Here is a 72,089-nt window from a genome sequence, read left to right as displayed (position 1 = left end):
ATTTACTCGAAAAAATATAATCAAAAGTAAGCAGTAAGGATCGAAATGTTACCTTGAAATTTAAACTTACCATTTTCGTTAAAAAGACAACTGGAAATTACCTTAGCCTGACTCACTTACCTGTGTCCCCAGCGGAGTCGCCAAGCTGTCAGAACCGTCTTTCGGTTGGGCCCCGGAATTGGGCTTCGACTTGAAAATTGGGTTAGGAGTCACCACCGATCTTTTATTTTAAGCAAATAGGTAGATCGGATACCTTATTTCTTACCTGATCTGCTTCTTACCAAAGATGTGTCAAATTCGGGAGTCGGTTACAGTCAAAGAAGGGTTAGCACCCTTGAACTGCCCTTTCGGTACTACATAATTTCCAGTTGTCTTACTTTAAGAAAATGATAACTTTAAATTAAAAGGTAAAATAGCGATCTTAGCTACTTACAAATGATTGATTCGAAAGCGTACCATTTGGAAGTCAAAATATGTGTTAGAATAGATGAAATAAATAAATAATAAAGAAAGTAATACAAATAAAATAAGGAAAGTAATAAAAAATAAAGTAAATATAAAAATGAATAGAACACATAAAATAAATAAAATGAAGAGAAATAATAGCGCTATTATATACATAGTAAACAACTAAATAAAAATAAAATGATAATGCAAATAAATAAATAAAACAAATAAAAGGAAGATAAAATAAAAAATGGAGAACAAAAGTAAAAATGAAAAGAAAATGAATAATTAAATAAATAAATTATATAAAAAAAGTAAAAGCATATATGTATATATGTAAAATAATAATAATAAAATAATATAAATAATATAAAATAGAAGATCCAACGTAAATATATATATATATAAGAAAAATAGGAAATATAAATATACATGTATAATAATACTAATGATTTTTAAATATATATATATATATATATATATAATAAAATTAAGAAAACGTAATGTATATATATATAATAAAAAATAATTATAAAAAAAATAAATAAATAAAATTTAACAAACAATTTGAAGCTGGCAGGGGTTAAATTAAAAAGAAAGGAAAATTTAATGGCCAAAGTAGAATGAAATCGGGATTTAAATACAATTTTGGGACCAAAATAGAAGGTTTTAAAGCAAGAAGGACAAGAAGCACGGTTTATCCCAATTCTGTGTGAAAACACGCGGATCTTTCTCGGGTCAGGGTCACCGCGCGGGTCGTCTGCCCGATCCATAGGCCAAGCATATAAGCTAAAATTTTAAACAAAGGCTTCATTTTCTCTCCTTCGCGTCGAGAGCACTTCTCTCTTTCCTCGTTTTCTCTGGTTTTGTTCTTCAAGCTGAAGAACACAAACCTTGGTTTTCCAGAAAATGGCCATCGGCCGCCTCACCGCCGTCGTTCATCGGCGGCAAAATATTTTTTTATAAAAGATCCGAAAGCTCTTTAATCTAGTCTTCAAAAATCAAAACGTTTTTTTTTATAAAAAACGAGCCTCAAGGGTTAGATCTTCAAAAGAAGATCCCGACCAAGCCCCTCTGTTCATCGGCTGAAAACACTCTCTTTAGGTTCTAACCTCAAAAATAACAACATGCAAGCCAGAGGGAATCGAAAGCAAGGTAAAAACAAGAGGCCTACCTTTATTTCTTTTCAAACTTGTTACAAAAGGCTTCGAAGTTGCTTGATATTTCTCTCAATATTTCGTGTGATTTTCTTGCCAAATTCGTAGTATCAACTCTCTGCGTATTTGTGTGTGTTCTGTGTATTGATTACATGGGTTTTTATAGCCTAAGAAAATCTATATTTAGAGATTAAATCTGAGTGAAACTCGGTTCAATTGTGGTCGTTCGAAATCCCACTAACATACGTCGCCTTTGCTTGTGCTTCATGTGTTCACGTCTGTTGGTGGTGGGCGAAACGGTCGGCGGAGCCTTCGGAGTGGTCAGAGGCGTGGGGCGTGGGGGAATTTCTTGAAACGGCACTGGACGAGGGTCTGGGAAAACAAACCCTAGATATCATTTGTTGTGGATCGTTAGATCTCATCTAGATCCAACGGCCAGCATTGTTGGCGGCTGGGATAAGAGGTTGAGAGGTTAGGGTTAGACAACCCTAATCCACACTGATTTGGGTTGTGCACGACATTGGGCCTGTACAAAATGTAATAAAACCCAAGTGAACAAATGTGTTATATAATTTATAATAAATCATATGATATGCATATTATGTAATATAAATAATAACACATAAATAAATATAAATGACATGTGTATTATAAATTATAACATTGTTGTATCATAATTTATAATTTCTGTGGTCGAAATTGAGTGTCTTCAACGGGTATACAAATTCAATCTGAGATTTCAAAGTAGGGAAGATCAATAATAATAACAAATAAGTATCATTTTGATTAGTCATTGTGATGTCAAATCAACCGTTAAAAGAGATAAATGAAAATAACAGTCAAACAACATAAAGATAGATAAAAACATGCCATACAAACAGACTTATTAAAAATTAAAAAAAATAAAATAAAGATGTGATTAACCATTATTAAAGTTTATGTCATTGTCGATCAATAAAGATGAAAAGAAAAAGAGAAAAAGAACGTAATAAAGAAAGAAAACTAAGAGAGAGAAAAACAATACACGAAATTTGTTTGAATCATATTAAATTTAAATTTTATGTTAATTAACATTTTTTTATTTTTTTAAGAACTAAGATTTGATTTAATATATATATATATATATATATATATATATATATATATATATATATTGGTGATTAGTCAAATATATGATAAATCTCCAAAATATAATGGAAAGAAAAAAAATTAATTCCGATTTTGCTAATATTAATTTTCGACCCTGCGAATCCATTTAGAAAGTAGTCGATATAAGTGATAAGGTATCATCGATCTATTTGGTGGACATTGTTTTCATGCACTTTTTGTTAGCACTCGAAATGGGTTGTATAATTGATTAAAGTATGGGAAATTTCCACCATCTGTCATTGACGACAGCCTTTTCATTACAATGATTTGGGGTTTGAACTTGGAACATTCCACAAAGTTATGATTCGGTCTTTGGAACAGTGGTTATGATGCTTCAGTTTTTGTGTGTTTTCTTTTGATTTGATTTGATCTGATGCAACTCATCCATCATCTTCTTGTATTCAAGTCATAGATCCGGAATATTTACTAATAACGTCAACATATCTAGTTGTTTGAATTAATATTCTTTAAAAAAATTATTTTTATTACTAAAATCATTTAATAACGAGTTTAATAGTGATTATTATTTTAAATAATAATAATAAAGTTAATAATTGTAGATTACAAGTAGTAATATATGTTCTAAAGACTTTAAATCATTTAACAATAAAAGTTTGAATAACATGCAATAATTAATGCTCAAACTCGAGATCTCTAGGAATAACAACAATTCTTTTACTTAATGAGATAATTTAGTTTGTGCATAAAAAGTCTTTTTTGAGTGCAAACTTTTCATTTTCTATATAATCATAGATCATATGCTCAAACATCAGACAATAATTGAGAATACAAAGTCTGATGCTTCTCAACTTATTTTAGATTTTACAACAACCATAAGTAGGAGTATTTAAAAATACTTGACCTGATTAACTTAACATGTTGATCTGTCGACCAGAACCCAAAAAAGGGTAGTTTTCTAAAAAAAAACTTACTTGACCCATGATTTTTCCATGTAGTGTGTGTATATATGTATATATAAGTTTTAAATTATACTTTTATTTTAGGTTCTTAATATTTTACCTTGAAATTAAATATAAATCTCCAAATTCTTTATAGATTTCTGTCATGTACTTTTAACTTTTAAATTCAAAAGGTTTCATTATTTTGTTAAAATAAGATTAGTAGAAAAATTTATGATAGATATTAATATTTTTAATATTTTATTTTGAAAATAAATTTTAATATATATATATATATATTCAAATATTTATCCTTAAAACTAACTTTAAATAATTTATTTGTTGTATGGATCATGTATTATGAAATTTTAAATTTTGTGTTTCATATGTGATTTTTTAAAGAAAATTTAAATTTTTTAAAAATAAAATAATATATAAACCGGGTATCCGTGACCCAAAAATGCAGATACTCGAGTTTTATAGGTACCCGACTAACAGGTACCCAAACTTAACGGGCTGAGACACGGACCGACATATATACTAGTCAGAGAATCGGGTAGCCGATACTTCGAGTATCCAAAATATGTGCGTACTTGATTTTTAACACCCCTAACCATAAGGCATTCAAAATCTCTAGTCTTAATCCATACTAACAGATGCACTTACAAATTAATCTTGTATCTCAACCAATATGTTTTGCAATTTCAATTCTTTTATCTGGAATTTAATTTGTGATGTTCTTTTAAGAGTAAAATACCATTTTTAAGTTATATTCATGCCACTCAATTAGAAAATTATTATACATTTTATTAATTTGTAACGTACAACTAATTTGATTTGTATAGTAATACTTTTGGTGTCCAAAACCTATACATTAATTCTATTAATTTTATACCGGTTCGAAATAATTCAATAAATTTAAAATTTCATATTTAAAGATTCAATCAATTTTAATCTCTATGGTATTGTCAAAACAAGTGAGTTCATTGGATTTTAAGATCAACAATTTTGAAGAATAACAAAGTCTAAACTCATGTAGTTTTTAAATATGAAGGTTAAATTTATTAAACTTTTTGGGGAAAAAATACTAAATTGATTGATTGTGTAAGTTTTAAGGAGTAAAACTATTATTATATAAAAACATATTATTATTTTTCCTAATATTTAACATTTATTTATAATTATATTTTAATTTAATGATCTGATTAAACTTTTAAAAATAAAAAATTGATATATTTAACACCAAACACATTATTCAATAATTCAAGATATTTTTCTAACCTTAGGTATTGTGATAAACTGGAGACAAAAATGTGGTGATAAATGACGAGAATTTCCACTTCTATTTTCATTTATTTCATTTGTGTGTGAATTATCTTCTTTATCCTCAATACTTTGCAAAAGAGAATCCAACAACGTCAATGGACATTTGAGGATGTGAAATGAAATGGAGTATTGATTCACTTGTGAAGAACATATATGAATGAACAGCATAGAATTCATAAATGATTTTAGAAGGGTAAAAGTTAGATGTTGATATTCAAAAAAAATTTAGATAATTTCGAGACGATATATGATTTTTGTTTATTGTTAGTTTGATTCATATATGTAGAAGTTGTTTTTAATGAACATCTTTTCATTTTTTTTTCTATTAGTTTTGACCGTATATTTTTAATCATCAACCGATCTTAAATATATGTAAAATTAAAAAAAATATTATTTAATTGAATCTTGTCCCTATGTATGTATATATTTAAAATTTTAATTCCCATATTTATGAAGATATACATCAAACACAAATGTGAAATACATATTAAGAAAAATGAAAAATCAGAGCAATACAAATGACCTACAATAATCCTCTAAATACATAGAATAATTTTTTTTATTATTATAAGTATAAGGTAGTAGGTGTTAAAATGTAATTCTTAACCATTTGACATTGAAAGTTCATATCTCCGGCATTCGTAGTGCTCAAACCAAGAACTTCAAAAAATAACAAAAATTCTTTTACATCCGAAATAGCTTGATTCATGCTACATAGAATAAACTTAAAATAAAATCTAAATGATTATTTGATAAATATTCGTATTTCTCGTCGTACTCTAATCCAGAAAAGCATAATTTCGAATATAATATGGGAAGTTGAAATTAGATGGGTCTACGGCCTTGTATCCTGGCCTGTTTTAAGTACCAGCCCGTGTTCACAAGAATTAGGTCTTTGGGCAACTTCGATATCATGCTTGACTTTGACGTTTTTCTCCTTGCATTTATTTGTTTGAGTTCAGCATTTGTATGTGAAATAATTAATATATTTTTATTTTAAAATACGGAATCTTGAAATTTACCAAAAGAATTCTAATAGAATTGAACCCAAAATTTTCAAGTTGAAAAATAGAAAGAAATAAATCTTGAAAAGGTTAAAGCAATAACCCTACACCTAAGATCCATCTGTTACACATGAATATAAACCACTGCATCATCCATCTCTTTGCATACATGCAAACCCTATAAGATCAGGCACCTATTCCACTTCAAACAAGCTGCATGAAACCGGATTCGTTGATATTTGAATCGACTATCCTTTTTGATAGCCAATTGAACAATCAGTGCCAATGGCTTCTGTCGCGGCCGTCTTTCGGGTGGGCCCGAAATTGGGCTTCGACGTGTATGAATTGAGTTAGAGTCGTCACCGATCACTTTAAAACATTTCGGTGGATCGGACACCATCTTACCTGATCTGCGTTTTACCAAAAATATGTCGGGTTCGGGAGTGGGTTACAGTCAAGGAAGGATTAGCAACCCTTGAACTGCCCTTTCGGTACCAATTAATTTTTTGGTTGTCTTAATCGGAAAAAAATTAAAAAATTAAAATTTAAAAACATTCGATTCGAATTACTTTCCTTTGATCGGTTGGAATTATTCTAAGAAAAGGTCGAAAATGTTAGATAAAAATAATAAATAAATATTAAATAAATCTGTCGGAACCGTATTTCAGTTGGGCCCGGAATTGGACTACGACTTGAAATAATTGGGTTAGAGTCGCCACTGATCATTTTCAAAAATATTTAGGCTGACCGGACACCGTCTTACCTGATCTGCGTTTTACCATAAATATGTCGGGTTCGGGAGTCGGTTACAGTCAAGGAAGGATTAGCACCCTTGAACTGCTCTTTCGGTACCAATTAATTTATCGGTTGTCTTAATTACGAAAATTAAATTTAAAATTAAAATTTAAAGACTTGATTCAAATTACTACATTTTAAATATTGAAAAATAAAAGGGACCAAAACGAATACCACACAAAAGCATCGGTTAAATTTCTAAATACACAAAATGAGTACTTTCAAGTCCAAGGCTTGCATCAACATAGCTTTCACGTACGAATCAAGATTCACCCATAACAACCAAAATGGCTAAAAGGAAAAGCAATCAAATTAAGTTTGACTCAATGTGACATTTCAAGATACTCAATGCATGGGACAAATTGAAAAAAAAAATGAACGTGTCTATACGACCGTATATTTGTATTTGGCACTCATACCAGTATTCTGTCCATGAACTGATAGGACACACTATGAACTTCTCCGGTGACTATTTGCCACATAAGATTGTACAAGTAATTGGCACAAGCCAGGTAACAAAGAATTGTATTAAATGGGTACCCCATGTTGGCATATATCTTTCCATTCAAACATGTCACGTAATTAGGTTTTTATTGGAGGGGGGAGTCAACCACGTAATATATAATCGTGATCTGAATAGATGAGAAACATGTCAACATAGGCGTTAAGTTACAATTACAAATAATCCTCTCAAACCAGGTAAGGCAAATAGCATGATCAAAACCAGCTATGGCATGTTATGTTATTAAAATGCTAAAAAAATAGCGAAATTATCCATATTAGTAAACAAAGTGCAAACTAATTACCATGAAGAGAGAAGAGCCTTGCTTAATTAACTTTAATCTTCCAATGATCCGTTCCGAGGCAAACTGGGTAGGATGAATTGTAACATTATCCTTCACATAAACAATTTGGGCTCCCTCCGGTTCATTTGACGAGCTTCTTTTCCCACTGTCGCACCGCATCATGCTCGCTGATCCTTGTTGTTGAGACGCCGCATAATCGGCATCGTCTGATAAATCGTGAAGCTCTGCTTCTTGCATCTTTTAGGATTTTCCGATATAATTGTGAATTTCCTGAGAGAGAGGGAGAGAGAGAACGGAGTTTTTTAGCATAAGGGAATTCCCCTCAAAGCCAACAGCATTAATCCCAAGGGATTGAAGAGCAAAAACGGCCAGCAATGAGGAAGAAAATGTTGATTGCCGCCAAAGCCCACCATTGTCATTGCTTCAGTTTAAGAAACGGTGATTGCTCCATCAAATTTTCGACCTTGTAAAACAGTTTTACAGGTCACTTCCGATTGCTGATGAGAACCTGTCCCAGAATCGCCGCTCGCCAAAATTATGAGAGAGATCAAGAAGAAACACGATCGGAAGCATGGATTTAAATAGAGTTCGCGGTCGCGTCACGTTTATCGCGGTTGCGGACATAACAGATGCCATCGCGGTCACTACAGGTATCACGGTCGTGAATTTTTTTAAATTTCACACAATATATCCTAAAACATAATAATTATAGTTATAATATTAATGAGTCATTTTTAATGACTTTTAGAATGATTTCTAAACGAAAAATGGCATATAAATTAATAATATATATCAACACTATAAGCAAGAAAAACAACACATACCTTAGAAATGAGGTAGTAATAGTTTCACCAATTAGGATTAAATAAATAAAAATTAAAGTTTACATTTTAAAATAAGGATTAAATTATAAATTTTTAAAGGTGGAAGGATAACAAATTAATATATTCCTTAAAAATATATCCTAGAAATTATTTAAAATAATTAAAAAGCTCTAATTCTCCCTTTTGTTGACACATATGACATATATATTTTAGTTTTTTATATTAATTTTTTTGGCTTACTCTAAAAAAATCTAACCGTGATTTGAGTTTGGGACAGTCTTCTTTTCAACCCCATCTTCCTTCTTCCACTTTTCTTATTCCTTCCTTTTCTATGTTTTGCTTTCTTTTTCTCTGTTTTGCATTTTCTATTTGATATACATATACTATTTCTATTTTTTTTCTTATATTTATAGCTTGCCGTCTTACTGTTTTTTTCTTCTTTTTTGCATTCTGATTTTTTTTCTAATTCTTCTGAACTTAGATCTAGGGATTTCTTACCTTGTCAAATGAAAGCCAACTCTTTGTTCTTGGTCTGCTCAACTTCTTCTAGGCTTGTTCCCTTCCCGATTTGGTCTTTGCCTTGGTGAATGGTGAGTCTTGCTTGCTCAATTGCTCTTTGTTTTTTTTTTTTTTGAGTTTACAAAACTTTTTGTTTGGAACTTTGGATTTCTTTCTTTTGTACTAATTTTGCATAATTTTTTGTTTTGTTTTTCTTTATTTTCAATTAGCTTTTGCTGTCATTTTTTACATGTTCTGTTTTTTTTTCAAGTCACGGTTTAATAACGGGAATAGCGTCTCGTTATCGACGCTATTTACCGTTAAACGCTAAATTGCGACCGCAATAGACCATTATTGTCGTGATTCCGTTACCCACCGCAATTTCTTTGAATATCGGTTTCGGACGGCGGCGCTACTGTGAAATAGCAGACGCTATTGCGGTTGCGTTCCACTATTTGAATCCCTGATCGGAAGAGAACATAAAATTCAAAACAAATGGGAAATTTCCAGTTTTTTCCCTGTCTTTTTCGTTTTTGTGTATTTCCTCTCTCGAAACTGCACTTGCCCCGCCTTATCTTGATAGTGGGTAGGTTGTTTAAGTGGTGAGGTAACGGTGGAGTAGTATATGGAGCCAACAAAAATATAAAAAAAATATTAATAATAATAATAATAATAATTAATAAATAAATAAATGTTTTTTTAAATCCAGACAAAAATGAATGTCTACAAAATCAAAATAATAAATTAATAAAATAAATAATAAATAAATAAATCAAAGAAAACAATAAGTAAAAATAGAATAAAAAAATAAATCAAAGAAAACAAAAAATAAGGAAAAAATAAAAAGATAATTTAAAAAAATATTAAAGAAATAAAAAAAAAGAAAAAAAAGGTTAAGGTTTAAAAGCAATAAAATAAAAACAATAGGTAGGGAAAAAATAATAACAATGATAAAATAAAATAAAATAAAAACTTAAAGGATCAAATTGAAACAAATGTGAATTAATGGATTAAATTGGTATTAAAAAATGAACTGCAAAAGAAAAAAGAAAAAGTTAGGGGGTCAATTCACAAAATATAAAAAAATAAACAGAGATTAAATTGAAAATTTAGAGGCAAAAAATACCTACTTAATAAAAAAACATTTATCACACACACAAAAAATAGTTAAAACTGTAACACATTTTTAAAACATATCACGTGCACACATATTAGCACATATATTCATGGACATTATAAGACCTAAATGTCAACTTACAAATATGATGGGTTAAAATGTGAAGTAATAAAAGTTTAACAACCTAAGCAATTAAACGACTAAATAAAAAGTAGTAACTTTAAAAGAATATTAATAAAATATGACAAAAATACAAACATTACAAAATAGGAGCAATGAAATCGCAAAAACCCAAAAATGAACTTGCAAGAGTAAAACAAATCATTTTAAAATATAGAGAGCAAACATATGATTCATAAAAATGTCTAATGAGCAAAGAGGTAATTATCCCAATACAAAAGAATTGGAAAGAATATCAATCCATGGAGTTAGATTCACGCCAAACATTAAACTTAAAATTTAAAAGAGTGAAAGAAGCTCATTTGCAATCCACTGAATACAAACTTCCCAGTCTTGAACAGTCAACGTAAATAGGGACCAAGCACCAACGCTTTTGGGTAACTCGAACTTCTGACGACCCTCGAGTTCCCTGACGACCAATGAAAAAAGGTAGGCTCTTGTTCTTTCGCTCGTTCTTTTTTCTCAATTTTTTTGGGTTTTTGGTATTCTGCTGCTTTCAAAACTTTTTTGCTTTCCCTCGGTTTCCTCTTTGTTTTTTTGTTCGGTGTTTCCCCCTGAATCGTTTCCTTTTGCCTGGATGTGTTGCAGGAATATATAGGCTTAAGAAACCCCCTTTCGGTAAGATTAGACTCATCATTAAACTAGAATACTAATCTATTTTTTTACTTGGTTGTATGCCGGATTTCTCGGACTGGTGGGTGGTGACTGCTGAAATGAGGACTCTCCAAGAGTTCTCCATTTTCCCAACGGTCTGCTCGTGTTGCGGGTTAGCCTCAGACAGAAGAGTGTGTCTACAGCTGCCCCTCTTTGCCCATAGTCGTGTAACGGGAATAGGGCAAATATTAAAAGACACTTTTCGTCCAACATGAATGCATCACCAAATTTAACATCATCTATTATAGGGATCAATTCCCATCTTATCGAATATCCTCTGTCGTAGAGTTGAAATCCGATGAAATGATATGAAATTGAAATCATAATTCGGAACTTAAATCAGAATATGGCTTCTCATTACCAAATTGTTGTCAACTTCGGTCTTCTTATCGGTTTAAAGACCTTGGTTTAAAAATTCGACTGGAAAATAGTTCCTTGACTCCACCATGTGGTTGATAGGCCCTCGAGCTGAACGAAATCGAACTCAAAAAGTTTTTGTTGACAGATAGTCTTTCTTGACTTAAGCTATGTTGCTGGAAGATGGTTTTTTGTCAATAAATCACAGCTAACCCAGGTCTTCTTCTCGACTTAAAGTCATCGGTTTAAACTTTAGTCGGAAAGTAGTTGATACGTCATCGAGCTGAATGAAATCGAACTCGAAAGTTTTCATTGACATATAACCCTTCTCGCCTTGAGTTATGATGTACTAAGCTGAGAGATTGCCCCAAATCTTCTTCTTGACTTGAAAACCTCGGCTTCAACTAGAAAGTAGTTTCTCGATGCTACCATGTGGTTGATGTATCATCGAGCTGAATGGAATCGAACTCGACAATTTTTGTTAACATATAGTTTTTCTCAACTTAAGCTATGTTGTAAATTTGATATGCCCTTTAGTTGAATAGAATTGAACTCGAAGGTATTTATTGAATGATAACCCTTCTCGCCTTGAGTTATGTTGTAAATTTGATGTGCCTTTGAGCTGAATGTAATCAAACTCGAAGGTCTTTGTTGAAAGATAACCCTTCTCGCCTTGAGTTATACTGTAAATTTGATATGCTTTTGACCTGAGTGTAATCGAACTTGAAGGTCTTTTGTTGAGATATAGCCCTTCTCGCCTTGAGTTATGCTGTAAATTTGATGAGCCTTTGAGCTGAGTGTAATCAAACTCGAAGGTCTTGGTTAACAGATAACCCTTCTCACCTTGAGTTATGATTTAAACGATGTGCCTTTGAGCTGAGTGTAATCGAACTCGAAGGTCTTTTGTTGGCAGATAGTCATTCTCGCCTTGCGCTATGCTGTAAATAATGCGCCTTTGAGCTGAGTGTAATCAAACTCGAAGGTCTTTGTTGGCAGATAGCCCTTCTTGCCTTGAGCTGTGCTGCAAATGATGTGCCTTTGAGCTGAGTATAATCGAACTCGAAGGTCTTTGTTGACATATAACCCTTTTAGCCTTGAGTTATATTGTAAATGATGTGCCTTTGAGCTGAGTGTAATCGAACTCGAAGGTCTTTCTTGACAGATAATCCTTCTAGCCTTGAGTTATATTGTAAATGATGTGCCTTTGAGCTGAGTGTAATCGAACTCGAAGGTCTTTGTTGGCAGATAACCCTTCTTGCCTTGAGTTATACTACAAATGATGTGCCTTTGAAGTGAGTGTAATCAAACTCGAATGTCTTTGTTGACAGGTAACCCTTCTAGCCTTGAGTTATATTGTAAATGATGTACCTTTGAGCTGAGTGTAATCGAACTCGAAGGTCTTGGTTGACAGATAACCCTTCTCACCTTGAGTTATATTACAAATGATGTGCCTTTGAGCTGAGTGTAATCGAACTCGAAGGTCTTTTATTGGCAGATAGCCTTCTCGCCTTGAGCTATGCTACAAATGATGTGCCTTTAATCTGAATGTAATCAAACTCGAAGGTCTTTGTTGGCAGATAGCCCTTCTTGCCTTGAGCTATGATGCAAATGATGTGCCTTGAGCTTAGTGTAATCGAACTCGAAGGTCTTTGTTGACAGATAACCCTTCTAGCCTTGAGTTATGCTGTAAATGATGTGCCTTTGAGCTGAGTGTAATCGAACTCGAAGGTCTTTGTTGACAGATAACCCTTCTAGCCTTGAGTTATGTTGTACATGATGTGCCTTTGAGCTGAGTGTAATCGAACTCGAAGGTCTTTGTTGGCAGATATCCCTTCTTGCCTTGAGCTATACTGCAAATGATGTGCCTTTGAGCTAAGTGTAATCGAACTCAAAGGTCTTTGTTGACAAATAACCCTTCTAGCCTGGAGTTATGCTGTAAATGATGTGCCTTTGAGCTGAGTGTAATCGAACTCGAAGGTCTTTGTTGGTAGATATCCCTTCTTGCCTTAAGTTATGCTGCAAATAATGTTCCTTTGAGTTGAGTGTAATCGAACTTGAAGGTCTTTGTTGACAGATAACCCTTCTAACCTTGAGTTATGTTGTAAATGATGTGTCTTTGAGCTGTGTGTAATCGAACTCGAAGGTCTTTGTTGGCATATAGCCCTTCTTTCCTTGAGCTATGCTGCAAATGATGTGCCTTTGAGCTGAGTGTAATCGAACTCGAAGGTCTTGGTTGACAGATAACTCTTCTTATCTTGAGTTATGCTATATTGGATTTATTCTGAATCGGATCTCGAACCCGTCTAAAGTTGATTCTGAGTTCTGTTGATCTTTCAAAATGTCGAGTTGGTTATAGTGTAGTTTCTCACTGTTGAGTTAAGCAACCACCAATGATCTTTGAAGGTTCTTTTGAATTGAGTATCCTTCATCATGAAGTCGAAACTGGACTCTAAAAGCTCTAAAAATTATGTATGCGAAAAAATGATATATATGATGCTCTTAAGTATGTCTAAGATGCATGCATTATGAATTGGTTATGTTTTATGTTCTGGATGGAGCCTCATTTTATCTGTCGGTTTTGTACTCAGAATCGACCATGCCCAATTTATTCTCGGGTTATAGCCTTTCACATTTAAGAATGTCCTGTTTGAAAATGTTTTTCCCCTTTCTCTTATTTTAGGAGTGAGAGAAAAAAAGATATAAGAATTCTGTAAAACATTGCTCCTTAATTTAGACTTGTAATTGAATCAAATCATAAACATGAGTTCAAAGTATATCAAATGAATCAATAGTTCTTTCATGCTTTCAGAGTTATAGCTTTTTGAAAAATATCCAAATTGATGAGCTGGCTTTAGGTTGGCTTCCTATTTTCTAAGGTTTCAGCCATAAAAAAATGTATTTATCGGTTCTTTTGAACCTCACAACATGCCCCTATTTCTTGGCTTGGCATTTTAATCAGATTCGGACAAAATGACGCAACTAGCATGATCAATTACTAGACCTTCTATTTCGGTTCTCTGAAATCTTCCATTTGTTCAAGTCTTGAGTGCTCGTGTGAAATTGACTATAACAGGTGTTTCTTAACTCCCTTAATCCATCTTTACCGAAACTCCTTTGCCATTGTCTGGCTAACTGGATCCATAAAGCGGGGGCGTTTAACCAATTACTCTAGAGGAACAACTCAATATCGTTGTAAATATTATAATCACCTTTATCAGGCTAGCTGAATATTATCCATAAAGTCAGGGGTTTAACTAATTGCTCTAGAGGGACAACTCAAGCTTTATTGTATATTATAATCATCTTTATCAGGCTAGCTGAATCTTATCCATAAAGCTGGGGCATTTAACCAATTGCTTTAGAGGGACAGCTCAAGCTTTATTGTATATATATAATATTATAATCTGGGTATATGGATCTAATTTCTTAAGTTTGTCAAGAAGAACCTGTTATAGTCTAGGTGTTTTTGAAAGTCAAGAAATCTTATCCTTAGAGTTCAATTTCCAAGCAACTAACTTAAACTAGATTAACCTACTCGACTATTCCATCTGTAAAGATCATTATCATCATTGAACGTCTTCAACCAAAGTATAATAATGTCATATACAAGGGATGCCCCATGTTGTATGCTCCTATGCATACTAAATACCAAGTCCCTTGTTTATCGATTTTTGCAAGAAAATGGTATGGTGTCCGAGCATTTCTTCTGGGTAAGGTCAAAGTCCTTTGTTTTATTAGCTTTTAATCGTGTTACTTTGTCAAATATATGTAACTCTGAATCATTTATAGAGTTTTTTAATTCAGTTGATATTCAAAGAATTTCAAGTTGTAAATTTGATTCAATGCTCAACATAAATTCATTGAAATATCCTTAAAAAGTAAAATATGAGAGTTCAAAAGCAAGTTACAAAAAAGTATATGAGAAAGTTAAAAAAACAAAATCAAACATGATGTTGCAAGATGGAATAAGGCCTCATTAGGATGCCCCATTAGTTATATTAGGGCATTCATCTGCACTTGCTCCCCATTTCTCAATTGCTTTACTTTTCATGGCTTCTTTTGAAATACCTTCAGACACACGAATTTCTACTCTAGGAGTGTCCTTACTTTCATCGTAAAATTCCTGCTCTTTTTTATTTGAACGGGTATTATGTGGATAAGGTGTGTCCAACTCTTGTTAGTTAATGTGAATGAAATAAAAAAGATGTGAAATATGCAAGAATGCATGATGCATGAAATGTTTGAGACATTGATCCAAAAATGTGTCTTTTGTTATAAATAATCCTTATTGGGGAAAAAAGTGTTACGTCTTAGGAGACAAAAAACATTTTAAAGGTATAGACCTCGAACAACCTCTGACAGGTTGATTCATCTTCCGTCTTTTCTGTCACCGGTGGAATACCCTGTCGGATCGTTCTGGCTCCTCTGGCTAAACTGTGCAAGTGACGAGCCGCTTGCCCTGCATCTCTGGCTTTCATTATCTATTGAGCCTGTTCCTAACAAAAGCGCCATTGGAGCCCTCCATCGATAGGAACTATCCAAAGCTTGCCTCTTGAATTCGTCAACAATGACATCCAGCTCAGCTAGGGTTTCGCCATCTTTTTCTCGTAGTCTTCGAAATAACTCTCCGGGTCAGTAACCTTTTTCTTATCTTGCCCTTGCAACTTTCGCCATCTCGTTTTGGAAAAGTTGACTTTTAACATGCTTGGTGTAAATCTCGATCCATTTTGAGTATTCTCTGACCATAGCTGGACTTTTGAGCTTTTCATCTATTGTATTATAACCCTTTTGTCCATTAATGCAAATTATTTATGTTTAACGAACACGTTTTTGTTGGATCAACACCTCTTTTAGATGATGTAAATGATAAAAAAAATAGAAGAAGATAAAAATGAAAGGAAAAAAGTTAGTGAGATAAAGATGATAATCAAAATGATAATAAAAGTCCTACCCCACATGATATCTACCCAACATGCTTATTATTCCTACCCGGACATGATCTCTATCTTGTAAGTTGATTTTGAACAAGTCCTAACCGCATAAATTTCTAGTTTACATGCTTTGAACAGAAAATAAAGCAAGAAATAATCAAAATAGTTTAGGGTTTGAAATGAGGTTTTGGGGTGGGCTCTAATTCCCTGTATTCTCCCAGTTTATATTCTAAAGAAGGTACCCGAGTTCTCATTGCTGGGGCCCCCTTGGGCTTGCCAGACCCTTAGTCCTAAGCCCATTACAAACTTATGTGGACTAAGTTAAACTCGAGAGGATACATTCCCTTATGCCTATACGGTGAATAAATTCACACGAAGACATAAGGTATATGAATCCCGAAGGTTATTTGCTAGGCCTGTGCGGAGAATAAATACTCACGAAGGCGTTGCTTTCACTCCCACTTAAAAGGGTTCAGAGCTCGAGTATAGAGCCTTAAATGGAAAAAGTTAAAGATCTGAAATCACTGAAAAAAAGGTCAGTACAACTATTTATTTGAAAAAAAGTAATCAAAGATAAATAATTGGAATAGAGTAATTAAATTAGAATTTAAACTTATAATTTTCGCTCAAAAAGACAACCGAAATTAATTATGGCCTAACTCACTTACTTGTCCCCAGCAGAGTCGCCAAGCTATCGCGGTCGTCTTTCAGGTGGGCCCAGAATTGGGCTTCGACGTGTATGAATTAGGTTAGAGTCGCCACCGATCACTTTAAAACATTTAAGTGAATCAGACATCATCTTACCTGATCTGCGTTTTACCATAAATATGTCGGGTCTGTGAGTTAGTTACAGTCAAGGAAGGATTAGCACCCTTGAACTGCCCTTTCGGTACCAAATAATTTGTCATATGTCTTAATCGCGAAAAATTAAAAATTAAAATTTAAAAACATTCGATTCGAATTACTTACTTTTGATCAGTTGGAATTCTTCTAAAAAGGGTCGAAAATGTTAGATAAAAATAATAAATAAATCAAAAAATAAAAAAATAAATCAAAAGAAAAAAAATAAATCAAAGGAAAAAAAAGAAAAATAAATAAATAAATAATAAATAAAAGAAAACAATAAGTAAAAATAGAATAAAAATAAATCAAAGAAAACAAAAAAGAAGGAAAAAATAAAAAGATAATTTAAAAAATATTAAAGAAATCAAAAAAAGAAAAAAGGTTAAGGTTTAAAAGCAATAAAATAAAAACAATAGGTAGGAAAAAATAAAAAAAATAATAATAACAATGATAAAATAAAATAAAAACTTAGAGGATCAAATTGAAACAAATGTGAATTAATGTATTAAATTGGTATTAAAAATGAACTGCAAAAGAAGGGAAAAAATTAGGGGACTAATTCACAAAATATAAAAAAAATAAGCAAGGATTAAATTGATTAAATTAAAAATTCAAAGGAAAAAATACCTACTTAATAAAAAACATTTATCACACAAACAACAAATAGTTAATACCGTAAAACATTTTAAAACATATCACGTGCACACATATTAGCACATATATTCATGGACATTAGAAGACCTAAATGCCAACTTACAAATATAAAATTAGCTAACACTTATTCCCATATGTAATGGGGTAAGGGGGAGGTATGATAATAGGCTGCCCTCAACACCAGGTTGAGAGCAACTTCCGTGGAAGACCTCCGAATTATGAATTGCCCACCGTGGGACTCGATCCCACGACCCCAAGGTTAAGAGCCTTGTGCTCTATCAACTGAGTTGGACAAGCAATCTAATTTTATGTTCATTTTTGGGTTTTTGCGATTTCATTGCTCCTATTCATGGACATTAGAAGACCTAAATGCCAACTTACAAATATGATGGGTTAAAATGTGAAGTAATAAAAGTTTAACAATCTAAGCAATTAAACGACTAAATAAAAAACAGTAACTTTAAAAGAATATTAATAAAACATGGCAAAAATACAAGCATCACAAAATAGGAGCAATGAAATTGTAAAAACCCAAAAATGAACATACAAGAGTAAAACACACATCATTTGAAAATATAGAGAGCAAGCATATGATTCATAAAAATGTCTAATGGCCAAAGAGGTAATTATCCCAATACAAAAGAATTGGAAAGCATATCAATCCCTAGAGTTAGATTCACGCCAAACATTAAACTTAAAATTTAAAAGAGAGAAAGAAGCTCATTTGCAACCCACTAAATACAAACTTCCCAGTCTCGAACAATCAACGTAAATAGGGACTAATCACCAGCGCCTTTAGGTAACTCGAACTTCCGACGACCCTCGAGTTCCCCGACGACCAATGAAAAAAATAGGCTCTCGTTCTTTTTTCTCATTTTTTTGGGTTTTCGGTATTCTACTGCTTTCGAAACTGTTTTGCTCTCTCTCAATTTCCTCTTTTCTTTTTCGTTCGGTGTTCTTCCCCTCGAATCGTTACCCTTTACGTGGATGTGTCGCACAAATATATAGGCTTAAGAAACCCCTTTTTCGGTAAGATTAGACTCCTCATTAAACTATAATACTAATCTTTTTTACTTGGTTGTATGACGTATTTCTTGAAGTGGTGGGTGGTGGCCGCTGAAATGAGGACTCTCCAAGAGTCCTCCATTTTCCCAACAGTCTGCTCGTGTTGCGGGTTGTCCTCAGAAAGAACAGTGTGTCTACAGCTTCAATCCAGGCACGGTTGTCCAGTCTCTTCCTCAAGGTTCACTGCCCTAGCACCGCCGATATTTTCCAAAAGAAAATCATCATAAGAGAAAGAATCGTCAACAGGTTTTTGCAGTGGCTCTAAACCTTGATGAATATATCCGTAAATTGGGTCTGATTTTCACAACGGTTATTCCATTGGCTCTCAAAACGGATTGTTAAGATTCAACATAACCGAACTCCATCAACCATCTCAGTTAACGTCAGTTTTTTGTCCCTGTCGTATCCATTACAATTGTTTTTTTTAACATCTTGTTTATGTTTTCTCTTAAAGATTTTTCTCTTTTTTAATCAGTTTTTTTATCTATCACAAAGATTTCGCCTTTCAAGAAGTGTTGTGAATCTTTAAATCACACTATAGAAAAATATGTTTTTAGCGGCACTTTTAGCGACGTTTTTAGAGAAGAAGCCACTAATTCTGGATCTTTTGCGGTGTTTACCAAAAGACAAAGGACAAATTTCACGATGTTTAGGGGGAAAGCCACAATATTCATGAACCTTTAGCGGCATTTTTAGTAAAAAAACTGCTATAGACTGATATATGACTACATTTTTGATAAGATGCAGTAATAAAACTCATATATAGTGACGTTTGTCTAATAAACACCACAATAGGAAACAAATCTAGTGGTGTTTTAGGGAAAATGCCATAAATTTGCAATACTTTAAAGGCATTTATTTTTTACAAACACCGCAATTATTCGATATTTTATCCCCAATTTCTCTCATCTCGACTATTAATCAATTCTAAATCCCTAACTTTCCTCACCAATCACCTCTTACACTCTTTGAATCTCACCAGCCATCTAGCAAAAGTTAGGAGCTTCTTAGATTCCTTTAAAATTGAACCAGAATGGCGATTTTTGTGGCTCGTCTGTAGAAGTCACTGACACTAATACTCCACCGGAGAAGGAGACTCACAAGGTGTTGCCGGTGAACTTCGCAACAAATGTCGGGCCTAGTGGCTCTTCTTCTTTGTTTTCTTGTATCATGCACAAGTTTGTGAAGGTTGAAGACCAAGGAAAAGGAACTTAGAGGTAATTTTGAGCGTATAAATTAATTCATTAATTTTTTTAAACAATAACAATTTGGATGTACGGCTTGGGTTTGATAATCAACCACATGTGGAACTTCTATTTGATTTTAGAAAAAAAAATACACAATCTTTTATATTCCTGAGAAATGTGGAACGATAACATAAATTGGAATTCCTATATAGATTTATCAACCACATATGGAACTTCTATTTTATTTTAGAAAAAAATAAACAATCTTTTATATTCCTGAGAAATGTGGAACGATAACATAAATTGGAATTCCTACATAGATTTATCCACTTCATAAAATTAAATTCGAAATTCTAACTATCAAGCACCGAAGTATAGCTCGTCAATAATTTGTGTTTAATTTGTAGGAACCATGCAGGTGTCGATTCTTCAAATGTAGAAGAATAGACTAAAGTGGGGTTCACGTCTCAATCAACAGAAAAGGTCAATGTTATACATGTTGAGGATGGTGATGATCTCATGCCAGAAACACCTGCTAAAACCCTGGTGTTTCTCGTTTGAAGCGAATTCAAGATTATTTCCCTAAGTTTGGGGATAAGAAGGATATTTACTGATGGAATCTCATAGCAACTTATTATATACCATTCTCTCTAGTTATGTTGAACTATGTTACATTTCACTTTAATGTTTATAAACTTTGATTTATTTTTTTTAAGTATTTCGACTTAATTCATATCGTAATTAAATTTCAAATTTGTTGTTATTGGATAATGCTACAAGATATTAAATTTGGGTAATACATAGAAGAAAATAATATTTACCAAATCAATTAATTTTAGTGGCGTTTGTCAAGAAAAATTCCACCATATATATAGTAAATAGTGACGTTTGTGGTAAAAACGCCACTACATATCACAACATATAGCGGCGCTTGGGGGAACAAACTCCACTAAAACAAGGTAATTCACGGCATTTGACAATAAACGCTGCTATATATCACAATAACTAGCGGTGTTTGTTTCAAAAAAACCGTTATAAATCTTGACCTTTTACGGTGTTTGTTTTCAAAACGCTGCTATAGAGCTTGACCCTTTACGGCGTTTGTTTTCAAAACGCCGCTATAAAACTTGACACGCTAACTATTACTGTGCACGTTCTACCGGTGCTTTTTGTGGCGTTCTTTCAAGCGCCGGGAGAATTTACAGTCACCAGAATCTGATGTCAATAAGGATATCGGTGGCAGGTGGGACGGGTTTTGGAAACTAACACATTTCACATCCAATCGAATCAAGATGGATATAGAATATTTGTGGGTGATGGATGGAGAGCGAGATAAAAATTAGATTCGCAATAGATATCGAGATAGAACCGTATGTATGATTTTGTACTTACTATATTCCAACCGTTCTATATTACTGTTTGTATTTGAATATTATATAAAAACTTTACTTTTAAATTTTTTTTAAACTATCTATCGATTAGGTGGTCGGGATGATTTTATTTTCGAAAACTGGTGATAGTTAGAATAATGATAAATATGCGGTGATAGTCAAAAGGACAAGTATTTTTTTATATAGAACCAACTAATTTTATTCAAAATAGGAAATATCTCAAATTACAATCACAATCGTAAATTAAGCACATAATTAGGAAAATTTCCTATAATCATTGAAACAAAACTAGTAACTTAAGATCATATAAGGACCATATAAGAAAAGATTAAATCTAACCAAGAAACTCGAACAAAGATAGATACAAATAGATCTGAACGCATCGGCAAACGAACCACAAAAATTGATAAAGATATTGAAAGACCACCAACAAATCGCAAATAAAACTCGAGTGACGTGAAAAGCTATCCACAAACGCAAATCGGGTATCCAAATCCAATCCGAGGGTCCAAAGCAGAGAATATCACAAAATATCATATAAGCGTCATCTTGATCAGTCGTAGCGATATCAAATCAACCCTTAGAAAAAAAATAAAACGGCTAAAGAACCAAAAAAATACCAAAAAGCATAAGAAAACGTGCCATAAAGGCAGATGAAAACATGCAACATAGACAGACTTATTGAAAATAAAAAAAAAGATATGATATAAAAAGGAAAAAGAAAATAAAGAATATCGACAGTCGGCAACTAACATTAAAGTTGGTGTAGCTGTCGATCAACAATAATGAAAAAGAAAAGAGATGAACGGCACACGAATGTGAGAAAACTATATTTTTAGGGTTTTTTAATATGGTTTTTTGAAAAGCACAAGTATTTTATATTTTTTTTCAAAAAACGATTTATATTTATTTTACTAATACTTATAAATATATTATATGAAGGGATCGCGATGCAAGTATAAAGGATATTAAGTGTATCTCTAGGCTCACGTGAATGGTTAGACATATATAATTTTAATCTTACGGAAGGGTGTTCAAATTTTCGGTAAACCTGTTAAATCGGTTGAACCAAATTTTTTTCGTTTAATGGCTAATAATTTTATTTTAATTTAATTATCAGTTAATACGGTTTGAAATCGATTAATTAATTTAATTAACCAATATTTTTAAATATTTAATATATTATTTTTATTATTCATATATTAATAGCTTTATGAATGTTTAAATTTCGGTTTTAATGGAATTAACCGATCGAATTAGCTGAAAAATATTAAATATTTAATATATAATATATATTATTTAAATTTTTGGTTAATTCAGTTAACCGACTAATTAATTGAACTTTGTTCTGTTTAATTAATTATTTAAAAAAAATCGGTTCAGTTAATAGTTAAAGCGGAAAAATATTTGTTAATAAAATTTTAAAGGTTTGGTTAAATCGGTTAATTTACCGACTGATTGAACACCCCTAATCATACAAGTCGCAAGATTGAGATATTTTGATTTTTGTAATAAAAAAAAATTAGCTGACCCTTATTCCCATATGTAATGGGGTAAGGGGGAGGTAGGATAGTAGGTTGCCCCCAACGCCAGGTTGAGAGCAGCTTCCGTATGAGACCTCCGAATTATGAAAATAAAACTAAAAATTTAGAAAGAAAATTAGTGCGAAAGTGATTACTCATTCTTTCAAATGAAAATGGGAAATGCATGAACAAAAATATGAAACACTAAAGTTAGATGTGCGACCCGGGTCGGTTTAGATTAATATTGGAGGACAATAAAAAAAATGAAGATTGATATAAAGATTGAAGCCGGTAAGAGAGTGATTACTCATCCGTTGTTGAATTTTAAATGCATCTATACATTTACTAAACGAATTTTAAAGAATTGAACCCAAACTTCTTAAATTAAAGGAAAATTTCTTGGAAAGTAAATGGAATAACCCTAAACCTAAGGTGTACTTGTTAAAAACGGAGGCACACATGCATATATATAAACCACTCTATCGTCCATCTCTTTTCATGCATGCAAACCCTATAAGATCAGGCACCCATTCCACCTCAAACACGCTGCATGAAACCGAAACGTTGATATCCTAATCGACTCTCCTTTTCGAGAGCCAATTGAAGAACCGCTGCGGATGGCTTCAATCCAGGCACAGGTATCTGCAGTGGCTGTAAACCTTGATGAAGAGATCCGTAAACTTGGCCCGAATTCTAGTCCGATTCTCAAAGCGGTTCTTCCATTGGCTCTCGAAAGGGATTCTCAAGATTCAACAGAAACGATCGCCATCAGCCATCTTAGTTAACGTCGGTTTGTTGTCCCCTGTCGTATCCATTACAATTTCTGCTCTGCACCTCTTGTTCTTGTTTACTCTTAGAGATCTTTGTCTCTCTTTTGGTCAGATTTTTTTTTATCCATTACAATTTTGTAGCAAACCAGGCTTCCCTTGCAAGAACCTTGAAAGTTGAAACGAAGCATTTAGCAGGTTCTGATCCAATGCACGCTCAGAGTGTTACGAAGGACAAAGATTTGGGCTGTAGAGAAGTTGGCAATCAAGAAAAACAAGACACAATCTTTTACATTTATCGGTGATGACGATAATGTTGATCATATCATTCAACCGTGGGCTTACCATTCATTCCATCTTCATGAACTCATGGACATTATTGACTGGACAGAGTTTACACAGCAGTTTATGAGATTTTAGTGGCCTGGGCGAACCAAAAAAATAAGATTCTTAATCAGTGACTTAAATTACCGTTTGTATTTGTAGACATAACATATGATATTGCGGTCACTGCAAGTATCATGGTTGTAGATTTTTCATAATATATGTTATTGTGGACATAACGATTGTGGATATTACAGTTTTAGTCGATGTTGTTATCATTGCATAACAATCATTATTAGGGTTACAAATCATTATTTAAGTAATCGTTCATAATAACAAGTGTTAAAAAAATGAGTCCCTAATAACAAATAAAGAAAAAGCAAATTTTAAGAGTACGCTAATATTAACAAATATCAAGAAAATTAGACATTAATAAAAAAAGTAATGAAAAAATAGACTTACAAAAACAAATAAATATTAGAAAAAATGAATTTTAAAAGTATACTCCAAATAACAAATATTGAAAAAAAAAATTAGACCTTGATAATAAGTATTGAAAAAATTGGGCCTTTGATAACAAATGTTAGAAAAAATTGACAAAAAATTGGACACTTATAAAAATATAAAAAATATATAAAAGTATGCTCATAATAATAAATATCAGGAAAAATTGAACTCTTAATAACAAGTATAAAAAATAATTAGATCTTATAATTGATATAAAATAATTTTTTGCAAGTATAATACATTATAAACATTATGGGCCCTGAACAGGTGTCTCTCCTATCCAGGCCCATATATGGCTCTGGGTTTACATTGGTTGGTATTGGCAACATAGGTACCGTAAGGTTTTTAATTAAAACGCAACTTCTCTTGCTTTTGGGACCAACGTAATACTTGATATTAGAGGGTGAACTAGAAAATTTTAGGGGATGCAAATATATTTTCAATAAAAATATAAAGAAAATATCTAAAATATATAGAGAAATTATTGTTGTTTCTTTATGTCCTAAGTTCGAGCACTATAGATATCAAAGATGTGAACATTCAATGTTAAACGACTCATAGTTATCTTTGAACAACTAATACTATACCAAATTAATAAAAAAAAAAATTAGAAGTACCTGCCCCCACCCACCCTCTATGTCCATCCATGCTTGCCGTTAGAGTCTAACTATGTATTAGACCTCTATTAGAGTATTATTTTGATCAAGTAAATGTAATATTTTCTTTATGTGATATCGTGCGAAAGAAAGGTATGTCTATAAGATTGTGATCCAACTCTAGAAAAAAGTTTAAGATATAGTGATTGTGTTTGCTACCGTGGTCACAATGGAACACATCCATAAAGAGATTTTAGCCCATTATGAGGCCCAAATGGATATAAGCTTTTTCTTCCCTTCAATTTGGGTTTGGCTTTCCTCGGTAAATTTTGTCGATTATTACTCAATGATTAATCACGATTCACAAACTTTTTTTTTGAATAGATTTATAATCTTATTTTTCATCTTTAGTGAATGAGTTTAATATATGTAAAAGCGGATGATCGATGCTTTAACTGTCAATGGATGCAAGATATTAGATTGGATATTAAATCAAAGAATCTTGTGAACACCAACAACTCAATTAACAATAATAATTGCTCCAAAGACCCATCGACCATTTTTGTATGGTTAAAACCTAACAAATGGAAACCAGCATAAACAATAATTCAATTGACACAACCATAAAATATTACCGACCCCACCAATGTCAATTGCACCCAGTCTTCCACATGTTCGGTCCGGATTAGATTGCTTTTGAAGGACGAACCCTTTTTGGATAAAAGAAACCACCCCACGCTACCCTTTTTGAATAAGAGACAAGAGGATTCAGAGGGGAAACTTTACTACGTTACCCATCTGAGCCGACAAAGGTTGAGATCATGACGTCTCTCGGTCCTACCATCTGACATGTGACTATCACATCAGTTTGCGTCACCCATGTCTTATCTTAATTAGTCAACGAATCATTTCGATAAAAAAAAGAGAGAATAAATAAAAAAATCATCATAAAAAAAATAATAGGATTAAAGAAAAAATCGATGGCTCCGACGAGTGGAACGGATAGTCGGAGAACGGAAAGGAGTTTCCCGACATGGCGACATCGACCTAGATGATCGCCTTACCGAAGGTATAAATATGTGGTCGCTTACGTGGACGTTGTCTTAAATAACGAATTCAGCAAGAAAGACAAAAGCTCCATTGTAAATATGTATATATGTTTGTTTCAATTCATTGTTTAAACATGTTTTAAGTTTTTTCCCCTTATTTTTATTAATATTGAATAAGTATGATATAATATATGTTTAAAGATAAATCTTAACCTTTTAAACGCTCACACTCATGATATTCTTAGATGTTACTTATTCTCGTAAACATGTTTAGGTTTTGAGTATGAATAGCATAAATAATAGTATGAGAATTAAGAAAAAAAATTGAAAATGTGTAACATCCTCTAATGTATGAATTTTGTTTTACGTATTTCAATTATTGATTTAATTTTACTTTATTATTATTAAAGTTGTAGTCAAAGGGTTGGTGCTGATGCAAGTCACTCTACTTTATCTCGTTAATTTTATATTAAAAACTCTAAATAAATAATTATTTAAAGAAATAGGGTCATTCAGAAATTATTTGGAAGAATAACTCCCAACTCGTCCACATCGGACGACCTCGCGACTTGCAAATCGCTGGTTAAATCCTCGTACCCTCCAACACACGAGATACATCCGACGTGGGCGCATTTTTCGGGTAAGCCAATAAAACAATTAGATAAAATGGCCTCACACATTGCGAAGCACGATGTAGCCTTTATAATTCAAAATATCGCAAGATTTATGGGGGATCTCAACATCTGCAAAGCGCGAGGACAATTGATTCCCTACCCTCCTTTTAGTGTCGATAGCGTTGTTCGTATATTATTTCCGGTTTGGAACTGGTTTTTTTAATTTTTAATTATATAGCGTAGTGTTGCAATTTATCTTTAAGGTGACTAAAATATTAACATATATAAGACATTTTAAGCGGGGTAAAAATGACATTGAAAATTGTTATAAATCATGGTTTTGTGAAGGAATAAGAAAAAATGATTTGATAGACATATTGGAGTTTAATTTCTGGATTGGAAATATGTGTTGTTAATTAAAAACATAATGCAAAAATCCCATTTAATTGATATGTGGGCCTGAGTGATTGAGACATTTATTCTTCGTGTGTCCAAGATCCCTACATATAGAGCATAATTTCAGTTGTCTGGTTCTTTCCTGATGTTTGACCAAATCATCGTCACAAAAAATTCAGGTTAACCGTAGAAGACCGATTTTTTTTGTCGTAGTGCATAATATGGTCGTATTGTAGGTTGATCATCAGCTTCATCCGGATCTCATTCATTTCCAATGGAAGGAAACTCGTATTCATAAACCTTTAATATAGTTTCTAGTAAGTAAAATTGGTTAACAAATCTCATATAATGTATCCGAACATAAGAAGCTAAGTTCGTTGTCATGTAACCATATCTTCTACCCCATCAAGTGATCGAAGTCATTTCTCTTTTGGGACTCTAGCAAGATAGTTGAAGCCCTCAAAATTCATGTGTCTCAGTTCCTATGTCAGGTGCTCAAACTCACGTACGGACTGTGTGTAACCTATCAATAAAAAGTGGAATAATTAATTTGAAATAAATTTTTGTAAAGATATGGTAAACCGAAAAGGGTGAAATACGTACCCATTCGAAGCACCACTAGACGCTCATCTTGACTCTTGAACTTCTGTAAATAGTTTGCAGTAATATGTCGTAAACAGTACCAGTGATAAATATTAGGGGTTGACAAGACGAGTCCTACGCTAGAGTGCGTATTTGATACCAGTACCTCTGTTAGAAACAAGACAAATCTCATCATCTCTATCATGCATCACATGTGATAGAACATATGTTTGTAAGTTCGTAAGGAAGGATTCCCAAAAGTCGATATATTCCTTTTCGACAATTGCGAAGGTGATAGGAATAGTTTTTTCTATTTTCGTCTTGTGCAACCGTCAATAACATTATTTGAGTATATCGACCATATAACCAAGTGTGTTGATTTGAACAACCTACTTGCAGTGTCAGAATACATCAATACATTGCGAAAAATTCCAAAAGAGCTGGTAGAATTGACAGACACCTTGTACAACACAATTATTTTAGTACGTTAGGACTGTTTCTAATTTCACAACTGTTTTCGGAATGTGTTTATGCATAAGTTTAAGTCATGGTCGTAATTCATTATACGATTCCTCCCATTGGCCGAATACTTTTTGTTGGGCTCGATACCTTGCATACCATGCTTTGTAGTAGTCAACTATGTACTCATATAGCGATGTAACTGAAGTAATACATGTCACAACTGTAAGACGTGGATTTGATTTGAGCAACAGAATGAAGGTTTCAGGATATTGGCGGTGTATGTATGTGGTTGGATGTATTTTGTTAGTTTTCGAAGGTTGTTCATCGTCTTCAACTGTGATACAAGAACCCTCCAATTACATCTCTACTTCTTATAGACACATTCAATGATGTACTTATCTGTGCACATCATTTTTTTCACAGTTAACGTGACGAAGCGATGTATGTTGTAGTTCTTGATTGCAGCCACAACTTGTTCTTTTTTCCTAAAACTCATTCATAAAAAGAGTAAATAAAATTATCAACTTACCAATAAACAAATCAAAATAAATAATGAAAAATTAAAATATTATATTAACCTGAAAATATTGCTCAATGTGTGGGAATTGGGAAAATTCTAGAGTGTTAAATGCTTCCATATCAATTGTTGAAAAGTGCGATGGTGGCTGATAATAAGAAATAGACTTTGCATCATGTGAAATCGTTGTAGTCGTGTCGTATTCTTTTTTTCTTCTACTTCTGGTGGCATGTTAAGGTCTTCTGGTTTTTCATAGAAGGGGCCTAACTCATCACATGTAATATCCCAAAATCGAGGTTAGTGACTAAATTAAAAGATTCTAAAATATAGTGACCAATCTTATAAAATAATAAAAGTTTAGAGATTTAAATAAAAAGTGTTGATGTTGGATTTAATAACAAAGTTTGAAAGTAATAAGGGTAAAATGGTCTTTTCTAATGAAGGATTTTATTTCTCCCTTTATATAGGAGAGCAACACGTGGTAATAGAGAGAAAGGAAAGAAAATTCTGGAGATTGTTTTATCTTCTTCCTCTTCTCTTCTCGTAAGCTCCATGGCAAAGGTAAGTTGGTTCCAAGTTGATTAATTCTTTTGTTTTAAAGTTGGTTTTGATTCTTAGAGTGATAGAAAAGATTAAGGAAAGCTTAAGATGGATTAAAACTCAAAGATTATAAAGTTATGAGAGATTGAAAATAAGAGGTTTCAAATTGAAATCTTGGAAAAGAGTTAGTAATTGAAGTTGGAGGTTAAATTTGACTTGTCAAAGGGTTAATCAAGAAGTTAGAGGTGATAGAATTGAATTAAGAACATATAGAAAATTTGATGAAATTCTTTGATTCAAGAATTATAGTGAATTATGAGGGATAATGAAGTGTTATAATGTTATAAGAAGGTTTACATATGTATATATAAGTTTTATGGTATAAGGAGGGGTTAATAAGTAGAATTTGAGGACAAAGTAAGAATTTTCGGGCTTAAAATGTAATTTATGGGTTGTGTGCATCGATGTATCTTCAATGTGTATCGATGTACTCTCAAATAAATTAACATCGAATACAATTAGTGCATCGATGCACCCCCTTAAGATTAGAACATCGAAGGTGAATTGTGTACCGATGCATGGATAGTGCATCGATACACATGTTAAAGAATGCATCGATACACTGTAGAATATACCGTTGCACTTCAAGGGAAAATAGAATTATACCTTTCTTTTGGTGTAAGAAATGATAGATTAGAATATATCAATTGGATACAAATATGTATCAATGTATGATTATATAGATTTCGAGCACGAACAAGTTCCGGAACAATTATCAAGTTAAGATTAGATCGAAAGAGAGGAAATCATATAAATGGATTGGAACTTAGTGAGGCCAATGTGAGTGCAATTTTAATTGTACTTATATTATTGAACGAACATTGGTTTGCAATGAGCCAGTGACGGAGTTACTATGGTAAGAAGTAACTTCTAAAATGTTATGTGATTATTATGTGTGCATTAGTACATAGAAATGGATGTATGTTCTTATAGGTTACATGATATGACATGCGAGTTTATATGAACAAATGAGAAATGTTATAAGCCATATGAAATTATCTAAGTGAATACATACACTTGTGATATATGTTATATTAATATAAGTAATTATAGGAATATGTAATATAAGTGTTATATGAAATATGACTATATGATATGAATGTGATATGTGAACATAAATGACTAATTGACATGAGCTATATGACTATATGAAAGCAAGAATATGTGACATGAAATACATGATAAGAAGATATGATACTCTGTAAGGATATTACATTATATAAAATAAAATAGTTATGGGTTATATGCATATGTGATATATGTTTACACATACATATGGTATGTGACAGAGGAGAAAGAAATATGTGATCATATGAAATGTGATAAAGAGCTATGTGAAAGAACAAGTAATATGAAATGTATAAATGATAATGCCCATGTTATGTGATATGAGAGCTAGGGGAATAGTTGGCATGCCAAGAGTCGAGGGTTTACCTATGTTCTACGGAACATATGGACAGAATTACCTATGTCTTTCGAGATATATGGACAGTATACCTATGTTCTAAGGAACATATGGACAGTTTACCTAGGTTCTTCAGGACCTATGGACAGTTGCCAAGGTTTTTTATGACCTCTGGATAGGTACTTCGGGACATTTATACGAGTTGTGGTGATAGCACAGTGGTGCACAACCTCAATGTACTCACATATCTTAAGTTCTCAAAAGTATACATGGGTTAATACATAGACTTTAAAGAGTTAGTGACATGTGTACATGGGCTAATAAGAGATAACATTGAATACAATGTATGTGATATATATATGTGTGTTTTGTGATATGAATTATATGATATGATATATGTGTGTTAGTGATTATTGTATATGTTATAAGATATATGATATGAACATAATGGATCATATAAACAAGGGAATAGAAATATGAATGGTAATAATATGATAATGATAGGAAAGAAGATAATTATGTGTATGTGCGGATTTGATATATGAATGGATATATGTTTGGGTATGATGTGATAGCAATAATTGTTCATGCATGATTACAAGTTATAGTTTACATTTTATGTTTATTGTCTCACTAAGTCATAGACTTAGCGTGTGATTGTTTCACACCTAGGTTACAGAAACGAGAAGAAGAGTAAAGAGTAATGTGCAAGACAGGTCAGTTCTCCTTACTGAAGGTCAGATCAGAAGAGATGTAAATAATATGTATTTTAATATATAAAGTTTTAGTTGACATGTACTCAAAAGAATATAGTGTATAAGCTCTTAATAGTTCTGTAAACGTTTTCAATAAGTTATATGTTATAAAAGTTTTAAATTACTCGTTATTTTATACAAGTAAATGTTTTAAAAAGTCAATGTGACACCTCAGACTCGGATACGGGTTGAGGGTGTTACATCACCATCGGGACCAGGCTCCCTTATTGGTTATTCGTCAGAATGATCCCCTTCAAAGATGAATAGTTTATCCTTGTTTAAATCAAATTTAGCCACTTCCGCAGGTGTTCGTTGATCATATGACTGCTCACGAATCGATTCCCCAAGATTATCATAATGCACACCAGTAAAAGAATGTCTCCCCATATGCGTTGAGACGTTATCCACAGAAGGGATATAGGTTGAATATCGTTCAGATGAAATATCATCGAACGGGTTAAATGTGGATTGTTGCGTTGGTGGCATGTTCAAGTCAAACTCGAATCCAACAATGCAAGAATGCCTTGGCATTGAAGACGATGATGCACCTAAATCATTATGAGTATCGTGTGTATTTAACCAATTGAAATCGTTTCTCAAATTTACCATTAGACTGTCAATAGTTGGATCAAAGTCGAACTTCACACATCTCCAACTTGGAACACCAGTACCATCATTAGAAAATAATGCATACAACTCTATCGACCCTCCAAATAAATATTGCAAGTGAGCATCAACCATCATATGCACATCACCATTTTTCTCAACGGTTTATATTGAGTACGTTAATGGTTCTAAAGATGTCGATAGTCAATATTTCAAGGGTAAAAATTTTATACCACGAGCATGTAGGACATTTTTCTTCACTTTGTCCATCAACTTGTTATATGTTAACTTTGTTGGTAGGATTATTGTCACAACGTGTACGGACTATATCGAGTGGAAATAACCATATGGAGTATGTCGAGTGGTCTCTGAAGCCTATTTTCGATGTGGGGACAGCAGACATTTTACCCAGGATTGTCCCATGATGACGGGAGAGACAACCCAATCTGAACGATCTTCTACTGTTTCTCAGAAAGGTAGATGAAGGAATCAGTCTGACTCATCCACTCAACAAGAGATGCGTTTAACTGCCCAAGTTTACAATATTATGACAAATAAAGATCGCGATAATCCGGATATCATTGTAGGTACTTTCCAGTTACTTGATAAATTTGTGTTGGTATTGATTGATTCGGGTTCCACTTATTAACATATTAGTAGTAAGATGGTGAGAGAGTTAAAAATACTTCTAGAATTAACAAGTAATTAGGTGATAGTGACTAACCCATTAGGGTATAGTGCTCAGGTAAATCAAGTGTGTCGAGGGTGCCACATAAAGATTCAGAGAATTGAATTCTCTGCTAATCTGATGGAATTACCCTTTGATAAATTTGAAGTAATTCTGGGCATAGATTGGTTATATCACTATCATGCCAATGTTAAATGTAGACAGAAGAGAGTAACTTTGATAAGTCCTGAGGGATTAAAAGTGGTTGTGATCAGTGAAAGATTTAATTCATTAGCAAATGTTATATCAATGATGTCAGCAAAGAAATTATTATTGCAAGGATGTCAAGGTTTTATTGATAAATGTAATAGATATTTGGGTTAAGGAAAAAAGACTTGAGGATATTCTGACAGTCAGAGAATTTCCCGATGTTTTTCTAGATGAGTTGCCATGATTACCTTCAGACAAGGAAGTTGAGTTTCAAATTGAGGTAAAGCCTGAAACAACACCGATTTCCATGGCTCCTTACTGGATGGCTCCTAAAGAATTGAAAGAGTTAAAGAATCAGTTGTAAGAGTTGTTGGATAAGGGATTCATCAGACCTAGTGTGTCACCTTGGGGAGCTCCAGTGTTGTTCGTAAAGAAGAAAGATGGTTCAGTGCGTCTCTGCATTGATTATAGACAACTCAACAAGGTGACAATTAATAACAAGTATCATCTTCCTAGAATTGATGGTTTGTTTGATCAGTTAAAGGGAGCCTCAATATTTTCAAAAATCAATTTGTGTTTCGGATATCATTAGTTGAAGATTCAAGAAAGAGACATTCCAAAGATGGCTTTTAGGACGAGATACGGTCATTACGAATTCATTGTTATGTCGTTTGGGTTTACTAATGCACCTGTTACGTTTATGGATCTAATGAATAGAGTTTTTCTACCCTATCTTGATAAGTTCATGATTGTCTTCATTGACGATATTATGGTGTATTCAAAGTCGAACGAAGAGCATGACGCACATATTAGAGTAGTGTTTCAAACTCTACGAGATAAGAAGTTGTATGTCAAACATTCTAAGTGTTAGTTTTGGTTAATTGAAGTGGCATTTCTTGGTCATGCGAAATATATAGAAGGAATTTGAGTAGATCCTTAGAAAATACAAGCCATTTTAGATTGGGAAATTCCCAAGAATGTGTTAGAAGTTCGGAGTCTCCTAGGTCTTGCAGGTTATTATTGAAAGTTTGTTAAGAACTTTTCGATGATAGTTTTACCTTTGACCAAGCTGCTGAGGAAAAATGTATCATTTTTTGGACGCTTGAATGTTAAGAGAGTTTTAAAAAGATAAAGAGGATTTTGACAGAAGCTCCAGTATTGGACCAACATGAATATGGCAAGAACTATGTAGTTTATAATGACGTGTCCCATATTGGTTTGGGATGTGTATTGATGCAAGAAGGTAAACTAGTGGCTTATGCATCGAGGTAATTGAAACCACACGAGAAGAATTATCCGACACGTGATTTGGAGTTGGTTGCAGTAGTGTTCACTATCAAGATATGGCGTCAATACTTATATGGTGAACGTTGATACCTTTACAGTGATAACAATAGTTTGAAGTATCTGATGACTCAGAAAGAGTTAAATTTGAGGCAGTGAAGATGGGTTGAGTTCTTTAATGATTATGATGTAATAATTGACTTTTATCCCGGGAAAACAAATGTGGTAGCTGATGCTTTGAGTCAGAAATCATTCGCAGCTTTGCGAGCTTTAGATAGTGGATCGAATCAAAGACTTGCAAAGTAAATATGAAAAGTGTTTGGAAAAAATAGAGCAAGTGGAAAATGAAGGAAATAAGGAATTTGAGACTAAACTTGATGGAAATTTGTATTATCGATGGAGGCTTATTATTTCAGATAATGAATAATTAAAGAATGATCTGTTGAAAGAAGCTCATTTAATTCGTTGACTATACACCCTGGTGGAAATAAGATGTATATGGATCTTAAGAGTCGATATTGGTGGATAGGAATGAAAAGCAATATCATGGAATTTGTGTCCAAATGTTTGACGTGTCAACAAGTCAAGGCGGAGCATCAAGTTCATTCAGGATTGTTGCAACCAATCTCCATTCCTCAGTGGAAATGGAAGAATTTGACAATGGATTTTGTAGCGAGGTTATCTTTGACTCCGAATAAGAAAGATTCAATTTGGGTGATTGTTGATCGATTGACTAAGTCAACACATTTCATTTCCGTTCAAACTGATTTCTCCATGGATATGTATGATGAGTTGTAGATTTGAGAGATTGTTTGATTGCATGGTGTGTGTCTATTTCTATAGTTTCTAACTGAGATCCTCGATTCACATCAAGATTTTAGAAAGCTTTGCATGGAGCCTTAGGAACTCGATTAAACTTCAGTACATCTTTTCATCCTCAGACATATGGACAATATGAGAAAACTATTCAAATTTTAGAAGATATGTTAAGAGCTTGTGTCATTGAGCTCAAAGGGTCTTGGGAAAAGTATTTGTCACTTGCCAAATTTGTCTGCAACAATAGCTACCAGTTAAACATTAAGATGACTCCCTATGAAGCTTTATATGGGAAAAAATATCGTAAACCATTAAACTGGTATGAGCTCAAGGATCGAAATATTCTTTGTCTTGATTTGATTAAGGATATAAAAGATAAAGTTCGAGTGATTCAACACAATCTCAAAGTAGCATCCGATAGACAGAAGTCGTATGCGGATTTAAAAAGGAAAGAGATTGAGTTTGAAGTTGGACATAAGGTATTCCTGAAAGTATCTCCTTGGAAGAAAGTATTATGTTTTGGCTGGAAAGAAAAACTTAGTCCCAGATTTATTGGCCCGTATGAGATTGTTAAGAGAGTGGGACCAATGGCATATTAGTTGGCTTTGCCACCGGAAATAGAGAAGATTCATAATTTTTTCCATGTTTCCATTCTTCGAAAGTATCAATATGATCCTTCTCATATAATTACATCGGGAGAAATAAAAGTTTAACATGATTTGACTTATAAAGAAGAAACAGTGCAGATTTTGGCATATGAAGTTAAGCAGCTAAGGCATAAAATGATTTAGCTGGTCAAAGTTTTGTGGAGGAATCACAAAGTAGAGGAAGCAACATAGGAACGTGAAGAAGGCATGCGTAGACAATTTCCCCATCTCTTTGTGTACTGAAAATTCGAGGACAAATTTTCTTAAGGGGAAGATTTATAACATCCCAAAAAACTAGGCCAGTGGTTAAAATGTACGTTTTTTTAAACTTTGTGGTTAATTTTGAAAAATTGAAAAGTACAAGGAGTTAATTTGAAATTATTGGTATAGGTTGAATTCAAAGATTGAAAGCTAAAAGGGCATAATGATTATTAGATAAGAAAATAATTAAAAATTCATTGTTTGGTGTTATATATATCCACGTGGGAAAAGGAAAGAAAAGGGTAAAGAAAAATCTGGAGACTTTGGTTCATCTATATTCTTATTCTCTTCCCATGACTCCATTGGTAAGTTATCGATCAATAACAAGTTCAGGACGATTAAAAGACATAAGATCAATCAAGAGTGTTAAGTGTTTTGCATGACTAAGTGAGGCTAAGGTGAGTGCATATTATTATGAAATATGATCATATAGAAAGAAGACTTGCGATGAGTCTATTTCCAATGTTTTGTTTGTATGGAAAGAAGACTTGCAATGAGTCTATTTCCAATGTTTTGATTTTATGAGTTCATGAATACAAGTATATTGTTGATATGATTTCTATGTGTACATGAGTACAAGTATATGTTTATATGTTACATGCACTAATATACATGAGCTATGTTTTACATGATCTATGTGGATATATGAGAATAAGACACAAGCTATGTAAAAATGGTCTATGTGAATACATGTCTATGTGATAAGCCATGTGAAATGGTATAAAAGGTAAAGCCCATAAGTATGTGATACGAGAGCTAAGGGTATAATTGGCATGCCAAGAGTCGAGGGTTCTACGCGGTCCTTCGGGACAATTCTACGTGGTCCTTCAGGATATTTCTACGCAGTCCTTCGGGATATTTCTATGTGCTCATTCGGGATATTTCTATGTGGCACTTCGGTGCAATTTCTACGCTGCACTTTGATGCAATTTATACGAGCTGTGGTGACAACATTATGCACAACCTCAATGCACTTACATACTTTAAGTTCTCAGAAATGTACCATGTGCTATTAAAAAGAAATAATATGAATAAACAATACATAATGTTATATGTTTTTGTCTGATGAAGCATATGATAGTTTCTGTACTTATGATGGTTATAAATATTAATTACATGATTACATGTTTTAATGTTTCATTCATGCATTATATGCCTCGCTAAGTCAAAGACTTATCATGTGAGTGTTTCACACGTAGGATAAAAGAAGCCAGATGATCAAGGATAGGAAGTCAAGATAACATATTTCTACCAAGGATCAGATCAGAAGTGATTTAAACAGTGGATTCTTTTGTTAAATTAAATAATGTTGGCATGTAATTAAATGTTTGAATCGTATATGTTCTGATCAGTTTTGTAAACCTATTTGATTGTATTTAATGTAAATTATTCAGTTTTATTTTTAATGTGAATTTGAACTTTTCAACTATTTTGTACAAGTAAATTATTTGAAAAGTCAATGTGAAACCTTATATTTGTATCCGGGTCGGATACGGGTTGGGGGTGTTACAGTATGCGTCTCCGATCTCCATCTTTCCACCAAAATATTTATAAGTGAAGGGTGCAACTTCGCACTGTCACCAGTTATATTACTGATATATCCAAAATCCGCTAAATATAAATAGTCAATAATATCCACATTGGGCGGTGTCACACAATTTATATGACACTCTAATACACGTTCATATCTTTACGAAATATAAATATTAAAAAATTATTTCAATACCAAAACAAATAGACTAAATCAATAATTAAATAGTAAAAATACAAAATAATATTAATTAATTTACCTCATCATTTCACCTCCAATAATCGAGTACGTGACTTCGATTATGCATTAATAGACTCTCCGCCATGGTATGAAATCTTTGAATATATGAAAGGGATGGGTGTGGTGATGAATAGGAGTGGAGGGCCCTATTTATAGCCATTCTCTCACTCGGGAAAGCACGGTTTTAAATGCAACTTGTGTCCTGCAAGATGCGAGTTACGTTAAAAACACGTGAAATTTATTTCATTCGTAGTATCTCGCGGTTTGTAAGACGCAAGATTATTTTAACTTTTAAATTTCAAAATATATTAAAATTATAATATTATTATTTATTATATTTAAAATTTTACACATAGTTTTTCATTTTGAAATATATTATAATTATTTTTTTAAAAAAATTCTATTTTAATTACTATATTTATATATTATTATATTTAATAATTAATATTATTTTTTTGAATTAATCACTAATATTTGATCTATTGCTCGACTAATCCAGATTTGAAAACGTCAGGATTCGAATCATTGACCTTACTTGAGGGACCTAGTGTCTCATCCCACTAAACCAACTGATTGTTGGTAATAATTAATATTATTAAATAATATTATTATATTTATTTATTATATTCATTTAATTTCTACGTTTCAAATTTGACAGTTATATGAAATATAAAAGAACCTTGCGCTTTGTAAGTCGCAAGGTCTCCTATAAATCTCGCTTTATTTTAGATCATGAATGCTACCTTGCGCTTTGCAATGCGTGATATCATTTTATCCAATTGTTTTATTGATTTACCTGAAAAATACACTCACATCTGATGTATCTCGTATGTTGAAAGATGCAAGGATTTAACACGTAATTTACAGACTGCGAGATCGTCCGATGTAGATGATTTATGAGTTATTCTTTCGAATAATTTATAAAAGACTCTATTTCCTTAAATAATTATTTATTTAAAATTTTTAATATAAAATTACCCTTTATCTCGTCACAGATGGCTGACCTGACACCATATTTATTTACCACCATACGATGGTGGCCTTACACTCCAAATTCATGACGGTGGGCCCCTTTCGTGCAAATCCGTGCATCCTGTAGTCCACGTGGCTTACTGTCACTGGGTCTACTCCCCAAAGCCTAAAGGAGTTGTGGGTCCCATAGCGCAGAATCTTCATGCCTGAAGAAACTGAAACACAGGTACCACGTGTCAAACAGGGAACGCAAAGATGACGAGGAAAGTTGTAGTTGCTTGTGATGATTATTCATAGGACCGCACCACGTCATCCTCGTTTTTCCCGTTGCCTTAGCAGTTAGATATGATTAATTTTAAAAAATATTATATAAAAAATTTAATTAACTTTTTTAAATTATAAAATTGAAGAAAATATATTTTTCTATTTTAAAAATGGTTACAGAACTAATTTATTTTGCAAATTTTGATACTATGTGCTCCCTCCTTCCCATATTTTTTTTGTCTGTTATTAACAATGTATATAATTTTAGGATATATATTTAATAAAAAAAATAATAAAATTATCTGAAAAGATGATTTGATAGATTTATTTTAGTATATGTAAAAGAATAGGACATATAAGAATAAAAAAATATAAATATTATTGTTAACTCTTTTAATAAGATATTTTAAATAAAATAATTTAAAAATTAAAAGAAACATATTTAATGTGATGGAGAATAATATATTTATCCAAAATCTTATTAATATTGATTTTCTAATTTTCGTTTGTAACTAAGCGCGTGCACTCACCTAAATCCTCGGCACCCAAGAAATCTCATGATCCCAGAAACAATAAAGGCAACACACGAAACACAGTACTTTATGACGCAAGCAACTCATTTTTATCCCCCTTGTTTCCCCCTCTCGTTAACGTTGCCAATTTTTCATTCAAAAGCTCACTTGTTTTTCGTTCTTTGCCCCCCTCCCCCCAAGAAGTTGCTAAACTGACGTACCACCGCCTTTCCTTCCAATGAGCACCACCACCACCTCCTCCGTCAGCGGTGCCGGCTTTTCCATCGACGAGGAGGAGTCCACGGAGGAACGAATCAGGAGGCTGATATCGGAACACCCTGTCATAATCTTCAGCCAGTCCTCTTGTTGCATGTGTCACGTCATGAAGAAGCTCCTGGTTACCATCGGGGTTCACCCTACTGTCATCGAACTCGATGACCATGAGATAGCTTCCCTCCCTCCTCCTCAGCCGGAGACCGCGGCTCACGGTAGTATCTCGTCTCGGAATCCGACCCCCGCCGTGTTCATCGGTGGAACCTGCGTCGGCGGCCTTGAATCCCTCGTGGCTCTTCACCTCAGTGGCCACCTCGTCCCGAAGCTCGTCGAAGTTGGCGCTCTATGGGGATGATGATAGGTTATTATAATAGCATTAAAAATCAATATGATCAAGTCGGCCATTTTTAATGCTTTTCTTAATATGGGTTCTTTCCTGTCATCAAAATTATGATCGTAATCTTTGCAAGTTCCTTTTATTATCAATTAAGTTTAAAAGTGAGTTTGATCGAATCTTATTTCGAAGATAATTTCTTCCAACGTTATTTTCTCCATCGATAATACTCAAATCTTATTTAAAAATATATATATAGAACTTCTTTCACTGTGTTCAACAGTTTCTATAATTTGTTTCAGCTTTCACGACGATCCTGGTTCGAACTTGCAGTATAAAGTATACAGAGTTTTCTTCCTTTTCTACCATGAAAGCAGATCTTAGATAAAGTTTCCATAGCTGTTAAAGAGAGGGTTTCATGATCCCAAGAACACTATATGAAAAGAAAAAGAAGTTAAAAAAAAAACAATTCCTTGGTCCCCAGATAGCTTAAATTAGTTAATATATTCATATTTTCAATGCATTTCTCAAATAAATGTATATATACACACAATAGAAAAATATTGTATGCATGCTGGGATTAAACAAAAAGGGTCATTAAAAATAACAAGTTGGAATGTTCTTGTTGGAACCTTAATGACGATCGAGTAAAATAAAAAAATGGGGGCCAATCTACCAATTTTATATTGGAATGACTAAAATATAAATTAGAAGATTTTAAAAAGGACTAGAACTGAAAATTTTCCATTTATTAAAGAGTTTAAAGGGATTGAATTCAGTTATTTAAGCCCGATATAAAATCTTTACAGCCAAACATAAGAAGAATTTTTATAGATTCTTTATATAATAATTAATGGCACAAATCAATCTACTTCGGTGGTTAAGTGAATCGTTGATTTTTTCTAAAAATCATGTGATCAAGTATTAGTAATTGCAATAGGGTGATTAAATGTTGAGAGTATTTCGAATAATTATAACCTTAATAATCATTTTAGCTTAATTAAAAAAACAAAAAATAATTTTATTAGACGTTTAAGTAATTAAGTTTTTTCTTCATTTAAGTGGATTATTATATGTCTAATTTTTATTTAAATATTAATATAAAATATATAAATAAATTGAAACAAATATCGATTTTGTATCAAATAGTATTTTTTTTATATAATTTATATTTTGCGAGGGTAAAGGGTAAAGTAATGAGAAATGGGCAATTGAAGTATCCCATTGAAAGTTCCTTAATGGGTAAGGTGTTGGATATATGAACTGCAAAACTACACCGTTAGCACTGACTGAAAATATAAACAGTAATTAAGAAGAACAGATTCGTAAACCGTGTCGTGGTAAGAACCACTGCCTTAGAAACGAATTCGCCTCGATGTGTGTAATCGCTGCAGTAGGCGGACCGTCCCCCGAGGTTAACACGGTCGCTCCAAATTCCGTACACCCGAAACCGGAGTGGACTGCTGGTGGTATTGTACTTCTGATCGGAAAGCACTCAGAGAGAACTCACGGAGAGAACTTTAGAAAACACTTTGTAAGTGAATTGTAAAATGTTTTGGAGTGAGTTGAGAAGCTGAATATAGCTCTCTATTTATAGGCTAGAAATAGGGTTAAAATCGTCCATAAAATTTCAGGATTAAACCTCTTATTTGTAACAGCTGAAACGTCTAGATGAACCTGACTCAGAAATAGTCCAGGTTCATTGTATCATTATTCAGCTGTTATAACTCCCGAAATTATATCATGTAACCCCTGGAATTAAATCAAATAACTCCTGTAACTCCTGATATTAACAGCTTGTCTCCTCTGTACAAAGCTGTAAATCAGTCCAGGTACATCTTAACGTTTCTGATTTAATTTAGGAATAAACTGTTTAATTTCTGATAAAAAATAATAATTCAGCTGTTATTATTTGAAATTCAAACAGTCCTCAGCAGCCTATAAATATCAGTTGATATCTTTCACATTTTCCATTTGTTTCTTTCAAAGAGAAATTCCTCAAGAATTTTCTCTAAAAAGATAGTATCCGCGCGACGTGTCGAAGACACGTATTACCACGACCACGACCCGACCACGACCACGACCACGACCACGACCACGACCTCGACCTCGACCACGACCACGACCACGACCACGACCACGAGCCGAGCCGAGCCGTGCCGAGCCGAGACGAGACGAGACGGACGGACGGCGGCGGCGGTGCGCGAGCCCCCCTTGTTCTCTATCACTCAACAAGGAAGTGGAATGTCAAGCCTTAAATACCATTCCCAATAGTGTTTCCAACACTATGTGGGATTGAGCATTACCAACATTCCCCCTAATGCGAAAGAAATCTTCTGAAACTCGAAAACAAGCTTTCCAGAAGAGTAATAGCGAGATTAGTTGCTTAAGCACTAGTGAACATATCTGGAACTAGTACATAGTGATGATGAGCAATCCTTCTCTTAGATAAGTGAAACTAGTCTGGAACTTTCTAAGATCAGGGTAAACTCATAACACACAACTAACCCCTTCATCCACCTGAGTCCTCGATGTAAGATATATATATACAAACGTATATATTTGGCCATCTTACCTCAGGATTCTAGTAAGTGTGCTAGAAAAACAGTCCAACATTTTTCATAGAAGGCGGCTAACCCTTCTCACTTACATAGGTTATTTCATCAAGTTTATCTCAACATAAACCACCCTTTAAAAGGAATATGAATAATTAAGAGCTTTTATAATAGCTCAACCTCACAAAGGGTTTGGTGACTTTTTTCAAGTTCATTATAAAACCACCCAAACTCTGGGCTAAGAAGTCATTAAGAATAAATATTCAACCTCATTTATCGGTAAATTCAATAAGTCCTTCTCACTAGAACCACCAAATACTTGGATTTGAATTTATTAAGAGTTTAACAAACTCAACCTTTCTGTCGGTAAGTTCATCATTTCCTACCCACTCGGTCTGGGTTATGAACTTATTAAGAATAGATATTCAGCCAAAATCGGTAATTCATCAAGTCTTTCTCACTAAGACCACCCAAAGCCTGGGCTAGAATTTATTAAGAGCAATTAAGCTCATCCTGGGCATGCACATTATTCATCATAGGGATAGGCAGTAGGATGTGCACTATGAGTCTTTCCATGGTTTCGTTTGACCACATGAACTTAGATAACTAAGTTGGGTATCCACCATGAATTCCTCAACCAATGGGCTTTAGACCCATCCCCCTCGATGAATCTAGGACCAGCTTCCGACTTAACCCTTTGGTAAGTGGATCTGCTAGGTTCCTTTCCGACTTCACATACTCTAAAGAGAGCACTCCATTCTTTCAAGTGTCTAACTGATTCATGTCTTATGCGAATGTGTCTTTTCTTACCATTGTAAGCTTGGTTCTTAGCCACATATTGCAGCTTGTGAATCACACAACAATGAAACTGGAGGAGTCGGTCTTCCCCACAACGGAATATCTGCTAACAAGCTTCTGAGCCACTCGGCTTCTTGCCCAGCTAGGTCAAGAGCTATAAACTCTGACTCATGGTAGAACGAGCAATACAAGTCTGCTTTGATGATTTCCACGAGATCGCTGCTCCACCCAAAGTAAAAACATACCCGCTTGTAGAGCTTACCTCATCATTATCAGAAACCCAGTTGGCATCACAATATCCTTCCAATACCGCAGGAAAGCCAACAAACTCAAGTTTCCAATTCACAGTACCCTTAAGATACTTTAGTAAGCGTTTAAGCGCAATCCAGTGCTCACCACTCGGATTATGAGTATATCTACTTAGTCTACTCACGGCATAAGCAATATCAGGCCGAGTATAGTTCATTAAGAACATTAAACTTCCGATTAATTTAGCATATTCAGTTTGGGAAACACTACTTCCTTATTCTTAACTAGATGTATGCTAGGGTCATAAGGAGTCGAACGGGACGACATCAAAACTGTCAAATTTCTTTAGCACTTCTCTATATAATGTGCTTGACATAAAAAATCCCTTCTCAGTTTTGGTAACTTTGACTCCTAAGATTACATCTACTTCTCCCAATTTGTCATCTCAAACTTAGTGGACAAGAAATTTTTAACTTTGTTATGGACTCAATGTTAGAACTGAAAATCAACATGTCATCAACATAAAGACTTATGATAACACATTCAGTTTCAAACATCTTCGAATACACACAAGCATCCGAACCATCACAACAAAACCAAAACTAAGAATAGTTTATGAAATTCTCATACCCACTGTTTAGGAGCCTGCTTAAGTCCATAGAGTGACTTTTTGAGTCTACAAACTTTGCCTTCCATACCAGGTGCCTCAAAACCTAGTGGTTGCTCCATGTAAATCTCCTCATCTAGATCCCCATTCAAGAAAGCAGTCTTAACATCCATTTGATGTACCTGCAACTTATGAATAGAGGCTAGTGCAAATAATGCACGAATCGTTGATTTTTGTAACGGGAGAGTATGTATCAAAGTAGTCTAAACCAAACCTTTGAGTGAACCCTTTGACGACTAACCTTGCCTTGTACCGCTGAATCGAACCATCTGGCCTTAGTTTCTTCCGGAAGACCCATTTGTTGGAGATTGGTTTGAATCCCTTAGGCAAGTCAACTAATTCCCAAGTATGATTAGACATTATCGATTCTAGTTCATCATTAACAGCGCTTTTCCAAAAAACTAGCATCGATAGATCTTATAGCTTCTTCAAGTTTTAGGATCCTCATCTAATAGAAAAATTTGAGCTATAGATCTCTGAAGTCTAAATCATTTATCTCAGAAATAAAGGAGTAATAAGTGGTCCAAAAGAGGTTTCAACTCTTTGCCTTTTACTTCTTCTAGGCTCAAAATCAATTTGTTCAAAAGACCTAGCAGGATTACTAGAAGAAGTTGATGGAATATATTCTATTTGTGTTTCAATATTTATTCTCGTTCCTTTAAAGGAAAAGTATTTTCAAAGAAAACAGCATCTCTTGATTCACAAATAGAATAATCTTGTAAAAGCATGAATCTGTATGCAGCACTTCGTAGCATACCCTATAAACACTGCATCATCAACGGTTTTAGGTCCGATGGTGGACTTCTTAAAATCTGGCAAGCCCACTTTAGCCAGACACCCCCACACTTTCAGGTATTGTAAATTAGGAGCGTATCCTTTCCACAATTCATATGGGGTAGAATCTAATTTCTTATGAGGAACTCGGTTCAAGATATGAGTTGCTGATAGAATGGCCTCCCCCCATATGTTATCAGATAACCCGGAACTTATTAGTAAAGAATCTCCTATTTTTCCTTTCGGCTATACCATTTTGTTGAGGAAAATAGGGGGCTGAAGTTTCATGAATTATGCCATTCTTTTCACAAATATCTTTTAAGAAATTAGATCCATATTCACCACCTCTATCAGATCTAACCCGTTTGATTCTCCTTTCTAACTGATTTTCAACTTCTGCCTTATAAATAAGAAAGAAGTTTTCAGCTTCATCTTTAGTTCTTAGGAGATAAACTTTTGTATATCTTGAATAATCATCTACAAAAGTTATGTAGTAGTGTTTTCCTCCTTTACTTTCAGTGTTTCTAAAATCTGCTAGATCAGTATGAATAAGTTCTAACAGTTCAGTCTTTCTATTAGAAACAGTCTTAAAGTGAGGTCTAGTATGTTAGCTTCTACACAAATCTCACATTTGTTAAAGCTAGTTGTGTCTAGTTTAGGCAGAACATTCATATTCATTAATTTCTTTAAAGCATGAATATTCACGTGTCCTAATCTAGCATGCCACATATCAATGGATTCAACAATATAAGCAGAAGTGGTAGCTTTATTTTCATTAAATTGAGTTTCTATGACAAATAAACCATTGCTTAAAAACCCTTTCCCCACATAATCACCATTTCGGGAAAGTACAAGTTTATCTGCCTCAAAAACTAACTTAATGCCTGCCTTATTCAGAAGCCCACCACTTATCAAATTTCTACGCAAGGCAGGTACATACAGAACATTATTTAAAGCCAGAGTTTTACCAGAAGTCAGCTTGAGTAAAACCTTGCCTTTGCCTAGCACTTCAGAGCTGCTAGAGTTCCCCATGTACACACGTTCACCAGTGTTTCCATCCTCGAACTCGGTGAAAAACTCCTTCCTTGCGCAGAAATGCTTCGAAGCGCCAGTGTCACTACCCATTCTGAACTGTTCTCCACCAGATTAACTTCTGAGACCACCGCAGCAATGATATCATCATCTTCTTCTACAACGTGCATCTGGCTTGTTGTCATTTTGGCGGTCTGAGCGGTGTTGGCATTGGTAAGCTTTGTGGCCAGGTAAACCGCAGACATAACACTTGAACGTCTTTCCTTCCGGTTTGGCCTTTCCTGACTTCTTGAAGTTGGTAGCCTTCTGTGGTTTCGTCTTTTTGTCTTGATTCCCACGTTTCATGATCTTCTTAAATTTAGACTCAACCAAGTTAGCTCTAAAAGATAAATTACTCATAGAATTAGTAAGCTTATCTTTTAAACGGTTGGCTTCTTCAATCTTCATATGGCCCACAAGTTCTTCAAGCGAAATGTCTCTCTTCTTATGCTTAAGAGAGTTGCGGTAATCGGACCAGGACTTGGGCAGCTTCTCAATGAGTACATTGGCTTGCAGCACCTCACACATTTGCATCCCTTCAGCGATGATGTCAGCGACTAAGTTCTCATAGTCATGGACTTGATCCATTATTGGTTTGTCGTCTGTCATCTGGAATTTGAGCCATTCACCGACAACGTACTTCTTTATCCCCGCATCATCCGCACCATACTTCTTGTCGAGAGTGTCCCATATTGTCTTGGCACTCCTTTCTCTAAGGAACATATCAAATAGTTTATTTGACATGTGGCTGAGCAAATGTCCTCGTACCGTCTTGTTATCCTTCTCGTATTTCTCGTAGGTAGCGAGAACGGCGGCGGCAGTTGCTAAGGCATCATCATTGAGGATCGTATCCGCATCATTACCGACAGCTGGGGTTGGTGGCATGGTAGGTGGTGGCTTGAGCAACACGTAATCAAGATCAAGTTGCTCGAAGAATATCAGAATTCTTTGGGACCACCTTCTATAGTTCTTTCCATCAAGTGCATCGAGCTTGGAAAGATCGGGAATGAGTTTGCTCAAAGGTGTCGACATGATTGCAGTTTATGGAAATTCGTTTCTAAATTGTTGGATATATGAACTGCAAAACTACACCGTTAGCACTGACTGAAAATATAAACAGTAATTAAGAAGAACAGATTCGTAAACCGTGTCGTGGTAAGAACCACTGCCTTAGAAACGAATTCGCCTCGATGTGTGTAATCGCTGCAGTAGGCGGACCGTCCCCCGAGGTTAACACGGTCGCTCCAAATTCCGTACACCCGAAACCGGAGTGGACTGCTGGTGGTATTGTACTTCTGATCGGAAAGCACTCAGAGAGAACTCACGGAGAGAACTTTAGAAAACACTTTGTAAGTGAATTGTAAAATGTTTTGGAGTGAGTTGAGAAGCTGAATATAGCTCTCTATTTATAGGCTAGAAATAGGGTTAAAATCGTCCATAAAATTTCAGGATTAAACCTCTTATTTGTAACAGCTGAAACGTCTAGATGAACCTGACTCAGAAATAGTCCAGGTTCATTGTATCATTATTCAGCTGTTATAACTCCCGAAATTATATCATGTAACCCCTGGAATTAAATCAAATAACTCCTGTAACTCCTGATATTAACAGCTTGTCTCCTCTGTACAAAGCTGTAAATCAGTCCAGGTACATCTTAACGTTTCTGATTTAATTTAGGAATAAACTGTTTAATTTCTGATAAAAAATAATAATTCAGCTGTTATTATTTGAAATTCAAACAGTCCTCAGCAGCCTATAAATATCAGTTGATATCTTTCACATTTTCCATTTGTTTCTTTCAAAGAGAAATTCCTCAAGAATTTTCTCTAAAAAGATAGTATCCGCGCGGACGTGTCGAAGACACGTATTACCACGACCACGACCACGACCACGACCACGACCACGACCACGACCACGACCACGACCACGACCACGACCACGACCACGACCACGACCACGACCTCGACCTCGACCTCGACCACGACCACGACCACGACCACGAGCCGAGACGAGACGAGACGGACGGACGGCGGCGGCGGTGCGCGAGAGCCCCCCTTGTTCTCTATCACTCAACAAGGAAGTGGAATGTCAAGCCTTAAATACCATTCCCAATAGTGTTTCCAACACTATGTGGGATTGAGCATTACCAACATAAGGTTTAAGGTCTAAAAGTTTGGGGGGGAAATAAGAATCTTTTAGGAGCAACTTTTATCATTTCATCACCACCTTGGTTCCTTTTTGCCATGGGTTTGCTTTGGCTTCTCAATGGGGTTCCCACTTCCCACTTTTGCCTACATCATGTATGTATTTTTATATATTATTTGTCCATTTTGCACACCTAATCATCGACCCCAATTTTGGGTTTAGGCCCCTTTTTTCGATATAAAAAGATTTGAATCTCATGCTCGTCAAATGTTATTTTTTAGATACGAATTTATGATCAGATCGATTAAGTTTCGAGTTCATCCGAATTCCCCAGAAATTGAATTATCATTCATTAATAACCATTGCAATTGTAACTGTAATTTCCTATACATATACAAGGGGCCACCTTGCTTACTTATTTCTCAAGAAATCCTCGGCGCCACGAATCGACGCACCAAGGTTCGTAGTGAAATCATTTCCCGGCGTGGATCGATGTCTTCAATGGCTCCGTATGTGGTTTTATCTAAGTTGTCTTGCAACGAAGACCTGTGAACAACAATGTTTAATCATTGAATGGAATTAATGTGGATGACTTATTGCACAACTGTGCATAATTCTGGAAAGAAGCAGTAGCCAACCTCTTCTGCTCACTGCACATAAGTACTACATATCCATTATCACCACGGAAAATCCTAAAGAAAATTCGTTCGGTTAACTCCATAGTTGCCAAAGCTAATAAACCAAATGGTCCGTATTTTCCTGTGACTGAAGAATCTTGTCTGTCGTAGATTAGTTGGGGATCAGCCAAACTGGTATCCATGAACTCTGCCTCTTCTAGTTCGGGCAATTCGAACATCATTCCTATATCGGCCTTCGAACAATGTGAGAAAATTGTCATTATGATAATGCAATTCAAATACAAATGGTAAACCAAAGCATAGCTATATGATGGTGATTAATATACAACAATAGAGCTCTAACTCACCTGTGAAGCAGTGATGCCCGAAACTTCAAAAACCGATCCGCTTTCGAGTTGCTTGCCATTAAGATGAACTTGATTGTCACGTAGACAGTTGAGTTCTTCCACTGGCCACTGCACTAATTGCTTTCCGGTTCTATCAAGCCAAATCTATTGCGGAATACAGCTATCGGATAGAGCAAAATCGCAACTGATAATTTAAGAAAATAAAAATGAAGATAAAGAAGACACAAATTTTACGTGAAAAACCCTAAATAATATAAGGTAAAAACCACGGGCAAAGATAGAAGAATTTCACTATGAAAAAATAGAAATTACAACTTCTCTCGATCTAACAAGGAGAAAACAATGACAATTATCTCTTGATAAAAAAGGAGAAAACAACTCTCAAGAAACTATCTAAATTCTCTAGTATTGGGAGAAAATTATAATGATTTGGGATGGTTTTGAAGCTAAATGGGTTAGGGTATTTATAGTTGAAGCTTAAGGACTAATCTTATAAATATCCTAAAGTACAGGGACTAAAGAACAATTTTCCCATGCTATTTTTCAACCAAAACATGCTGCCAAATTGGACCAATTTAGCCGCCGATTGCCAAATATTTTTCAACAATTTCTACTTTGACTTTTCAACAATCTCTCACTTGATGATTTGATTGGAACAATAATATCTTCACACCATTCTTTCTACCATGTACCTCTTTGTTGTATTCTAATGCTCTTTGCCTGGATTCGCCATGTACCGACTAACCACTCTCACTGCTTGTGCAATGTCTGGTATTGTGCATATCATAGCGAACATTAAATTTTCCACTGCCGATGCATACGATACTCTAAGGTATGATCATTACAACTATACACAGATCCTCCTGAGACAGGTTCATAATGATGAAATCATTCTCTTCTTGAGGTCATGTGATATGTTGCTCCCGAATCAATGAGCCATATATATGCAAATCTTTTTCTACCTTCCATAGTGGTTGACGCTTCACAACATAGAGCATCTCCATCATCTAAAGTGTTTACTGTATTGCCTTGTGGATTGGAGTTTTTACCTAGACTCCAACAATCCTTCTTCAAGTGACCATTCTTTCCACAATTGTAACACTTTAAATTCTTCTTGGTTCTCGACTTTGATCTACCATGTTTGTGACTGCTACTTTGGCCACGTTTTGTTGATCTCCCTCTCATCGTTATTAACGCTTCAGCTTGTTGCAGATTTACTTTTCTGTCTTCTTTGTTCTTGTGCCGATTTTCTTCGTGTAGAACAGCAGCTGCAACGTCATCGAAGTCTAGACTGATAACATTACTGTTTATCAAGTTGATGATGAGTTGATCATACGAATCAGGTAGACTTTAAAGTAGAAGTTCAGCACGTTCTTGTTCTCCTATTGTACATCTTAAGCATGTAAGCTGAGAAAATAAAGTGTTTAGTGTGTTTAAGTGCTCCGTCACTGGAGTAGATTCTGGCATACGGAAAGTGTACAATTTCCTCTTAAGGAAAATTTTATTGTGTAATGATGTGGCCTCGTACAGTTTGGTGAGATGATCCCATATCTCCTTAGTTATATTCTTCTCCTCGATGCTTGACAATACTTCATTTGCTAATGCTAGATGAAAGTTTGTCATAGCATTCTCGTCCATTTCGATCCATTTGTTGTCATCTGTGAAATCTGCCGGCCTTTCACTGATAGCTGCTAGACAACCGTCTATCATCAGGATGACCTTCATCTTCAATTTCCACAATGAGAAATTTCTCCCGTTGAACTTTTCAATATCAAATTTATTTGCCATAGCTTCTATTACATATAGCTCCCACTATTTCTCTATCTTGAATAGTTCTCTCGAACCTTCAAAGAATGGATAATAATTTCTTACTTTCTTATGTAGGAGGATCAACCTTTTGGTGGCAACCACAATAAGTAGATATTACATATTCAAATCTGGCTCTGATGTCAATTGTTGCGGAATACGGTTATCGGATATAGCAAAATCGCAAGTGATAATTTGAGAAAATAAAAATGAAGATAAAGAATACACAAATTTTACGTGGAAAACCCCTAAATAATATATGGTAAAAACCACGGGCAAAGATAGAAGAATTTTACTATGAGAAAATAGGAATTACAACTTCTCTTGATCTAACAAAGAGAAAACACTGACAATTATCTCTTGATAAAAAGGAGAAAACAACTCTCAAGAAACTCTCTAAATTCTCTAGTATTGAGAGAAAGCTAGAATGATTTGGGATGATTTTGAAGCTAAATGGGTTAGGATATTTATAGTTGAAGCTTAAGAACTAATCTTGTTAATATATTAAAGTATAGGGACTAAAACAACAATATTTCCATACCATTTTTCAACCAAAACATGGTGCCAACTTGGACCAATTTATCCGCCTTTGACTTTTCAACAAAATTTGCCTCGGAATTGCCTGCAAAGGATTATCCGTGAACCGGTAAGGATCAATGTGATTCTAATAGGTCATGCAGCATCAATGAATATACAATGTCAATCACCTGAAGCCCGGACCATCCTTTCTGTATATCGTCTTCCGAACTATCGGATTCATTTACCCAAGCCCATAGTATCCTTCGGTTCTTCTTACTGTGGAAGAAGGTCTTCGAGGCATAGAATTTCTCGTAATCAATTCTTAAGTCCGAACTGGTTCCCGTAAAGTCCGCATCTGGAAGGAACTTTTCCAGCTCAGTATCGTAAGTCCCTACTATGTAATAATCATGGAGATAGATACTAGCCTTCATGACATGCCTAACACTCGGATTAGTAATGGAGGTGTCGACCCAATTGGTGCTGTTTATCGACACGGGAAAGAAGTCCGGGCACTCCTACATATTGGTTTTGGTGCCAAATAAAGAGGATCTCGATGCACAGTCCAATTAACAAAATCTTCACTTTGGTAGAGTATGGCCATGCCTTGGTTATTGCTATAGCCCCCAATGACTACTTTCCAGGTTCCATCGGGACCCTGCCAAGCAGTTGTTGGTTCTCTGAAGTTATCTCCATTAACACCATTTGGTGGAGTCATTAGAGGGTTTCCAGAGTATTTGACCCATTCGATTAGCAACGGATCGGATGGATTTTTCGGTGTTTCCAGGTTTTGAACTTGGCTATAGTTAGCATCAATGCCGATGTATAAAATGATCGGTTTATCCCCCCGCCGGAAGGATCGTTGCTGAACCGGACCAGCAACTTATGGCATCGAATGGCTTGGACGGAATAAGTGCATGATCTAGACTGATCCAGTTAATAAGATCATATGATGCAGAATGTGCCCACACCATACCATCACCAAACAATGCACTGTCTGGATTGTGTTGGTAGAACAAGTGATAAACTCCCATGTAGTACATTGGCCCTGCAGCAGATGGAACAATAACTTACTAGTCTTATTTCGCTGGTTTTGAAGATTTAACATCCGGGTTTCGGACTTTTCGTTTCTCCTAAAGTATCCGGCACCTATCCGACACATGTTCGGACATCGGATGCAACGAGATCTTTCAAATATACGAAAAGACTTCAAAGAAAAGTTCGACATATATCAGTATTCAACACATATCCTCGAATCATTGTAAAATATGTGTCTTATCTAAGAGATGATGCATAGGATCGAGTATTAAAGTTATTTTGTGATCAGATCCTTCAAATACATGAACAAATTTTTAAATAAATTGAACAGACTAGTAAGTCCGAGCCTAAACAATGAGGAAAAGATACAGGAAAATGCTTTTCTTACCATTAGGATCTGTGTAGTGAATGTCAGCATTTTCGTCCCATCATCGAAGCAGATCGGTTGAATCAATTGACACCAAAGAAACATGAAAACAAACACATGACAGTCAAAGAATTGAATGTTTTAAATATGTAAGTTCCAAGAACAAGATCAGTAGCTTGTCTTACCATTCAACCAGTTTTTAGGAGGCGGGAAGTGATAAGCTGTCCTGTAAGGCTGCTCTTCTGGTACCAAAGGCTAGAATGATTGGAACCTCGTATTGTCTGTCTTTGTCATATAATCACAGTCTTCAGCTTCGACTCCATTGATTAGCAGAAAACAAGAAAACACAACAAATAAAAGTAGAGATTTATCCATGGTTCCCCCCCCCCCAAGAAAGGCTGAGATGGACCCGATGTCATTTAAGGACAAGAACAACCTGGGAATCTTCAAATAGTATTCATATGTTGAAAGTATTAAAATGGTTTTCAAGTTTGGTAACCAACTTTGAAAAAATGGTTTTCAAAGTTTGGTAAATGTTTCTTTGAAAATGGTTTTCAAAGTTTGGTAAATGTTTCTTTGAAAAATAGTTTTTCAAAGTTTGATAGATGTTTGTTGAAAAATGATAATGTGATAATCACAATTAATCCCTAGGTTTTAGAGTATTTACAAGATTAAGTCCTTAAGTTCAACTATAAATACCTTAGCTCATTTAGCTTCAAAACCATCCCAAAAATCATTTCTTTCTCCTAATACTAGAGAGTTTTTTTGTGAGTAGTGAGTGTTTTGTAAACACCTGTAAATTTTCTCTTTTGGTAAAAGATCTGCAGCAGTCCGGAGACGTAAGCACAATTGGATGAACTCCGTTATCAATTTCGGGTATTATTTTTCCGCTTTTATTTTGCATTCTCACTAATCTGGTTATAGGGAAATTACTTGTACTTGGTTTATTTCCCAACAACTGGTAATCAGAGCTTTTGGTTGTGAATTTTGTCAATTTTTGCGAGGTTACTATTCACGTGAATAGTGAATTTTGTGAATAGTAAAATTTTGTCGGCGATACAAATTTGTCGACGGAGGTGTTCTAATACACCGTGGTTCGCAAGAATTGTCAGAAATGATCCAAACGAAACCAGATTCGAGTGGGAGCGATGGCTGCAGACGAAGGGAATGTGAAAATTGAAAAGTTCGATGGTGCGGACTTTGGCTTTTGGAAGATGCAAATTGAAGATTTTCTGTACCAGAAAAATCTATATCAACCTCTCTTAGGAAAGCAACCAGAGGGCATGAAGAATGAAGACTGGGCTCTTCTCGACAGGCAAGCCCTCGGAGTTATCCGACTGACGTTATCCCACAATGTTGCTTTCAACATAGCAAAGGAAAAGACCACGGCGGGTCTTATGGCGGCTCTCTCCAGTATATATGAGAAGCCATCAGCCTCAAACAAAGTGCACTTGATGAGGCGATTATTCAATTTGTGGATGACGGAAGGGGCATCGATGGCACAACACCTAAATGAACTCAACACAATCACAACTCAGTTGAGTTCAGTGGAAATTGAATTCGATGATGAAGTTCGAGCTTTAATTCTCTTATCATCTCTACCAGACAGTTGGAATACTACTGTTACAGCAGTTAGCATCTCATCGGGAAATAGTAAATTGAAATTCGACGATGTTCGGGATCTAGTACTGAGCGAAGAAATTCGACGGAGAGAATCGGGTGAAGCATCAACCTCCTCAGCCTTGCACACGGAGTCCAGAGGGAGAACTTCAGAAAGTAATTCAAATCATGGCAGATCGAAATCCAGACGGGGAAAATCCACAACGGGAAAGAAAGATTTTACCTGTTATAATTGTGGCAAGAAGGGTCACTTTAAAAGAGATTGTCGAGCACTGAAGAAAAATACCGACGCACAGGAATCTACCAACGTGACAGAGGAGACAGGTGATGCCATGATTCTAAGCATCAACAGTCCGATTGAATCATGGATCTTAGATTCAGGGGCATCTTTCCACTCCACCTCATGCCGAGAAATCATGGAAAATTATGTCAGTGGTGATTTTGGGAAAGTTCATCTAGCTGATGATGAAACCTTAAAGATCGTCGGAAAATGAGACATCCGACTAAAGTTGCCAAACCAAACCACCTGGACGCTGAAAGGAGTGAGACATATTCCTGGCCTCAAAAGAAATTTGATTTCTGTAGGACAGCTTGATGGTGAAGGATTTAGCACAACCTTTTCAGGCTGTGAATGAAAGATTACCAAATGAGCACTCGTCATTGCTCGTGGTAAGAAAACTGGTACTCTCTATATAACATCAAATTTAGAGAATATCATTGCAGTAGCAGATGCTGATGGAAAATCAAACCTATGGCACCAAAGGCTTGGCCATATGAGCGAGAAAGGGATGAAGACACTTTTGTCAAAGGGGAAGCTGCCGGATCTAAAGAATGTAGATGTCGGACTATGCGAGGATTGCATCTTTGGCAAACAAAAGAAAGTCAGCTTTGCAAAGATTGGTAAGACACCCAAGGCTGAAAAGTTAGAGTTAGTTCATACTGATGTATGGGGACCATCTCCAGTTCTATCTCTTGCAGGCTCATTATATTATGTCACCTTCATCGATGATTCTACAAGGAAGGTGTGGGTTTATTTTCTGAAGAAAAAATCAGAAGTCTTTGATACCTTCAGAAAATGGAAGGCCATGGTGGAAAATGAGAATGGTATGAAAGTCAAGCGGTTGAGGTCTGACAATGGAGGAGAGTACATAAATAAGAGATTCAGAGATTTTTGTGCAAACAATGGGATCAAGATGGAGACAACAGTTCCCATGACACCGCAGCAGAATGGCGTAGCAGAGCGCATGAACAGAACTCTGAATAAACGTGCCAGAAGCATGAGGATACATGCCGGATTGCCCAAATTTCTATGGGCTGAAGCTATTAACACTGCAGCTTACCTGATCAACCGTGGGCTCTCAGTTCCTTTGGATGGCAGAATAACAGAGGAAGTTTGGAGCAAGAAAGAAATAAACCTTTCACACTTAAGAGTGTTTGGTTGTATTTCTTATGTACACATAGACTCTGCTGAAAGAAGTAAACTTGATGCTAAGTCCAACAAATGTGCCTTTGTTGGTTACGGCGGTGATGAGTTCGGTTACCGATTTTGGGACTATGAAAATCGGAAGATCATTAGAAGCAGAGATGTCATTTTCAATGAGAATGTGATGTACAAAGACATGTCAACTGTAGAATCAAGCAGCTCCAATACCAAAGCTGAAACAAAGGAATTTGTTGAGTTTGAAGAGATTTCTGGAAATGATGTTCAGATCAGTCCTGAAGCAGTTCCAGAAGAACGAGGCACACCAGAACTAAGACGCTCCTCCAGAATTCCTAAACTAACCCAACGGTATTCTCCTTCTTTGCACTACTTGTTATTGACTGACAATGGTGAACCAGAGTGCTATGATGAAGCAATGCAAGTGGAGGATTCAGTCAAGTGGGAGTTTTCCATGAAAGATGAGATGGACTCGCTTTTGTCAAATCAGACGTGGGAATTAGCTGAATTACCACCAGGCAAGAAAGCGCTTCACAACAAGTGGATTTACAGGATCAAAGAAGAGCACGATGGGAGCAAACGCTACAAAGCGAGATTGGTTGTCAAAGGTTTTCAGCAAAAAGAAGGTATTGACTACAATGAAATTTTCTCTCCAGTCGTGAAGCTGTCTACAATCAGATTGGTGTTGAAAATTGTAGCTGCAGAGAATTTACATCTTGAGCAGTTAGATGTAAAGACAGCTTTCCTTCATGGTGATTTGGAGGAAGAAATCTATATGAGGCAGCCAGAAGGCTTCATAGAGGCAGACAAGAAAAACCTGGTATGCAGGTTGAAGAAGAGCTTGTATGGTTTAAAACAAGCTCCTAGATAGTGGAACAAGAAGTTCGATAGTTTCATGAGTAACAGTGGTTTTACCAGATGCCAAGCAGATCATTGTTGCTACATCAAGATGTTCGACAATAGCTTCATTATTTTATTGTTGTACGTTGATGACATGCTCGTTGCAGGCTCAAACATGCAAGAGATTATAAACTTGAAGCAAAAATTGTCAAAACAGATTGCTATGAAGGATCTGGGCGCTGCAAAGCAGATTCTTGGGATGAGGATCAAGAGAGACACAAAGTCAGGGACTTTGATATTATCACAGGCTGAGTACATCAATAAAGTACTCTCCAGGTTCAACATGCAAGATGCTAAACCAGTAAGTACACCTTTAGGTGTTCATTTCAGACTCTCCAAAGAACAGTCACCAAAGACAGAGGAAGAACGTGCACACATGGTGAAGGTGCCGTACGCCTCAGCGATTGGAAGTCTGATGTATGCCATGGTCTGTACCAGACCAGGTATTGCTCAAGCAGTGGGAGCTGTTAGCAGGTACATGAATAATCCGGGCAAGGTACTCTGGGAAGCAGTCAAATGGATCCTCAGATATCTACGGGGTACCACAAACAAAGCACTTTGTTTCAAAGGTGGAGATACGATACTGACAGGCTATGTAGATGCTGACTTAGCCGGAAATGTTGACATCAGAAGGAGCACTACAGGGTATGTCTATACTTTAGGAGGAACCGCAGTGAGTTGGTTTTCTCAACTACAGAAGATAGTTGCTCTCTCCACAACTGAAGCAGAATATGTCGCTGTTACGGAAGCTAGCAAGGAGATAGTTTGGCTCCAAAGTTTCTTGGAAGAGTTAAGCAAGAAACAAGAAAACAATGTCTTGTATTGCGACAGTCAAAGTGCTATACATCTAGCAAAGAATCCGTCTTTTCATTCCAGAACAAAGCACATACAATTGCGATATCATTTTATCCGGTCTCTTATGGAAGATGAGATTTTGAAACTTGAAAAGATCAGTGGAGCTCAAAATTCGACAGATATGTTGACAAAGATGGTGACTACAGACAAACTGAAGTTGTGTTCAACTTCAGTTGGCATGCTAGAGTAACAAGACTAGAAAAGTTGTTGCATTGATCGAGGTGTGAAGACAGATTAAAATCAGTCTTCAAGTGGGAGATTGTTGAAAGTATTAAAATGGTTTTCAAGTTTGGTAACCAACTTTGAAAAAATGGTTTTCAAAGTTTGGTAAATGTTTCTTTGAAAATGGTTTTCAAAGTTTGGTAAATGTTTCTTTGAAAAATAGTTTTTCAAAGTTTGGTAGATGTTTGTTGAAAAATGATAATGGGATAATCACAATTAATCCCTAGGTTTTAGGGTATTTACAAGATTAAGTCCTTAAGTTTCAACTATAAATACCCTAGCTCATTTAGCTTCAAAACCATCCCAAAAATCATTTCTTTCTCCAATACTAGAGAGTTTTCTTGTGAGTAGTGAGTGTTTTGTAAACACATGTAAATTTTCTCTCTTAGTAAAAGATCTGCAGCAGTCCGGAGAAGTAAGCACAATTGGCTGAACTCCGTTATCAATTTTGGGGATTTTATTTTTCCGCTTTTATTTTGCATTCTCACTAATCTGGTTATAGGAAAATTACTTATACTTGGTTTATTTCCCAACATCATATGATAGTTGAATTTGCAATTAGCAATAAAGAATTGCCAAGTGGATGAAATGTTGATGTTGATTTATCTGATGCGTTTCTTTTACATCATCAACTTCAGACACGCTGAATTGCATGTGACAAATTCAAACAACCTTAAGTTTTGTCGATATCAGATTTATTAATCACGTGCACGACAAGAGACACGCTGGCCAGCTCAGATGGAGAATTTAGTAAAAGCTTAAACCTTCCCAAAAGTGAGGTTGTTTTTAACCGAAACATTTTTATAATCTTTATCAAGTCCAATCCAAAAGCTGGGTCTTTGTCTTTGTATTAAACAAATACTTTAAACTGGCATATATCTTATAATCAAATCTAAATTAATAGTTTTTATTAACAGATAATAATTTGGGTTGGTCTGAAGTAACTTGATTTGAAAGAAGGGTTCAGGTAGTTTTTTTTTACTGGATCAGTTTTCTTTGGGCTTTGTTAAAAGAATTTTCCAATATATACACATACAAGTATTACAAAACCCAAGTTTCATGTGATTTTTAATGCATATAAAATATCTAAATTATTTATAAAAAATGATATATGTGTAAAATATATATTCAATGATTTTATTTATTTAAATGTCACGAGTCATATATAAAGTTTAGAGTTTGAAATTTTAAAATTTAAACAAAAATAAATAAGATTATAGCTACCATATATCTTTTCTTGTTTAAATCACTCTTACATAAGATGAATAGTCGAGTTGATTCTAAATACCGGTCTTCTCTGATTTGATTTAATATCTAATTGATGTTTAATTTAAGTTCGATTAAACATTGAATTTAAAACCAATTTGACTTAAAAAATATAATCAATCTATTTAAAGATTATAGGACATTATTTTGTTGAGTTGTTTGACTATTAAAAGATATAAAATGATCTTTTAGTTATAAGATGTTTTGTTGAGTATCTCGACAATTAAAAATTGTAAAACGGTTATCTGATTGTTCATTGTGTTCCAAACTCATCATTTTTCGTTAAAAATAATAACAGTTTGTGTTATATGTTAACCTATTGACTGGGAAACGATAATCATTTGAGATTTTAGGATCAGATTATGTCATATCATAATTAACATGTTAATAAATTAGCTGACCCTATTCCCATATGTAATGGGGGTGAGGGGGAGGTAAGGTAGTAGGCTGCCCCCAACGCCAGGTTGAGAGCAGCTTCCGTGGAAGACCTCCGGCAGTCAGAATTATGAATTGCCCACCGTGGGACTCGATCCCACGACCACAAGGTTAAGAGCCTTGCGCTCTACCAACTGAGCTGGACGGACAATTCATAACTAACATGTTAATGTTCAACTCAAATTGAAATTAATTTTTTAACGAGAAATGATTAGTTTCAAACACAATGAATAGCAAGAGATCATTTTTAATAGTTGTAGACACCCACATTTCATCTATTTATGTGTTACATATATATACATATATTATAATAAACATATATATTATTATTTATTATTTATTTTTTCTATTTTACATTTTACAGTCCCCAAAATAAAATAAAACAGTCCAACAGTGGCCCAAACAAGGTCCAATCACGTGACCCGTCAGCTAGCCCGCTCCAAGCCAAACCCAAGCACCCAGGGGTTTCTAGAAACCCTAGCACTGTTCCTTGTTTGAAGTCCACCAGCGTTGCAACCCTCATGCGCAAGGACTCTCTAACCGATCATTTATTTCGATCAACCTCGAATACTCCGGCACAAGGGAAGCACACGTAACCTCATCACCAACAAACCCAAAACAACCACAGTAGAGCTCGGTTAGGACTCAATCTAGGCTAAAAATAGTATACACTTTGTGTATAAATAGACATGCAATCGACCATTTGTATTACTACGATTTCATACGAAATAACAAGAGAAATTACACCAAGGCTCAGAACAATTGAAGGTTTCTTGCAATATTTCGAAAAGAAAGGTAAAAAGTTCATACCTTTTTGGATTTTTTTGCATGTATGTGGCTTCAATGAGGTTTGCTTTTGCCATTCGGTTACACAAAAACCCTAAGGAGGGTTCGACCAAGGATCCATGGGGGAATTTTTTGAGATTTGTTTTTAAGATCTACATCCCCGGAGGCCTATTTTTAAAAACACTTTTGGTTTTCTAAAAAAAGAGAAGAGAAGTTTAAAAAAAAAAATCGCCGTCGATTACTGGAGGCCGGTGTCGATCAACGGCGACGGCGAGGCGGTTCTGCGGTGGTCGGATTCTGGGTTCATCAAGAAACCATGCGACCGTTCATCAAGAACCCAGGCGACTGTTCATCCATTAATGAACAGATGAGAGGAAAATAAGAGGGGAGGGGCTTTTTGTTTGAGAGAATAAAGCAAATGAAATATTTCAAAAAACAATTGGCTTATATATTAAGCCCATTAGACCCGATGACCGACCCAACCCATATTATACGTAACTCGTATGTTTTTTAAGCACAAATGGAAAATCGTAGTTCAGTCCCCCTGATTTTGAAATATTTAATTTTTATCCCGAATTTGTTTTTGAAATGGCCTCTGACTTTGATTTTCTTTTGATTTAGTCCCCGATTCAATTTGCATTTTAGTTTTTAATTTTCATTTATTTATTTTTCATATTTCTTATATATATATATATTACGTTTAATTACTATTATATATTTTATCATTATAGTTTATATATACATATTTAATTATATTTTCTATTTTATTTTCTATATTTCTATATTTTTAGTTTTCTATTTATTTATATTATATTACCTTTTTTCTTATTGTTATTATTATTTTATTATTTTTATTATCTTTCTATTTTTACTTTTTTATATATATTTCTTTTTTCTTGTTTATTTATTTATTTTTATTTATTTTTATCTCCCTTATATTTGTTTTGTTTATTTATTTATTTGCATTATCTTAGTATTTTTTATGTAGTTGTTATATTGTTTTGTTATTATTTTTCCTTCATTTTTTTATTTATTTTATTAGTTTTATCTTTTCTTTTGTTTTCCCTTTTCGTATTTTTCATTATTTTATTTTATTTCATTCATTCTTTACTTCATTTATTATTTTTCTTCATTTTTTTCTATCTAACACATCTTTTGACTTTTAAGGGTACACTTTCAAACCAGTCTAAGGTAAGAAATCTGGATCGTTATTTTACCTTTGAATTTTAAATTTACAATTTTCTTAATAAAGAAAACTGAAAATTACGTAGTACCGAAAGGGCAGTTCAAGGGTACTAACCCTTCTTTGACTGTAACCGACTCCCGAATCCGACACATCTTTAGAAAGACGCAGATCATGTAAGAAATAAGGTATCCGGTCAACCTATTTATTTTTAAATAAATGATCGATGGCGACTCCTAATCCATTTTTCCAAGTCGAAGCCTAATTCTCGGCCCAACCAAAAGACGGTTCCGACAGCTTGGCGACTCCGTTGGGGAAACAGGTAAGTGAGTCAGGCTAAGGTAATTTTCAGTTGTCTTTTTAACGAAAAAGGTAAGTTTAAACTTTAAGGTAACATTTCGATCCTTATTGCTTACTTTTGATTATATTTTCGAGTAAATAGTTATACTAATCATTTTCTAATTATTTCAGCCTTCAAAGCTTGTTTTTCACTTAAGGCTCTAAACCCAAGCACCGAACCTTATTTAACTGGGGGTGAAAGAAACGCCTTAGTGTGAATTTATTCACCGCACAGGCCTAGCAAGTAGCCTTCGGGATTTATATACCTTATGTCTTCGTGTGAATTTATTCACCGCATAGACATAAAGTAATGTGTCCTCTCGAGTTTAACTTAGTCCACACAAGCCTGTGATGGGTTTAGGACTAAGGGTCTGGTAAGCCCAAGGGGGCGCCGACAAGTAGAACTCGGGTACTATTTTTTAGAACCTAAACCGGGAGACTATGGAGATTTAGAGCCTACCCCGAAACCACATTCCAAAACCCAGGATATTTTTACCCTAACCATGTTTTTTTCTTTTTACTTTTCATGCTTTCTTTCATCATTTTTTTACTGTTATTAGTTTGCTAACTTTTTGCCTTTGTGTTTGTTTTGTAGTATTTGCATCATAACAAGAGGCCATTGATCCCTAAAAAGGTATTTATTACACATAAAATAATCTGAATTAACGGATAAAGGTGTTGTAATACAAGAGATTGAAAACCCCGAGGAACGAATATGGTCCGAGAAGACCCAGAAGGAAAAGGGAGATAGTCTTCAAGGAAGCTGTGTCAAAGCTGGTTAGTGACATTGCACTTTTCCTTCATGTTAAAACTGATGAGCCCTTGATCAGGGCCTTGGTTCAATTCTGGAACCCGAGATACAGTTGCTTCACTTTTAATCGGGTGGACATGGTACCCACCATTGAAGAATACACTACATTGCTGGACTGTGAAAGCATCAAACTAGAGCGAGCTTACATTAAACACATCAAAAGTCAGCCTTTCAAGAATGCATTGGCCAAGGTTTTCGGGGTTGACAAAAAATAGGTAATTGACCGGACTTGATGGAAATGCAGTGGGAAAGGAATGCTTGGCTTCATATCAAGCAACTGATGAAGAACTATCCCAATGAGTGGAAGGTATTTTTGCACTGGGTCTGTATGGTCTGATTATATTTCCGAAGACTTTGGGATACATTGATGCTGCTGTGGTAGAGCTGTTTGAACAACTTCCGAAGAGAGTCAACCCAGCACCGACCATCTTAGCCGAAACATTTCGATCTCTCAACCATTGCAGAAGAACTGGTGGAGGAAGGTTCATTGGGTGTGTTCAGCTCCTTCAAGTATGGATTCACAGTCACTTCTGGAAGACTAACGCCTACCGCCGATTTAGCACCACCTATTCACCTTTGGAAGAGTTCATCACTATGAAATGACATGAAGGCACTACAAAGGAAAAGTGGATGAAAGTCTTTACACATCTTCAGGATCGGGATATTACCTAGAGAGCCCCCTGGTTGTTCCTCGGTGACGTTCTTTTCCGATGTGGGGATTCTGACACTATGACCTTACTTGGACTTTGGGATGCAGTTGGGTATGCTCCATTGTTAGCACTTAGACAGTATGAGGCACGTCAGTTTGTCCCAATAACATATGGACTTGCTAGATCAGAGTTTGGGTATCACTGTGACAGTTATAAGAAGATGATCAAGAAATCAGTCGTTTCATAGAAGAAAATATTCTGGATGGATGTTGTAGCTGCCAGAAACATGCTTACTTTGGATTATGTGGAGTGACGAAGATTGAGAAGAAATGACAATATCCCGGTGCCAGACTGTGAGGACACCCGGATCATGGAGGAACATTGATGTTGATTTGATGATCATTGCTAGAAGTACTCCTGGATTCTCCGGTGCTGATCTTGCAAATCTTGTCAATGTTGATGATGTGATTGCTACAATGCATGGTGCTAAAGATGTGATAATGGCTGATCTGGAGTATGAAAAGGACAAGATCATATTGGGCAGTGAACGTAAGTCGGCTGTCATTTCTGAAGAGTCACAAAAATTGACAGCTTTCCATGAGGCTGGCCATGCCCTTGTTGTTATCCATACGGATGGGGCACTTCCTGTTCACAAAGCAACAATAGTCCCTCGAGGGATGGCTCTTGGCATGGTGTCCCAGTTACCTGATGTGGATCAAACAAGCTTCTCCCGAAAACAGATGCTTGCGAGGCTTGATGTTGCCTTGGGTGGGTGGGTTGCAGAAGAGCTCATCTTTGGAGAAAATGAAGTCACTTCTGGTCCTTGCTCTGATCTTGAGAAAACAACTAAATTATCCAGATCTATGGTTACGAAGTATGGCATGAGTAAAGAAGTGAGACTCCTACGCATTCTTATAATGATGATGGTCAGAGCTTGAGCTCGGAGACTAGGCATATTATAGAGAAAGAAGTGAAGTACTTAATGGAAAGGGCTTATAACAATGCAAAAACCATCCTCACTACCTACAGCAAAGAACATCATGCGCTTGCCAACGCATTGCTTGAGCATGAGACACTCACAGGAGCTCAGATTAAGGCTCTGCTTGCACAGGTAAACTCTCAGCAACGGCAACAAGAACAGCGTGAAGAGATGATTGTATCACAGAATGAACCTAAGTCCAAACCAGCATCGTCAAGTTCAAGTCCAGCTGCATCAGCCGCTGCTGCAGCAGCTGCGGCCGCCGCCGCCGTAACTACTACATCTAAAGCAAAAGGCGTTGCTCCTGTTGGATCTTAGCATGCAAGGCTCTGATAGGGTGCAATTACGCCGTAGTTATTTCTCAAATTGAATGTATGCATACATATTCTCAAGCCTTTTTGATTTACTAGCTTTGCACGATTTCGAACACTGGGTTCATTTGTGTATAACCTTGTGTCTGATTTGACTAAAAGATGTAGAAGATGAATTATCTGGCACCTCTATTGTTACGGTAAGTAGAATTAACTTGGATTATTTCATAAAACCAGTAACCCTGTTGCCTTGGCTATCTTGAATGTCTCTTCCAGGAAACCTTCAATACGCCTCTCTTTATCCCAACAACATTAAGTTGCATAAATAAGTAAATGGTGATTTATAACGAAGGGTTCTTATGTAAACTAAATATGCACCCATCAGCACACATTTCCCGCCAAAAAGAAAAACGGTTACAACGGAAAAGAACTCAGCTATCTGCTTCACTTCTCATATCGTTTATATAAACAAAACCAAAGAAAGTAAAAAACCTCTCGTTGCTCAAATCCATTTTAAAAAAAGATCATAACTGGTAATCAAGAAATCTCACCTTGCCTCTTCGTTTCAACTGAATATGTGCGTGAGAAATGAGAAATATAACTTCTTTCCTATGCCGTGTTTGCAGGAACCGATGTTAGAATTAGATTTCCCTCCACTTCCTCATTCCATTCCCAATGGCGGCACCTCCAAACACCGTTAGCTTTCCGTTGGATGAGAAAACTCATTTCTTCTTATGCAGTTTTTGCGGCAACCACATCCTCAATGTAATCGGGAACAATTTTTTTCCGAGTATCATCTCTCCTTCTCTATCTCTATCTCTATCTATATATATATATATATATATCTGTGAGTGTAATTCTTCTTTGACTCAAATTTTTAGATCCAATGGACGGTGCCGGATGGAGTGGACTTGGATGGAATTATCTGCAACGCCAACGCACCGTGAGATATCGTCCGTCAAACAACTCGACAACCTTTTGCTACATTTAATTACGTAATAAAGGACAGTAATTAACGAAACGTGCTTCATTGATATGTAGTGTTAATATGCGGTTCGGATCTACAACGACTGTTTTGACTTCCTATGGTCGACCAGTGGTGAATTCCTATTGTAATTATTGCTCTTCTATCCTGGGCATGAAATTTGTAACTTCTTTACTCACTTTTTTTGGATGCCCCTGCTCTGTGTTTATACATACTAATTATATTTGAAATCTCTTTCCCTTGTTGTTTCAGATTTCGGGCGGTCGAGTTGTGAATGAGTTTCCTGTTGAGGTTTACATAGGGGAAAGACAAGAAGCAGTTTTTCTTGACTTGTAAGTTTTATATTACTGAACCATTTTTGAAATTAGAAAACTGGTTTTTTTAATGAAATTGGCACCTCAGCCAAGGATGGACCGAGGGACGAGGGCAATGCCCCTAAGGGTGTGTTTGATTCACGGAATGTAAGATTACCAGTGAGAATAAAAGATTACCAGGGAATAGGATTACTGGGAATATTGTATTTTGTGTTTGGTTGGTTTAGCAGGAATGTAAGATTACCGTGTTTGGTTAAAGGAATAAAAGATTATTAGAATGTATATTTGACCAAATTGTTCTTATTATATATTTGTATGATATTACAAATTGTAAAATATTTATATATTGTTTCAAGTACCTAGGGTCTATGATACGTAAAGATGAGGGTGTAGATGAAGACGTTTCACACTGTATAAAGGCGGGATGGCTAAAGTGGAGGGCTGCTACTGGAGTTTTGTGTGACAAGAAGGTACCTCTAAAACTTAAGGGAAAATTTTATAGAATGGCAATAAGACCAGCGTTGTTGTATGGATCAGAATGTTGGGCTATCAAGAAGGATCACGTAAGGAAGATGGAGGCCGCAGAAATGAGAATGTTTCGATGGGTATGTGGTAGGACTCTATGGGACATGACACCAAACTCTGCTATTAGGATGTCCTTGGGGGTGGTGCCTGTATCCGAAAAATTGAGGGAGGGAAGACTACGGTGGTTTGGGCATGTCCAAAGACGACAACCATCGGATGCGGTTAAGAGGGTAGAGTCGATTTCAGTCGACGGTACCAGAATGAGAGGTCGACCAAGGCGGAAATGGGAAGACTGCTTGAGATCTTATTTGAATGATTTAGCCCTTACTGAGGACATGACCTCTGATAGGAAATTATGACGACTTAAGACCAGGGTAGTCGAGTAGGGCGAGTCACATCCATTGGATGTATCATCTTTGTCTTCTTTTAATGCTTTTGTAGTAATTTCATCACTTATACTTTTTATACGTTTCTGTCATTGGAATTAATGAAGGACTAGAACTAAGGTAGCGGAGTAGTGTTGTATTAGTTTTAGGTTTTAACCCATTTGACTTTATCCCTTCTCGAAGTCTGCTATCGTTGAATTCTGTGTATACTGCTCTTCATGTTTCCTATTTATAATTTTGGTCGGGTCTTACGTTTCTGTCTATATGTAGATAATTTTACGCAGGGGTTTATTTGTAGGGATTACTTCCCATTACAGACGTGCATATGAGGACTGCATATGAAGATTGTTCAAATAAGTATTTTATTTATTTATTTAAACATGCATTGTATTTTATCTTTATTTTTTTTTACTGCCGGAGGTCTTCCACGGAAGCTGCTCTCAACCTGGCGTTGGGGGACAGCCTACTACCCTACCTCCCCCTTACCCCATTGCATATGGGAATAGGATTTTGTTGTTGTTGTTGTTGTTGTTGTTGTTGTATATAATTTTTTTACAAAATTAAAAATATAAAAAAGATTTAATGAAAAGGTAATTTTTTTAACCCCTAAACTTTATATAAAATTTTAATTATAGATTTTTTTTTGTAAATCTAAAATAATTTAAGGATAAATTTATAATTTAACCTATGTAGAATTTTTATTATTTAATGACAGAATAATGATATTTTTGAAAAAAAATAAAAATTGAAGGGCATTTTAGTCCAAAACGCCGGTAATGTTACAATACTTAAAGGAAGAGAGGTAATAACATTCCCGGTAATATACCCTAAAAAATCTACTATTGGTAATAAAACATTACCGGGAATGAGATTCCCGGCCAACCAAACATGGGAATGTGGGATTCTCATCCCATGGGAATCACACAATCCTTGAACCAAGCACCCTCTAAAAGTTTAAAATTAATATATATTTTAAATTTGTTATGTATTTTTTATTAAAAAAATATTTTTTCTTTAAAATTTTATAAATTAAATTCAATTCCTAATATAAAATTTTACGTCAGTTCTACCTACAACGGGGAAGTAGGGCGATTTGTTGTATTGGAATGGAGTCTGGGACGTTTGCCCTAACGAGTACTCTAACGATGACGACTGAATCCCCAGCAAACGAAATTCAAGTCAAGGTTCACTGTTGAATTCAAGTTGTACAAGGGAAACTACTGCTGTTGCTATTATTTTTCGTTTTAATTTGTAAGGAATTTACGGGCAAAGCCAACGTTTTTTGCTGAGAGAATCTTTGACGTGGTAATAACCACTTTTTATAAATAAATTTAATTTAAAATAATTATGATTTTATTTTGGAAAATTTCGTAGGGAATGGTAAACACCCATCAACGCCCAAAATTAATATATATATATTATATGTTATCTAAGTAGTGAAACTTTACTAATTTAAATTTAAAATTTAAATTACGATCATTTTATTTTTATGAATTTTTAGTGAATCTATTTTTAAAATATTTGACTCAATGAAAAATGATTTAATTCACTACACTTTATTTAAAAAGATGTCCTCTTGCTACGTGTATTCATGGAAATTGAAATCTAGTTATGTTTGACGTAATTTTGTTAACGAAACAAGACGACATTGCTTTTGAATATATAAAAACACGAAAATAAATGTGTAACACCCCCAACCCGTATCCAACCCGGATACGAGTCAGAGATATTACATTGACTTTTAAAACACAACTCATTACAAATAATAGTAAAATACTTGAACTTATATTACGAAAATACAATAATATACATATGGTAATATAAGTTTACCAAAATATTCAGAGCATACACAACTTAACTCTTTAATTACATGCCAACATCCATTTTCATAACAAAATGACCTACTGATTAAGTTGCTTCTGATCTAATAGTTGCAGGAGTAATGTTGTCCAGCTGCTTAACCTCGATCGTCTACTTTATCGGATCCTACGTGTGAAACACTCACACGCTAAGTCATCGACTTAGTGAGGTAATATAATAATAATATCAATAAATATAAAGTAATTGCCAAAATGAGATGGGTTGCAATAATAAGATGTATGTAAACAATGCAATAACCAAAACCATGTTTCTTACACATATACTTATCAATTTCACATTCATAAGTTCGCCTTAGTAAGTTCATTAGCCCATGGTACCATACAGAGAACCTAACGTATGTGAGTATTGTGAGGTTGTGCACTATGCTGTCACCACAGCTCATATAATTACACCGAAGTGCCACGTAGAATTGCACCATAGTGCCATATAATAATGTCCATAAGGACCACATATCATTCCTTAAGAATCATATACATATGCCAAGGATCAAGTATGTGTCTCACCAGACCTTACACATGTTCCAAAGAATACATATATGTCCTGAAGGACCACATATCATTCCTTAAGAATCATATACATATACCAAGGATCAAGTATGTGTCTCACCAGACCTCACACATGTTCCAAAGAATACATATATGTCCCGAAGGACCACATAGACCCACTACCCTTGGCATGCCAACTATACCTATAGTTCTCATTTACATAATATGGGCTTTCACAATTTATCTAATTTATATCACGTAGACATATTATTTTCATACCTTTATCATATAACTCATATAACTTTTTCTTTCATATTCATGTCCCATAATACATATGGTATGGATTCATGTCATATATCATCATATGAACTATGATCATGTATCAAAATATTGAATCTAGACTTATCACAAGTCTAGAACTGAATAAAATACATATTCATGCTATGCATATGCACTCACCTAGATTTCTTTATCTTTCCCTCGATTGATCCTACTTGTTGATGGTTCCGGAACTCGTTTAGGCTCGATATCTACATAGTAATTCATTGATACTTATCAGTATACTAATTAATATATTCTGAACTATCATTTCTTAGGCTAAAAGAAAAGCCATTTTCATCTTTTAATGGAGGTATGCATCGATGCACTACACCATGCATCGATGCATAAATCCTATTCGATGTTTGTATTTAATGGGGATGCATCGATGCACTCCTTATGCATCGATGCATAAATCCTATTCGATGTTTTCTTTTTAAATTAATCATCGATGCATCGGTGCACAATGAATGTGTATCGATGCACATTGCCCAGAATTGTCATTTTAGCAAGAAAATCTCTTCTTAGTCTACTAACACTTTATATTTCCCCTCTTTATATATCCTTAACTTGCATACTCTTACTTAAACTAATTATTATCCATTCCATACTTTTGAAACTTAAAAATCCAATTCTCCATGTAGAATTTAAGAATCTAACCCAAATTCCAACATGTTCTAATTTGAATTCTAACACCTCATACTTCTTAGTTAGCTTTATGACAAGTCAAATTTCACTTCTAATTCTTATTAGGAACTCTAATCCAAGATTTCACTTTTCTACTTCCTTTCTTTGATTCTTCATATTCTCCTCATCTTATGGTTTTAAGATAATCTAAGCTTTCCTTAAGCTTAGTTATCAACTAAGGATCAATAAGAAACCTTAAATTCATCAAGAATTTAATCAATAAGAAAACTCACCTTTAGCTTGGCTTCATGGCAGAGAAGGAGAAGGAAGAAGAAAGAAATATCCAGAACCTTGTTTCTCTCATTAGCTTTCCACGTGGTTTATTAAATATCCTTAAGAAACATTTAATTATTTCCTTGTCAAAAGACTTATTTGCCCCTTTAGTTCCCCATGTTTTGCTAATTGATCCTATACCAAATATTTCAATCAATTCCCTTAACTTTCAATTTATCAACTTTGATTGCTAAATTATAAAATTTCACAATTTGATCACTAACCCGGTATGGAGGATGTTACAAATCTGCCTCCCTAAAAAAATTCATCCTCGAATTTTCATTGTACGAACAGATGGGGATATTGAAGTCGCATATCTTCTTCATGTTCCCACGTAGCTTCTTCTACTTTGTGATTTCTCCAAAGAACCTTGACCAACGGAACTGTCTTACTTCTTAACTGTTTGACTTCAAAAGCCAATATTCTCACTGGTTCTTCTTCATATGTCATATCCGATTGGACCTCTACTTGTTCTGGTGTAATGATGTGAGAGGGATCGGACCTATATATTTGTAACATGGACATATGGAAGATGTTATGGATCTTCTCCATTTCCGGTGGCAAGGATAACTGATATGCCACGGGTCCTATTCTCTTAACAACTTCATATGGCCCAATGAATCTAGGACTTAACTTTTCTTTCTGACCAAAACGTAATACTTTCTTCCAAGGAGATACTTTAAGGAACACTTTATCTCTAACCTCGAACTCAATCTCTTTTCTTTTAAGATCAGAATAGGACTTTTGTCGATCAGAGGCCACTTTGAGGTTATGCTGAATTTCTCGAACTTTTTGTTCTACATCTTGAATTAAATCCGGACCAAGAACACTTCGATCTTTGAGTTAATACCAATTTAACGGAGTACGACATTTCCTTCCATATAATTCTTCATATGGGGCCATCTTTATACTAGACTGATAACTATTGTTGTAAGCGAACTCTGCCAGCGGTAAATACTTTTCCCATGATCCTTTGAATTCCATTACGCATGCTCTCAACATATCTTCCAATATCTGAATAGTTCTCTCTGATTGCCCGTCAGTCTGAGGATAAAAAGGCGTACTAAAGTTTAAACGAGTCCCCAACGCTCCATGCAAAGATTTCCAGAATCTAGAAGTGAATCGAGGGTCTCGATCAGACACTATGGAAACAGGTACTCCATGCAATCTAATAACTTCTCTAATATACAGCTCTGCATACTTTTCCATAGAGAAATACGTTCTAACCGAAAGGAAATGCGCTGACTTAGTTAATCGATCAATAATTACCCAGATTGATTCTCTTTTGTTCGGAGTCAAGGGTAACCCCGAAACAAAATCCATCGTAACATTTTCCCATTTCCATTGAGGAATGAAAAGCGGTTGCAATAATCTTGACGGAACTTGATGCTCATCTTTGACTTGTTGACATATCAAACACTTAGACACAAATTCAGTGATGCTTCATTTCATCCCTGACCACCAAAATCGA

At 34.9% G+C, this 72,089-nt stretch overlaps 2 protein-coding genes, 1 non-coding gene and 1 pseudogene across 3 annotated transcripts; 2 read left to right on the top strand and 2 right to left on the bottom strand.

Moving 5' to 3' along the window:
- Positions 1-39,573: 39,573 nt before the first annotated feature.
- On the top strand, positions 39,574-40,020 carry LOC120166237 (glutaredoxin-C6-like). The gene has a single exon (XM_039175544.1). The coding sequence runs from the start codon at positions 39,630-39,632 to the stop codon at positions 40,017-40,019; it is 390 nt and encodes a 129-aa protein (XP_039031475.1). The 5' UTR covers positions 39,574-39,629; the 3' UTR covers position 40,020.
- An 8,311-nt stretch (positions 40,021-48,331) lies between these two features.
- LOC120166230 lies at positions 48,332-53,344 on the bottom strand (annotated as a pseudogene).
- A 6,437-nt stretch (positions 53,345-59,781) lies between these two features.
- TRNAK-CUU lies at positions 59,782-59,854 on the bottom strand. The gene has a single exon. It is a non-coding gene; the product is annotated as a tRNA-Lys (tRNA).
- A 3,949-nt stretch (positions 59,855-63,803) lies between these two features.
- On the top strand, positions 63,804-64,771 carry LOC120166227 (ATP-dependent zinc metalloprotease FTSH 4, mitochondrial-like). The gene is made up of 2 exons (XM_039175540.1): positions 63,804-64,340; positions 64,406-64,771. Exons 1-2 carry the CDS (start codon positions 63,804-63,806, stop codon positions 64,769-64,771), a joined length of 903 nt encoding a protein of 300 aa, XP_039031471.1.
- Positions 64,772-72,089: the final 7,318 nt, after the last annotated feature.

This window comes from Hibiscus syriacus, unplaced genomic scaffold (genome assembly GCF_006381635.1).
Source record: "Hibiscus syriacus cultivar Baekdansim isolate YM2019G1 unplaced genomic scaffold, ASM638163v2 tig00111633_pilon, whole genome shotgun sequence".
Classification (NCBI taxonomy): domain Eukaryota; kingdom Viridiplantae; phylum Streptophyta; class Magnoliopsida; order Malvales; family Malvaceae; genus Hibiscus; species Hibiscus syriacus.
This window is presented reverse-complemented; position numbering and strand designations above follow the sequence as displayed.

What these genes read in the sequence shown, in the direction of transcription:
- LOC120166237 (XM_039175544.1), top strand. Translation starts at nt 39,630, where the DNA reads ATGAGCACCACCACCACCTCCTCCGTCAGCGGTGCCGGCTTTTCCATC.
- LOC120166227 (XM_039175540.1), top strand. Translation starts at nt 63,804, where the DNA reads ATGACAATATCCCGGTGCCAGACTGTGAGGACACCCGGATCATGGAGG. An exon ending in CTAAATTATCCAGATCTATG is followed by an intron (nt 64,341 to 64,405) that starts GTTACGAAGTAT and finishes GATGATGGTCAG; the next exon opens with AGCTTGAGCTCGGAGACTAG.